Source organism: Miscanthus floridulus, chromosome 8 (genome assembly GCF_019320115.1).
Source record: "Miscanthus floridulus cultivar M001 chromosome 8, ASM1932011v1, whole genome shotgun sequence".
Lineage (NCBI taxonomy): Eukaryota > Viridiplantae > Streptophyta > Magnoliopsida > Poales > Poaceae > Miscanthus > Miscanthus floridulus.
In genome coordinates, this window is record NC_089587.1 from 29893081 (window position 1) to 29965169 (window position 72089).

A 72089-nucleotide genomic window follows, 5' to 3' on the forward strand; every position below is an offset into this window, starting at 1 on the left:
ATAAGAATATCATAGGAATCTACCTCACCCGTTGTTCTCCCGAGTTGACTAGTTTACATTATCTTATAAATTTATCCCCTGAGTGTCATTAAGCATTACTCCTATCATTACATTTATCCACTACTCTAGCTATGTTGGTATGTTAATAGATACTCCTTTGTTACCTAATAAATCTTTATTCCATTGTTTCCCTATTGTAAAATATAAATAACGATACCTGGAATACTCCCGGTAAAATGCTACAATGGTATTCTGTCTGCTTGAGGAATTCTTCATATTCTATTTGCACTTATAAATACCAACACTTGCCATGTCAATCAAAGTTCTATTTTTCCTCTCAACTAGGCCATTTGATCATGGAGTGTACTTGGTAGAGAATTAATGTCTAATTCTAAACTCATCACACAAATCATCAACTCTTGTGTTCTTGAATTCACTTCCATTGTCACTTCTCACTTTCTTGATGGTTGTTTCAAACTCATTGTGAATTCTCTTGATGAATATTTTGAAGGTTGCAAACATATCACTCTTATCAACAAGAAAGAGCACCCATGTATATCTAGTGAAATCTTCCACAATCACAAATCCATATTTGTTTCCATCAATGCTAGTGTATATGGTTGGTCCAAACAAGTCCATGTGCAATAACTCAAATGCCTTAGATGTACTCATGATGCTCTTCTTAGGATGTGTGTTACCAACTTGCTTTCTAGCTCGACATGCACTACATAGCTTATCCTTCTCAAATGTAACATCTTTCAAGCCTATAACTAGATCATGCTTAATCAATTTGTTCAATTATTTCATTCTAATATGACCAAGCCTTCTATGCCATAACCAACCCATGCTAGACTTAGTGAGCAAACATGTTGACAATTGAGCTTCTCTAGCATTAAAATCAACCAGGTATAGATTCTCATATCTAAATCCTTTGAATATCAAGTTAGAGCCATCTACACTTATGATCTCTACATCATCCACACCAAATATTCACTTGAAACCAAGATCACACAATTGAGCTACTGACAATAGGTTAAAGTTTAAGCTCTCTACTAGTAACACATTGGAAATGCTCAAGTCATTAGATATTACAATCTTACCAAGACCTTTGACCTTGCCTTTGACATTATCACCAAATGTGATACTATTAACCCCATTACTCTCATTTGTGTTGATTGAATTGAACATTTTTGAATCACTGGTATGTGTTGTGTGCACCCACTATCAAGCACCTAATGGCTTCCTCTGGGTTTGTAATTGACCTATAAAAGAAGATCAATTCTTTTTAGGTATCCAAACTTGCTTGGGTCCTTGAAGATAGTCACTAAGGTCTTTGGTACATAAATGGCTTTCTTCTTTGAGCCCACAATTGGTGTACCAATGAACTTAGCCTTCACACCATTAGCACCCTTAACAAGCATGTAACAAGAATCAAATCTAATTGAGGATATATTAGGTTGCTTGTTCTTATTAGTCTTGCTATATTGCTCTTATGGCCAACTTGCTTCCATCTATTGCAAAACCAACCATTGTCCTTCACAAAGCTAGCTTTGGCAGTGACAAAGGCCACCTTGCCTTTCTTAGGGGTATAGCCTAATCCCTCTTTGTTGAGAGAAAACCTTTGGCTATCCAAGCACTTTAGCAAGCGAGCATCTCCACCATAGGCATTGACTAAGGCACTAGTGAGCTCATTCACCTCCTTCTTGAGGGTCTCATTTTCCACCATTAGTGAGGCATCGCAAGTGAAACCATCACTCAAGGGTGAATAAGAAGTGAAAGTGCTACAAGAGGGGTTAGTGGGAGCAACAACAATAGGCTTGTAAAATGATTCATTAAGAATATCACATGTCATGCCCACATCACATGACACAATCACTTGCTCCTTCTTGGCTTTCTCCTTCTTGCTTGAGGAGAGAGGAGTGAGCTTTTTCAAGCTTGAAGTGAGCTTTGCCAAGCTTCTCATGGGCTTCCATTATTAGCCTCTCATGAGTGGCATTGGGCTCATCAAAGGATTGCTCATGAGATTTGACCTTCTTGCGCAATTCTTTGCACTCCTTTCTCTTCATCTCAAAGCAAGTATGCACTTGCTCACACATGTCCAAGAGCTCCTCCTTGGTGTACTCCTTATCATCATCATCACTTTCACAATCATCATCATCACTCACATCATATTTTACCTTGGTAGGCTTTGCCATGAGGCATGTCGATGGTTTGTCGAACTTGGAAGGCTTGTTGTTGATAGCGATGCTTGCTAGTGCCTTCTTGAGAGACTTCTTATCATCATCACTAGAATCACCATCATCGGATGAGCCGTCACTATCCCAAGTGACCACATAGCCTCCACCCTTCTTCTTCTTTTCTTTCTTTTTCTTCTTCTCCTTCCTCTCCTTCTTTTCTTTCTTCTTGCCATCCTCATCATTGTCACTATTATAGGGACAATCTACTACAATGTGATCCTTGCTCTAGCACTTGTAGCATCACCTCACATACACCTTATTGTGACCTCTTCTCTTTCTTGCACCATAGCCCTTCTTCTTCATAAATTTGTCCATCTTGCGCACAAAGAGCGCCATGGCCTCATCATCAATGTCACTAGCATCTTTATCATCACTTGATTGTTGTTTCTTGGACTTGCCCTTGTTCTTGGATGTTTAGCTAGCCTTGAATGCTACACTCTTCTTATTGTCTTCATCTTCCTTCTTCTCATTCTTGTCAACCCCTCCCTTTCCACACGGTACGTCTCTTGTGTCATGACATCACCTAGTACTTGGTTAGGGGTGAGTTACTTCAATCCTCCTCTAATGATGATCAATCTCAATGTCTCAAATCTTGGAGGTAAGCACATCAAGAACCGATGAGAGACATCATCATCATTGATCTTTTCTCCCAAAGCCTTCAAGTCATTCACAATCACTTGGAGCCTATGGAACATCTCCAGAATGCTCCCATCATCCTTCATCTTGAAGCTTGTCAACTTATCCTTGAGGATGTATAGCTTGGCACTCTTCACTGCCGGTGTGCCCTCATATGTTTTTTTTCAATCTCTTCCACACCTCACTAGCTCTCTCACAATCCTTGATTTACTCAAACACCTTGGAATCAATGGCATTGTAGATGGTGTTGAGAGCCATTGTATTGCATTGCTTGTTGGCCTTGTCATTGTTGGTGAGATTGTCCGGATCAAGAATTACATAGTCACTCTCGGTCACATCCTACACTTGGTCATTGATTGAACCAAGATACATCTTCATCTTTCTCTTCCTATAATCATAGCATATGCCATCAAAGAATGGTGGTTTGCCCCCTACATGGTTGAACATAATTTGAGCCATCTTTTGACACCGAGGTTATTAAGCCTTCAATCAAACGGTGATCACTGCTCCAATACCACTTGAAAGGTCCTAATATAGCTAGAGGGGGTGAATGGCCTATTTAAAAATCTACAAGATCACAAGAGCAATTGATTAGTATGACAAATGGTGTAATACAATTTTTCTCTAGTTCTACAAGGGTTGCAAGTCACCTATCCCAATAATTTTAGTTGCTATAATCACTAGGCACACACAGGAGCTAAGTCACTATTCACTAAGAGCTCTCAACAAGGCTACACTAGATGAAACTAAGCTACAAAGTAAGCTCTCAAAACTAGCTACACTAAAGAGCTTGCTACAACTAGTTTGCAAGATAGTAAAGGGGTGAGAGGGTGATTATACCGCCGTGTAGAGGAATGAACCAATCACAAGATAAAGCCAATCAATCACCTAGAAAAATCCAATCACACAAGAGACACAAGATTTTTCTCTTGGGGTTCACATGCTTACCGGCACGCTAGTCCCTGTTATGTTGACCAACACTTGGTGGTTCAGCGGCTAAGAGGTGTTGCATGAACCTCGTCCAACAAATGGACACCGCAAGAACCAATCCACAAGTGAGGTAGCTCGATGACACATGCAATTCAATAGAGTACCTTTTGGCTCTTCACCGGAAGAAGGTCAAGAACCCTCATAAGCAACCAATCGAGGCCGAAGACAATCACCAACTCTGCTCAATGATCCTCCAATCACTAGGCCATCTAGGTGTCAGTAAATACCAAGAGTAACAAGCTCACAACTAGCCCAAAGCTTCCACCTAGTGCCACAAGATCATGCAACTCAATGCAATGCACTAGAGGCTCACCAATCTCGCTCAGATGATGAAATCAAGTGTGCAAGTGAGTGGATTGTGTTTGCTCAACTCCCAAAGGATGTGCAGAAGTGTATGAGGTGCCAAGAGAGTGGCCATGGCCAACCACACCCTCTATTTATAGCCACACAAGCAAATAGAGCTGTTATACAACTTGGAGTTGTTTTTGCAAGGTCACTGGATAGGGCGGTGCCTGGCACTGGACAGGGTGGCGGTGCCCTCCAATGGTCGAATTCCAATGGCTACAAACTAGCTGTTGGGGCATCGGATAGGGTGGCGGTGGCACCGCCATAGGGGTGGCAGTGACCACCTAGCTAAGTCCCCCAGTTTCCCTCCTCTCTGAAAAAAGAGGCGGTGCACCGCCGTCACCTTAGTGGTGACCATGGAGGTGACTAGCCTAGCTTCGGTCGCTCTCAAGAATAAAGTGGCCGTGACACCAGACAAGGGCGGCGGTGCCCATGGTGATGCACCGCCCTACAACTGGCGTTGTATATCGACACATCCGGTGACCACCCCACTGCATCCCCCACTAGCTCTCCGAGTTGCAAACTTTTTCGTGATTCAATCCACAGCAACTCGAGCTACTCCCTACAAGAGATGCTAACTCTCAAAGTGTTTTCTCAACATGTTAGAGCCAAGTTAGCATTTCTCAAAACATTTTCGATAAATATTTTCGCTTGCTCTCCGATGTGCACTAGGCCTAAATGCAATGCATGAAGTCCAATACCTAGTGGCACTAGATGATCGAATTCTCTAGTAGAGAAGGTTCGGCCATCTACCCTAAATGTGATCACACTCTCTGTAGTGTCTTGATCACTAAAACAAAATCCCTATTTATACCTTTGCCTTGATCTCCATAGGGTTTTGTTTTTCTCTTTCTTCTTTTTCAAGTTGAGCACTTGATCATCATCACATGTGGCCACCTCATTATTTCAAGTGATCATCACCATCTCTTGAGTGCCACCATGCTTCACACTTGGATTGCACCAACCTAGCTCATATCACAACTCATGACAAAGGTTAGTGCATAGGTTTCATCAATTATCCAAAACCAAACTAGGGCTTTCACAAGTATGGCAAGATAAATACCGAATCACAAGTAGACACAAGGATTTACGTGGAAACCCTTTGCGGGGAAAATTACGGGCGACGATGAGCAAGCAATCCACTATGAAGAAGAAGATACATCGTGGGAGCCAACAAATAGAGGAGAGGTTCTAATTTCCCTCACAAATTTGCACTAGGGAACTCTCTATTTAGTGGATCTAGAGGGGAAAGTACATTTCTCTCACTCTCAAGTGCTCCCTAACCCTAGCTCTCAAGATGGAAGAACAAGCCCCTCATTTGGGGAACAAACTCCCATTTTCGAGCAGCAGCTAGGCTGCTGGTTTTGATGGTCACTACACCCCCAAATCACATGTGAGATGTACCAAAATGTCCCTAGGGCAACACCACATAAGTGGGCCTCTATTTAGCAATAATGAGTATCAACTTTGAGCCCAAAATGGCCTCAGTCTAAATTTGAGCCATCGCCATAATTCTCCAGCTTGGCGAAGATTGAACCATAGAGCAAACACATCAAGATTCTTAATGTCAAAAGTCCAATATTCAAATCCTTCTTCTTCAAATGAATAATCAATGAGCAACAACTTCATCGCCTCCAACATGGTAGCTTAGTTGACTTGACAAAAAATTGAGCCACAAACAAATGCATCAGTGAACTCAGATGAGTGAACAACATGGTCAACACACCCATGATCATGATGCCAAATGCTCAAATCTCCAACCTCGAGTCAAATGCACAAACAAAACCTCTAACAAACGCTTAGCAAATCAAGCAAGCAAGAATAACCAGGAAGTCCAAATCACATCTCACCAAATTCAGACGAACAAAATTGAGTCTTCAACAAATTCTAACCCCAATAAATGTCTGAACATGTGCAACTAACCTCCTAAACCAAGTCTTAACAAATTGCTCGATCACCAAAGGATATGCCAAGAAACCACCAAATGAACAACTTGCACATGTGAACACCACTATATGCACCAAATTGTCGACTAATGAAAGCAATGACATTTACAACTACTCCTCCAAGAACAACTATCAATGAAAGCAACTATCAAGTGTGTAGCCAATAGAGTACCAACAAATTCTGCACTAGATCTCACACAAAGTAAGGACAACTATAATGTATTAACATCTACAATATCAAACGTTCACCTCAACTTAGACTTAGTGATCCATGCAAAGAACAAACTCCATGCTGCACCAAAAATCCCTCAACTCAAACTCAAATAGGAGCTCAACTTCACTTCCTCATACACAATTCAGAATGGTACAAATGAGCTGCAACCAAGTGTCATTACTACAAAATAGCTGCAATATAACAAACCATCTAAAACTGCCTCAAGATGAACAAATTTGCAAAAGCTCTTCTTGAACAAATAAACCAAATCTTGTGTAACAATGCCACCAAAGAATATGCATCTAACCCACATAGCAATAACCAAAGGACAAACAATGTCCACTTAATAGATGTCAATGCTAGCCACAAACTATAGATCCAAACATCAGGGGTCCTAGCACAGCACAAGCAATCTCAAATAGCCAACTGCTCCAACTAAATGTCAACTGCCAAAAGTAAACTGACAACCACAAATATGACTTTAAACTAAAAGAACACACAATCTGAGAGAATACCTGATGGTAACCATACCCCTCGAACAGAATGAAGTCACAAAGAGATCTTCATAATGGAGATACACTTGAGAACAGACCAACGTCTCTAAAGGACCAAAGGAGATAATGCATAGTAACACCAACATCTCCAACCAATTGAAGAATCCAAAGAACATGAATGAGAGAAACCAACAGATGAACAAACCTCTCACAACAAATTGAAGTCTTTCATAACCAACAAGTCTTGGACAAAGGAGCAACAATAGATTAGCTTGCAAACCGACCAGTAGGACCAACTTCAATCTACAAAGTGCATCTCATCCACAATAGGCAACTCTAGAAATCAATTTTTATGCATTCTTGAGCCTAAGTAGTTGCATACAAAACCACATATGGATTTCTTGTACGAGCTTGGCTCATATACTAATTTAAAATGCAACTAAACTAAATGCCAAATGTTACCCCAAATTTCACAATATACCATACCTAGATGGTAGCAGCTGATGATTCCTCATTCTCATAGCAGCAAACAAATAAAAGGAATCTTCACAAAGGGGCTAATTATATTGTCAACACAATCACATCATCAACAGTCTCAAAATTGTGGCTATCTGCGTTATCTCAAGAAGCAAATGATTGAATGATGCACCAATATGTAGTACATCCTCTCATAGTAGCTTGGACAATGGCTGAAATATGCTACTCAAATAGTGGATAACCGATGACAATAGTCTCCACCTCAAATGTTACATGCCCACTACACATTCAATCTCTGATCAGAACAACTAACTGAACTCCACATAAAGTAGAACATAATGCATACTAGCATAATAGAGCAAAGATTGTGAAGCAAATTATGGTCACCGGACAAACCAACAATCAGATAAGGGTAAGAAATGTATCACCACAATCAACACCCCTAAACTCCATAAATCAACCAAAAGGATCCAACAAACTGCCAAACCTCCAAAATGCCCAAAAGAACATAAAAGATCATACCTCCTCCAATAGTCTGCAATTAGTCACTGTAGAGAATGAATGAATCACCAAGTGGCAAGCCAATGTAACAAGCTCAACCATGTATGGGAAAGCATACAATGAGATTTCACAAATTAGTGTTATGTTTATCTTCTGAACATCACCACTGTGGTGTAATGGTGAACCATGCTAGCAAATCAAATTCTCCCAAACAGAACCAAAAGCCATAAAGTGTCCAAAACATAACAAGAATGCCGCATAGCAGTACAACTGAAGCTATTCAATTCTTAATGCGACCCAACGCTTCATCAAACTATAGGATGTACAACTGAGTGATCCTTAACCACCATGTGATGGCTCAAATGAAATAAGTCCCCAAAGAGCTGAGTAACAATAATCAAGAGTTATCTCAGTAAAATGAAATGATGCCTCAAATTAAGAGTAAACTTCCCAAATGCAAAATGTTGAATGAATAGAACTAACCCATGTCTAAACACTGAGGCATTCATGAACCAAAGAGAAGCCTCTCATACACAAGGCTAGATCAATAGAAGCAATTCATACCATAATATCAAGATTGTCTCAACTAATGAGTATGCTTCTCAAATGGTCAAGGCTAACAGAATAGAAGCAACATGTACCAAAATAGCAAGACTATCACTAAGTGATGAATATGCTTCACACATGTACAAGGCCAACTGAATAGAAGCAACTCCAACATCTAGCATTGAGATACACCACAACTATACTCAGTCATATCAAACTATACCAAGCCACAAATATAGAATGACACTAGTGATATCAAATCTAACATGAAGTGGAAGCAACTGAGGCTGCCCAACAAATGCAATGAACCACCGGACGCATTGATCAAATTTCTTCAGCACAACAACTAACTGTGAGCACAAGAGTACTACCAATAAACATCCTGATTTTGACTGGGGACATACTAGATAACTCTGCATGACAAGCAACTGCCCTGCAAACTGAACCTTAGAAATAGGATCATAAATGGTAATCACAATCAATGCAGATAGATGATATTGGCAAATAGAACCAAAATTCCAACCGGTAGTGTGACTCAAGATACAAAAAACTACAACAATTGAATATGGTAGCACTGCTTAGATTCACCCAACTGGTAGAAACAACAGAGAGTATCAAATGTGTCATCCACCTCAAATTTCCAAGATTGCCAAAGAAGAATCTCAAAAGTGTCCAATAGCATTGCAATGGCAAATCTCAAATATTTCTAGAATAGGAATTTCCAACAGCTTCCACAATTTTTCCATAAGCATTACCACCAATATGAATCACTACTACAGATCTCGGCCTCTCCCTGGCCGGCGCTACATAGCAAGCGAGAGGGGCAGCGCCTCCTCTCCCGTCCGCCCCCTCCAAGATCCGCCAGTGGTCCCAAGCGGCTGTGCGAGACGGCGGCGGCGTGGCTCGCCATCAGCGTGTAGCGGCGACAGGGCGTGTGCAATGGCGGCGACGCGGCTCCGGGCTTCCCATCGGCATGACGGCGGCGTGACCCAATGGCGCGTGGCGTGCCGCCGTGTGCAGAGCTGTTTTTCTTTTTTTTCTCTTTTCTCCCATTTTTTTCTTGGCAAAACTGTGTTCACATGGAAGCTCAGTCAGTTCGGTTTATAACCGAAACCAAACTGAATTTGCCGAGTACCGAACTGCTCGGTTCTAAGAAATTTTAGAAAATGAATGGTTCTTGTTTTTAGGGAACCCAATTTTGCACAAAACTGAGGAACCAAACCGATCGATTCAGTTAGAACTGAATGCCTAGGCGTATGTGCGGCTGGCTGGTGGGGCTTCTCGGGATTAAATTAAGTTTTTTTTAGCTATTTTTGACCCGATTTTGGGATTTCTGGAAATCATTATCACCGCCGGCTGGTAACACAAACCGGTGATAACCTATCATCACCGCCGGTGATGACCATTCTTATCACCAATGACTTTCACTGCCGAGGACCAAAATCGGCGGTGATGAGGGGTTTGGAACCGGCGGTGATGAAGATTCTGTAGTAGTGAATAACGCCACGCTCAATCAACAAGACTATAACCCACCACAACTCTCTATGGAAATATTCTAAAGCGACCTCTTTAACAAGATAAAAATAAAGCACCAACCATAGATATAACATATTGGGTTAAGTCTCAATTCCATCATATGACCGGGAGATTGCAAACAAATAATTCATGCTGGGCCAAGGACAATTTTTCAAGATTTGCAAATTGATCAAATGCACTACCAAATTGGGTGACTTTTTCTTTTTTTTCTTTTTCGACACAAGAGCTTCATGCTTGCTCAAATAAACAACATGAATTTCATCATACAAATGCCGCACAAATTGTCTACCTTGAACTAGCACCAGTAATTGATAAAAAAAACATGGCAAATATGAAATTCGATGAACACAAATATGTTTCTAAGGTTCCACAATTCTAGATAACATTATCAAATACCAAATGACATTACAACATGATTCATGAAAGTTTAACCGTCCAAAATACTAAATTAGTAGCAAATGGTAACTAATAAGTAGAAAATAACTAATTAAAGTGTCACTGTTGTAGTGCAATTTCAAGGACAAATAGCGGCAAAAGTCGTCATAACGTTAAAAAGACCAATAGCTTAGCGGCAGGCTTCTCCCACCGCTATAGTGTGGCTATAGCGCCGCTATTTTTTTCTATGCATCCATCACCTTGGTCGATCTCTTCAGTAGAGGAAACTGAGGTCTTTTATTTGGTAACATTTGCAGCACCCAGAGGGGGGGGGGGGGGGGGGGGGGGGAGCTAGTCTCTGCTGTAGTGTAGGCCTTCTCAAGTGGCAGGAAGCCTTGCTGATTCGGTGGATCATCTACTCGGCGAAGAACCTGCTCAGAGTCAGGAACAAGGTACGCAACTTCCACGGAAACTGATTTATTATTACTTGTAGCAATCGTAACTACTTTATCTGTCACAGAAACAGAGGCGGAGGCTTGGGTTCCATACAGTTTCTAATTTTCTACTGTCTTCCTCTGCCATGAACTATAATACTCCCTAGGTCCCTAAATAACTACTGTTCTCTCTTTCAGAGAAATAACCAACTAATTTTATATAAAAATATTAATATTATGGTACATAATTAATATCATTAGATAGACCGTCGAATCTATTTTTATAATAAGTTTATCTGGAGATACAAATGTTGCACGTATTTTCTATAAATCTAGTTAAACTTACGGTACGATAACAAAAAACGACAGTTATTTAGGAATGGAGGGAGAATGTAAAAGCACTACTTTTGATTGGACTGCAGTCTACAGAAACCAATGGTGATTCTCTAGTTTTCATATTATTGTTCATTCAGGAAAAAAAAAAGTAGTTTGAGTCTCAGACTTGTTATTAGCAAGCTAAGAGGTTGGATATTTTCTGCAAGGTTTAAAGACTGGCAAAAAAAAATTAGGTATTACATCGCTCGATAGTAGGATTTACTGATCTCTACCTCTGTTTAGTGAGGTTGTCAAATAATATATTTTCTTATATTTCTACTTTTATACTTTCAGTTAGGATCTTTAATTTACTTGACAATTTATAGGACAATCAGAATCCATATGGAAATTGAATTGAAGTGCTATTTTTCATTACTTTTTTTTCTGAATGTTGGATATTTATTAATGTTATTTATATTTTGCTTCCCAACTCGCACGGAAGTTAAACTAATTATTCTTAAATTTTTAGTTATTATTAATTGTAGCTTACATGGACTATTTGGTCTCTAGGTTATTATATGATCATAATATAATCAAATTGTTGTCTTTTTTATTCATTTTGTAATTCAGCCCTTGATAGCAAACATGGTGGACCTTGTAAATGTTTTACTAAGATAATAAAATAGACTAGAATATCGATTCCAACCGGTCGTATGTGTGCTGTTAGTTATATATTTTTTTCTTTAGGAACATTAGTTAAATGACTGATTACTCCAGACCCCTTTACAAAAATAAATAAAAAATATATGTCCAACTATACATGGATTGAGCATTCCATTCAAACCGGAAATTCAGTCCCATAAAATGGCAATGAAGTTGTAATAATCCGCTAAACACTAGAGTGACTGCTCATATAGATTTATCCTAGTGAACATGGTTTATTTAACTAGTCCATCAACTTGTGCTCCCGCATAGGCTACAACCTAAGAGAAATAAGTTTTAAGAGTTCATGAACAAATTTAATACTTACAACTAAACATAATTGCTTACTATTGTGTACTCACTCTTTGTTTAGTTTCTAACACAACACTTATATAAATATTTTGTAATCTCTATCCGATTGTAATAAACTTACCAATTATTCTATATGTTTTTTTTTCATCCATGTTTTATAGCTTTTTTCCGTTTACATCACACTACCATGTGTCTCTAGTATGTGTTTAGTTGATACCTTAGCTTAAGTTATGTCAGCTCTTTTTACAACACATGGGCTATTACATCATGGATCTAAATTTTGGTTTTCAAATATGAATCATATGGACCTAGAGGTGCTATCAAAGTACTGCAAGTCCTTTCGTTGTCCCTCCTACTTAGGGTAGTTGCAATGTGCTGTCAGCTTGTTTGGTTGTGCCTCTATGGGGTGAAGCCAGGGTTTGGGGGGTTTCTTGACTGACAAAAGGTTGCGTTCCTTTTTGATACAATACCGTGGGACAGTCTTTCCCCACCATCCGAGTTTTTATACATTTTTATGGAAAACTCCTATTCTATTTTATTAAAAATATGGATTATAGGTTTAGATTATACTCTTAGTTACTCCCTCCGTCCCCGAATATAAGACATGATTTGACTTGGTGTGGTCTTCAAAAACATATTTTGACCTATAAGTTCTCTTATAATATATAATTTATAGGAACAAAAGTTTAACTATTAGAAAGTATTTCTAAATATAAATCTAATGTAACTACTTTTGTAATATAAACTTTTGATATAATTAGGCTAATTGTTAGTCAAAGGTAACAAAGTTTGAATTTTGAAATACGTGCATGCCTTATATTCAGGGACAGAGGGAGTACTACAATGGCACAAACTATAACTTTAGTCTACACTATGGCACTCAAGATGTTGAATTTATTTCTTTATCGAAGTTTATGTGCATCATAGTTTTTTAATAAAAATATATGAAACTATCAATTAGATATGTGACAATGTTTCAGTTAAAATGCATGGTATAATTATGTAAGTAATAACTATATACTTTATTATTATGGAGTATTCTACAATTTAAAATAAACTTTTGTTATATGTATGTAATTCGCTAAGGGAACTTTTTTATGTTTGCTAAACCACATAAAAATATAGTTATTGCTCATGCACGCATATATATATTTAGCCTGCATAGTGGTACACAACATGTATGTTCAATTTGAGTTAGTTTTTTTTTATATATCGGTTAAAGTTGGTAATTTAGAAACATAAAAGACTTACTTTATGCTTATTTAATTTTTATCGTAATACATCCATATACACACACTTACACTAACTTGACACCTCAGTCAGTCCATAAAGCACTCTAGGTCAAAACCGATTCAACCACAGCTGTGTTGACTTATAACAATCACTCATCACACGATGTCAAGGGGACTTATCGATCGACCTTGTCAATTGTCATCTCAACATGGGATGTGTTACAATTACCCATCCTCTTGCCATAGTCGTGGCCCCTGGTCCACTATATGACAGGTTGATTATTCAAAATGCATTTACATATACAAAAAAAAACTACACCTAACTATGTACTTATAACACTACTACACAAACGAATATGCGCAGCATTGCACTTTTGCACTCCGTGGCGGGCACCTATTTTTGCCCACTGCGGTAAATCCCACGATTTACCGCGGCGGGCATTTTTTATTTACCGCAGCGGGCACTTTTGCCCGCCACGGTAAATCGATTTACCGTGGCAGACATATTAAGATGCCCGCCACGGTAAATACCCTATTTACCGTGGCGGACAACGTTAAAAGCCCGCCACGGAAAAGGCCTAGGCCCATCAGGCCCAAGCTGGCCCGATATTCATCTGCACGTATATATAGGTATACTTAGGGTTTCGGGGGGCGCAGTCAGCCTCCCCACTCTGTTCCTGTCGCGCAGTCGGCCTCTCTTCCTCCCCACTCTCTTCCTCCTCCCCCTCTTCCTCCCCACTCTCTTCCTCCCCATGCGCTCCAGGTCAGGCCGCCCCGACGGCGGCGGTGGAGGCCCCGACGGTGCCCCTTCCTCTCCCTCCTTCGGCCGGCGGTGGAGGCCCCGACGGCGCCCCTTCCTCTCCCTCCTCCGGCCGGCGTGGAGGCCCCGACGCCGGCATGGAGGCCCCGGCGGCGGCGACGGATCCGGCGCAAGGTGTGGAGCCCTCTTTCTTCTCTCTCAGATCAATGGTGGATCTTGTCCCTCTCACACTCGCACCCTTGCAGATCCCCGACGATGGTGGCGAGCAGCGGCGACGGGTGCTCCTCCGTGCACGGTGGCGAGCAGCGGCGTGGCCCGTCCGGCGCGGATCCACGGCGGGGCGGCGCCAACCTGCCGCGACGGCACGGATCCACGGAGGGGCGGCCCCAACCCGCCGCGACGGCACGGATCCATGGAGGGGCGGCCCCAACCCGCCACGACGTCGCGGATCCACGGCGGGGCGTCGTCTCCCTCCCACCCAATCGACGGCGGCGCAGATCCGGTGGGCGTGGCGCCCACCCCGGCCCTTCCTCTCCCTCCGGCGGTGCGGCGGGTTGGAGCTGCGGCGGATCCAATCGACGGCGGCGGCGGGATCTAGGTTCAGTGCGGCCTGGATCCAAGCCCGTGTGGGCTTTTTTTTTTCCTGAACGATTTGCCGCGGCGGGCGTTCTTATGTGGCCGCCGCGGTAAATCGATTAACCGAAGCCACGATTTACCGTGGCCTTTCGGCGGCGGTGGACCGGTTTGCCCGCCGCGGGGAACCCAAAATGCCTGACACGGATAAATATTCTGTAGTAGTGTAATCATTCTTTTCATACCGGAAGTGAAATCTCATAAATTTCAATGAAAAATTAGTCTGATAAACAATAGAGTGACAGTTCAGTGATCTAGTTAAGTCTGATCATGGTTTATAGGCATCATTCCGATCCTTACATTATGTATGCCTCTTCTCTTTTCAAGGGTACTTATCGCGTCATGGGGAGTGTGGAGCAGCTCTTGGGAGGAAATGCAACGTCAATAACCTTGTTGCATTATCAGCTGATAGATCTATGGAGAAGTCCTAGGGGGACAGTGCTCCGTATTGAGGCATTAGCACTGGTGGCGATTGCCCTCTCCTTCTTCCTTGCTATCTTTGGGTCTTGCCACCGTTGGTCCAATCGCTGGATCATCCAAAAGGGCTTCCTGGCTGCACAAGTGTTATCTATATGTCTTGGGACTTACAGCATTGACCTAATGAAGTCTTCATCGGTGAAGAGCGAGATGTATGCCATATGGGCTGTGTCCTTATTCGCCCTCATTAGTTGTGTCGACCCAGTCACAAGCTACAATGGCCTTGACTACAAAGAGCCCATTCTCGAGGATGATATTTCAGCTTTGCCTCTGCTGTGGATATGTCCTGCTGATGAGCGTCTCAAACATCTCCGGTGTTGTTGGTAACTTAGCCATCGGCGTACTGTCTGCCCTCACCTTCATCAACGGCTTTCATAGGTCACTTGCGCTTGTGCTGCCAAGCAGAATGCGGGACAAGCTAGGAGAACTTAGTTTTTATGGTTTTGAAGAACCATCTGCTTTAGCAGGTGCAGCTGGTGGTAGTATACTTCGAGTCAATTTACCCCTTCCTGCTGACGGTTTGACACGCGTTGGTCTGCTTTTAGAAATACTAGCCATTGCTGTCCGCGCTTCACTGCGGGTGATGTGCTTGGTATAGGTGGCTCATATGTTTAATATGTTCCTCATCGCGTTGGTACGAAAGGTTGGTCTATTTGGTACATTAAACGGGTAAATACGGGAAGGAAATATAACATGGCTGTTTTCATTACAATGTTGTAAACGAACATAGAGGTTGGTTGTCATTACATAGTGCCTATTGTAGGCCAGCAAATCAATGACATGTTAGTGGAAAGAAGTATTTGATGGAGTTGGACTCAAGCAACTAAGACACTTAGATTCAAAGCACAACATTGGCTAGGATTGCATTATAGGTGAAAAGAGCAAAAACTACAACACAAGGCCCTGTTCGCGTGCCCTTAAACCCAGCTTGATCCGCTTCTTTTTTCATCCAGAATAGTGTTTTTCTCTCACAAATTCCTCCAGATTCATCCAAATTCCTCCAGAATTCCTCCAAGCGAAACGTGAGGGTTTACAAAAGAGTGAATTAGGATCCACTTTTCTTAGGCAAAACTACAACACATTTCGTAAATCTGGAATCACACGAAAGACTACACGGCGTCGAACACTAAATTACACCGGGATTTAAAGTTACATGGTTAAGAGCAACCTAGTATAACCAAGGCTTAGTCCAGAAGTCGGGATAGACGAGGGCAATGGAGAAACAACAAGATAATGATTATCCAAAACATGGCGTATGACCAACAGATCCAGAAACAGGAGACTGAGAAGTAAAACATCGTTAACCCTAAGACCAAACTAACCAACGGTAGACTTGAACTTCTTTGAAAACCAGATCCTTTCTTCTCAGATTACACCATCACCTCTGTCAGACGAACCTAGTTCCACAATGACGACTGGATCTCTTAGCTCTGCTTCAGATTCGAGAGGGATGAGGATGAAGGAGAAGAGGAAGGACCAAGGGCATCTTATAGTGGCGAACGTAGATAGGGCGCAGCGCACCGAAAGTGGAGATGGCATGGATGGGATACACTGCTGGTTCACGTTGTGGGGATACAGTCGGCCATGGCGTGCTTCCTGCGCAAGCGAGCGGAGGGGGATAAAGGAGAGGAGAGAGGGTTCGCTCGATGAGGGAGGCGTGCAGGCGGCCTTGTCCCCAAAAGAAGAAAGAAGGGAGGAGGGTCCGGTACGGGGACGAGGGCGAGTGTCAAAAGCGGACCGGAGGACGGGAAAAGTAGAAGCGCACAGTGCACGAGGACGGCGAGTGTGGCATGATGTCGTGGCCATGCGAGGACAAGGTGCTAACGGGCCCGACACCGACGGCGTCCGCAGGGAACACGGTGACAGTGACCCGACGTGCGTAGTGTGGTCGAGCTGGGCACAGTGCTTGGGACTTGACATCCACTCAGGCTTTTCTAAGCACTCCCTACTATCCAAGACTAACTTTTCCTAGGTGTTCTTCTTTCCTTCCCTTCCTTGTCCACAATATGCGCCAACCTTTGTATGAAGTGAGATCGCAACATCTTTTCAGAATTATCTGAACCATGAGGATGCCAGTGACCTCTGTTCAGGCATGGCTCCCTTTGCTTTGCTCTGTTGTCTATCTATACCACACCCTGATACCCACATCTTTTTTTACCTTTTTTCGGTAAAACTATACCGTACTCGAGTGTTTCTCGAGCGGTGAGCACTCGATTTTCTACGGGTACGATCCAGAACCGATCCAGCACGGACAGCCTCCCGCGCCTGTGCACGACACGTGCTCTGGAGTCCCGCGCGCGTCGCCCCGAGGTGCATGGTCTGGTCCGCCTCTGCACCGACCAATTGCAGGTGCATGCATGGTGTGCTGTGGCGTGGTAGACCAGACCAGGGTCACCCGCTGCCATCAATCACCTTGCCCGCTGCATGAACCTATGCATGCATAACTATTTGTAGCGGTAGAGAAGTTTGACTTAGAAAAAAAGCAAAATAAATTTGGTCATGGTAGAGAAGTATAGGTTTCAGACTCTCGGAATGTCATCATGGAACAGTTTACTTCTAAAAACTGACACAATAGATTACTTCTAAAAACTGATACTAATAAAATACACTATAAACATCAATATAAGGAACAGCTCGATACAGCAGTGGCAACCTAAACAGCCTTCGAAGGAACAGATTAGCTGCATGAATGGCAACTAAAATGCATCTATGATACAGCAAAACACAATGCATGCGCGATGGTAAACCTTATATAGTTAATACCTGGCGAGGAATAAAGCAGCGAGAACCAAGATAGCGCTGAAGCAGAAGCATGTACAATGGAATAGCAAGGCGGGTAATTGTCATGCCTAAAATATATTGCGGGTGCAGAGGTTTTCTTGTGTCCCTGATGACACTTGTCATAATTTGAGGTACCCAAAAGGAGTACATCAGGAGAAGAAGTGGGCGTAAGAAATTGTGCAGCTCATACATTAGAAGGATTCCTCCCAAAAGAATGACATCTGCAGAGCACAAAGCAAATTAAAGAATACCTTAAAGTTGGATAAGAAAAAAGTAAAAATTTGTACCGTATGTGGAAGATGCAAACAAGCTCACATCTCTTGAAATAATGACATACTACTGTAAGTTCTTTCAAGTGTTTTTTCCCCTTGGTGGGGAGGGGGTAAGATATCTTGTATCAAGTTAACAAAGGAAATGAACACTCTAAAAGCTCTAACAGAATATCCAGGTTTCCATTTATAGCAAGCACCAAGTACTTCACCTACCAACTAAAACATGGGTAAATGTGATTTACATGCAGCAGGTAAGGGGGCAACAAAGGTATGCTGTAGACAAGAACCAGCTAACAGGGGAAAGGTCAGATTGATTGCACATGTAAGTTCTAATAGAAACAAATGTATGGCAAGAAGCATGCCACCACTCTGTATGCAAACTATGTTGATTAGGATTCATTCCAATCGGCATGATTCTTAGTGAAAAGAAACCAAATGAGCATAGTTACTACTTACAAAAGCGGCTGTAAAGTACAGACAGCTCTCGCCTCATCATCTCCCAACCTTCTCCACTGTTTAAAGGACTACTTGCTTTCCATATGGCGAGAAGGTACCTCATTTCAAAAATAGAAAATACAACAAATTTGAAGAATGCAGCCGTTGCGAAGGCGTTAAAGATTGACTCTGTAGAAAGTTAAACACATAAGAGTGTTATTCGAGTAAATTATAATCACAATGCAGAAGTGGTAATAAAAGTTAAGCAGGCCAATACTCCCTCCATGTCCCAATATAGTTCACTTTAGCTTTGTCCTATGCCAAATTTCTCTAACTTTGACCAGGTTTTTAGAATAATGCATTGAGTGACTGACCAGAAGGGAACTGAACATTGAAGAAAATATAACCAAATACAGACCACAAAGGCACAAATTCTTGAACAAAAAAAAACTGAAATCCTACTTGGTCATGTTTTAGTTTATTAGCAGATGTTACAAGTCAGAGAACAGAGCACAAACAAATTATGCAAGTCACAGTACTCACCAACCAATATCCCAGCAGTCAGGTGAAGTAGACAGAGATATGCATCCATGATAACTTGTTGGCCAATCATTAAAATAGAAACCTTAGCAGCTCCCTGTAAGCAATACATAAGCAACCCAAGCAAATGAGCTTGGAAGCCATGTAATGCAAGTGGTTTTGTTTTACTAAATGTTTCACAAAGGGAAAAGAAGCGCTTACGGATTGAGTGTTGCTATGCTCCATTTGTCTAATCAGCAGCAAAACTTGAAGGAAAGAGATCTACCATACCCTAGTTAAGGAATTCACAGACTGGACAGACCAATAAAGATAAAACCAACATAAAAAACAGGCACAGAGGATACAAAAGTGACCATCAGTGTGTAGCTAACTGCTTTGTTGTAATAAACTTCAACATTCAAAGAAGTTGCATTCAATAAGATAGGAGAGAAGCATTCCCCATCATCATGGACAGCTGGACTCTCCACCAAACCCTCCAAACGGTACTTCTCGTGTTCTCCATCTAGCTAAACAAAAAGTTTTTACAAAAGCACATACTATTTCAGCTGTAACTGAATATGAGGAAATTACCAACTAACAGTTTAGTATTGCCACATGTAAATTATGATGAAACACAACAAATTGATTGTGGAATAAAGGAATTACATACCATTTGGGTTAGATGACACACGAACAACCTTAGCAGCTATTTCTGTGTTGCAATGTTTCTCCATGTCATATGTGAGAGCTGATAAGGTGGAAATAACACACATCAAAAATTGCAGGAGGCGATATATAGTATTTGAGTGTACAATTTGAATCTTACAATTCTTCCTTTGGCTCTTCTCTTCAGAAGATTCTTGGAACACTTGAGAGGAGAAAATCCGCAGCTGTTACAAATCAACCAGGTAAAAGTATATTTCATAAACATGCTCATTAATTATAAGAGATCTTCTGGGTACTAGATAAATGCACATTTGATTTGAAGACAACTTAGACAAAGGTATGATGGATACCAAGAAGCTTGTGAAAACTCAGGAAGCAAAAACAGAATTTTGAATGATACATTATGAAATAATATCCATATGTACTACTCATCAAAAACAAAACAAGCTAAATCTGTGAGCTTACCAAATGGTATGGATTTGACAAAAAGTAATCCTCTTCCTGAAGTGGTTCACCATCTGCGCCACTAAAAAGTAAAAAGGACAAAATAAAGTTTCACTAGGTCATACAACAAAAGGAGGGCGTCTAAAATATTTATATTTAACAAGAAACTTTCCACGGGAGAATGAAATTCAAACAGACCTTCAGTTACAAAGAGAAAATAAGGCAGTTACCTGTTTGCTACCATGCGGAGTTGTCTAAAAGGCCATATGTACACTCCTTCTAACCTTATTTGAGCCACTCCACCATCGTGGGCATTGTCAATGACATCATGGAATGTAATTGAACCCTGAACATGTAAGGAAAGTAACCAGTGAGTACAACATACTGAGGAAAAGGATCAATCTTGCAACAACATCCATAATCATAGTTAGCTCAAGGGTTGGTCACCAGCACCCGCTTCCTCTCCTCCTCCCCCGCCATTTGCACAAAAAACAATCAGATTCATCACATTTGCACAAAAAACAATCAGATTCATCGTGAAAACAAAATTTCTGAAATCAAGCACATCAGTAGCAGTTGAGAGAGAGACAGAGAAAGAGAGAGAGCCGATGCTCTTCAGATCCAGGATGGGAGATGCTATTCGCAAAAAGAAAAGACAGAATCTGCTCCTCCGTTGGCCACCAGAGACCCAGGACGCCGGATCTTGCTACCGGGGGAGAACCAGGACGACGCCGCCATCGCTGTTGTGGTGCAGTCGTGCAGGGCCACTACCGGTCGCCGGGGAGCCATGCCGTCCTGGTTGAGAACGCGATTCGATGACACCGCCGCCAGAGGAGACCACGCCACCAGGGAACGCCGAGCGCGCGGGCCTAGGCATGCCATCGCAGAAGAGGAGGAGCAGCTTCGGAGTGCTGGCCACCTGCCGCCGATGCGTCCGGCCTCCTGCGGGGGAAGCCGGGGGATCCACCCATCAGTGCAGCCACCAACCACGGCACGTAGACGCAGAGACGCCACCGGCAGCGTGAGGGCCGCTGACACCATCGATGGGGTGGAGGATGAAGGCCGGAGCTCGAAGAGGATCAATCCACGGCGCCCCTGCACGGATCCTCCTCATCACCGGAGGGAGCAAACTTTGTAACTCTTCTTTTTATCAATAAAAATTAGTGAGGCTCGTGGTAATTGATTCAAAATAAATTTTGTTGTGCATCGTACAAGCTACTTGTTCTGCATTTCTAAAAATGTATCAGGCCCAATTAGTAGTTATCTCTAGGAGAGGCTCCACTAAACTGTACCGAACGAGGATCCTCACTCTCTATAAAGGGTACACCAACTTTAGAAGTTGTACAGCAAGAGTTTAACTTTCTAATCATGTGGCGTAAGAAAAAAAATGTGGAAGGGATGTATAGTACACCTCTAATCTTTCCAAAGTGCATCCTCAAAGGTGTAGTAATTAACAAAAGGGCGGAGAGCCTATATGATTAAGAAAATACAGATTTCACCCCCAAAAAAAAAGAGGCATACAGATTTATTTGATCCCTATGCATCAATCAGCCACCTGCATCTAAATGGAAACACATGTATTCTGTACCTGTCATGCAGCAATCCACTGAATCATGCTCTTGATTCCAGGGTTTCCACCAAAAGCACCACAACCCCAATTTCCTGTTGAAACTCCTATGTACTCATTGGAATTGATACTTGGAAAGTCACCCTTGTTGTGTGAATCCTGAACAGTATTTAAAAATGGAAAACATAATCAGCAAATATATGACACATCTGTCATACCTCTGATGCTATGCATATACAGGCTTAATGTTTGGGCATTTCTTGAGATTACAGCACCAGAGTGCCATTTTTTTATCCGCATTTAGTTACATCATTGGCAGAACACAAGAAAGAAACTAAAAGTTGCAATGTTGACTAAGGCCATATTGGCTGCAAAAATAAAAGGAAAGCGCTGTTGAGTGAAACTCAATGGAGTGATTAGTTAAACAACCTGGAAAAGCTTCACATAAAGCTGGTTTTTGATTGAACGAAAAATCCACAAGAAAGCCTTGTTCACTTCCCTGAACAAAGGATAGTTAGAAACAGTGGAACCATAAATATTATCTGCTTACAAAGGATATCATCACTGACAACTGTGACATTCAAAAAAAGTAACTTATTACCTTAGGAGACAACCAGATTCATAGTGTAACCTAGCTGGACAATCCAAAGCATCAATTGCCGCTATCCTAGTTCTCCGTCTCCCCATTGAATCAAAGGGTTCGGTATCTAAATAGTCATCGACAAAGTGGAAGGAGGAACCATAACTGCAAGGAGAAACAGGTACTGAATTCATAGTATCACACAAGGGAAATCATACAAGGATCATATCAGTCACTTCATCGAATCTATGAACTAAATTAAGCAAAAGGTGGATAGGGTTTTCACTAACCCCATATACTGTGAGAACCGTTGTGCACCAAAAATTTCTATAGCCTCATTATCTTCCATAGAAGCCATGAATAGCATACCCACAATCAATTCGGGGTTTATCATGAAGCGGATCTCTTCCTGTACCATAGAGGAAAACACAGAGTGGTTACACAAAACCACAAGAGAGCATTGTAACATATGTAATCTATTTGAAAAGTTTTCAATTCACAGCAGAACGCGAAGGACTTTTTTAAGCACAAATAGGAAATGGTGGATAAATTGCAATTCATACTGTGCTGATGCACAAATTCATCTGAAAACTGCTGAAAATGAACATCATCACATGATCACACAGACCCTAACCAAAGTAGTTGCTACGAAATCTAAGATTGGGTAAACTAAAAATCTGCCAATCAAAAGAAAGGTACCTGCACACAACCCCTGGAAAGGGCACCTCCTCCCAAATATTTATTTGCAAAGTCAACTTGAAGAGCTTCTTGTTCCTCATCTTCTATAAAACCTGAGGAAAATACCTACTAATGAAAAGGAACCAGATAATCAGAAAAATTTATAACCTGAAAGCAATTTTATAACCATTACAACACAAACATATTACTCAGTATCAGTAAATCAGTATACAGTGGTCTCTTACCTGGAATTGGCAGAGGGGTGCACTAGATGCCAACCACGCATGGATGTCAGGGTAGGGAATGCTATCAGAGAGGCCTCGGCGGGGAAGAACTTTGCGCTCAAACGAAACGAAACCAGTAGGTGTAGAATCAGTCACCATCTCGAAACAGCAAGGCACCTCACTTTGTGCTCCTGGCTTTGCGATCGGTGAATCAGCGCCCTGCAATCGGTGAACAGAACATGAACATAGGTACTCGCGTCGTCGTGGGCGCGGATGTACTCGAGGCATTCCTGGTGACAGTAACAGGGAACAGAAAATTAACACATCATTCAAGTAAACAAAAAACACCCTTTCCAAATGGCAACCGATGAACCACCACTTATATGCAAAAAAAATCATAGCCAACTGGCAACGAAAAACTGGTAGCGCTTCCAGATCAATTCACCGTACACTCAAAAGAAACGACAATAATAAGAGAGTACAATATCTAAGCTGCAACGTGCAAGCATTGTTTTACTCCTTTTCTAATCATGCTGCCAGAAAATTCCATGTGGTGCCTAGCAAGAAATGAATCACCATCCGCCAAGTACCTTTTTGCTGCAAAAAGCCCAGCATGATGTTACCTTTTAACAAGACAAGTTGCATTTAGTCTTTTATTTTACAGCTATCAGTCAGTCAGCATTACAAAACAATCATCTAACAGACGAATGATGTTCTGTTTGTAACAAAAAAAGGTAAATTGTGCAAGAAACAATATAGATGGTGATATAAAAAATACTACTACACGCTGAGCTGATTCTACCATAAGATGGAACCACCATGCTGAAGAAGTCACACAAGCTATTAAAGCAATGCATAGTAAGGTAATCTCGAATGGCCACTGCACAAACATAGCTAAACAATGGAATTGATCTTAGACATGAATAATGCACTCAGGTTCCAGATTTAAAAACTTTAGCACCAAAATAATAGACTATTCAATGGGAATCTACTAATCTCAGTCAGTTCCTTCTGATACTTCTTTAATCATAAACTTTTCTGTAAAATCTAATGGCATTCTAGAATTTTTTCTGTAAAAAACCTATTCCATAAACCTGCACTGCATGCAGCAAGCTTACTGAGGAGGATTCAAGCTTGATTGTTTCGTCCTTGGTCCCATCAACCTCAAAGAGTGTTCTGCAACCCAATTGAGCTCCTTACTGATGTGCAAATACACAAAAAAACGATGAACAGATGGTGAAAAGATGTTGTTAAAGAGTTCTAACTTACCATTGATAGGCAACAACAAAACAAACATGAGGTAGTAATCCGTTGTCGTTGGCTCGTTACAGGTCACGCACATGGCCATCAGCTCCTCACAGGGCAGGGCAGGGCACGGAGACGAGGTTGTCGTAGGGGAGGGCAGCGGTTCTGCATCAGCCATCAGCACCTCCAAGGGGCATCGGCGGTCTGCTTCTTTTGTCTAATCAACCCCGGCTGCTAACTCTCAGGACTAGAGGACAAAGGATCTACGGCTAAAAAGAGCATGGATTCATGGAATCAGTAGATCAAAGCAAAACGAAACCAAAATTGAAGGATGAGAGATCCATGGAATCAGTAGATCGAAACAGATTAAAATTGAAGGGGGCGGATCAGACTCAGGGATACCTTTGCGTACGTTTTCGTGCGCGTATGGCCCTTGGCAACCGGATCCACACGCCCACCAGCAAAGTTCCAATGCTACTCGGTAACCAATGGTTCCGAAAGGGGAAAACACAGGGGGAGAAAGGGAACCGAAAGGGGGGAATGGCAAGCATACCAAGGATCGTGCGCCACGAGCTCGCAGATTTCGATGTTCTTTGCCCAATCCATCTCCTTGAGTTTGTCGCTCGTCGCCGCCTTCACCATTTCCGCAGCCATCTTCTCCCCGTGCGCCTCCGTCACTCTATTACCCCTCTCACTCACGAGCAAATCCAGGCCCGTATTCCACAGCGCCGGGCGAGGAAAAGGGCGAGAAGAAATCCCTGCCTCCTGCAACGAAGCTATTCCGAGCGTAAAGATCGCGCTTTTGAGCATAAACCGCAGCCTGCGAGCAAGGAAAGAAGCATTCTGCCCGAGCCGAAAGAACGAGGAGAGGGAGATGCAATCTGGAGCTACAAGATCACATTGGCGGGAGCAGAAAGCGAGGGAAGTGGTAGCGCGCACGAACCTAGATCGGCCGCAGGTGCACCCGCGACGCGACGCGCTGCTAGTGGATTTTGGCTGGCGACGGTGGTGGCGCGGCCATGGCGCCGGCGGCACGCGCAGTGATCTCAGTCGGAGGAGGATGCGGCGTTGTGCACGGTGGCGGCGACGGCGAGGCAGGAGATGTTGTCGGCGCGCTCGATCCAGAGGCGCCGGTGGCTGCACCGCGCCGTCGTCTGCATGTAGCTGGGCTGGCGGAACACCCGGCCTAGGTAGTCCCTGGTGGTGGGCAGCGCGGCGACGAGCTTGAAGGCGTTCTCGGAGCGGGAGCGGCGGGAGACGCGCCAGACGCGGACGTGGCCGTCCTGGTGCGCGGAGAAGACCCGCCTGCCCGCGGCCGCCAGCGCCTAGAACAGCTGCTCGCCGCGCGCCACAGCAGCAACGCCGCCTCCGCCTCCGCGTGGGAGCCCCGCTCGAACAGCGGCGCTACGCCGCCACGCCCGCTGCGCGCTCCCCCCGCGCCGCCGCGCCACCTCCGCGTGGGGCCCGCCCTAGGCGAGGGCGCACGCCGGCAGCGTGAGCGAGGCCTCGCTCGCGCTGGGGTCCTCCTGTGCCAGTGGCCGCTGCGCCGGAACCGCCTGGCCGCGCCAGAGCTCCTGCGCCGCTGCTGAGAGTGAGGGAGGGAGTAGAGGATAAGTGTGAAGTCCGCCAAATAGTACGCATGCTCCAGTTCATTGAATGCATGCCGAGAATTCATTGAATGGACGGTGCCGACCACCCACGCTTTCCTAGGCCCCAACATACGTACTCGCATGCGTGCCGACAAAGCCATCGGAACACATGGACGAAGGCTGGCTGTAACGTGGTTCATCTGAGTCGTGGAATTTCGATCTAACGCACCAAATAAAAAGAAGTGACGTGGACATCCTAGAAGGCCGCCGATTCGGCGTGCCTTCATATCTTTAACTAGATGATGGTGGAACTACAAGCATTGCGGACATATATTGGAGCTGCAGCTACATGGAGCTAGGTTTACTGGTCACTGCCAACGACATGGCAAATATTGAAGATGTGTGCGTTGGCTATTCTCTCTCTCATGTGCTGAGATGCCATTTCCTGGGGTTGGTTGAGGACTACGCTGCTGAAATGGGGCAAAAAAGGTATGATTTGGGAGTACAGCAGGCTGATCGGCTCATAGACTTTAAGAGGGTCTTGAAGGCGATTGAGGTTGAGTTGGCTTTCCTGTACGAGGTCTTCTTCACGAGCAATGAGTTTCTTCTCACTACTATGAAGCGAAAACCTCTGCCTTCTGGGCCTTTGCTTCATTCACTGGGATATGTTTTGTGGGCATAACCACTGCCATTCCAGGAACAATGACCAGCCGCCACCGTATTGTTACCTCTGCCATTGGTCATGCTGGTGTTGCTGGCACTGTCATCGTCGTCGACACCACAACAGCTTATCTGATCATCACTCTTGTCATATTGGTATCCCTTGCTCTCCTGCAATTGGTGCAGTTGATACAGTTGTGGGCATCAAATTGGGCGACAGTCACCGTTGCCTGCGAGTACTCCAGAAACAGGAAGAAGCAGAAATGGGAGCTTACAGGAGATGGGCCGAGTCCACATAGCCGCGAGCAAATCAGGTCAAACATTAAAAAGAGGCAAATCAGCTGGTGGATGAGATTGAAACTGTTTCTAGTTACCAGGATGAATTGGTCTGACAAGTACCTCTGGCAAGGTAAGCTCGGGCAGTACTCAGCAGTTGATGCAGCGAGCAGGTGGAGCATAGAATACAGCAGCTACAGCAAGAAATGGTTATTCATGCTAGTATGTTGTTGTGACTTGTGAGTGTCTTTGCTGGATATGTGAACACTTGCCTGGGATGCATGGATTGCAGTACATATTGGACAGGTGCTCCGGGAATTGTGGGTGTGTGACACCAGCGCAGGAGCCGCCGTTAGGTTGCACGATGATGTGAAGGCATCCATTGCTGATTTCCTGGGTCAGATCAAGAGCAGAAGGATAGGGAAGGATTGGTCATCCTTGTTTACTGACAATGGACTAGACGCATCCTACCTTCCCTATAACATTGCGCCTTCCTTAAATGGAACCCTACCAAGGAGTTCACGCGTCGTGTCATGATGTGGCACATTGCGACAAGCTACTGTGAACTAGCAGAGCGGCAGGATGGAAGTGCAGGAGGCGGCGGCGGAGGAGGAGAGAACAATGACAACAGAGAGAAGAATCGGCGTGTGGCCATCGCTCTGTCCAAGTAGTGCGCCTACTTGGTGGTGTCGGCGCCAGAGTTGCTCCCCGGGACATGCAAGGAAACAAAGGACGAGTTCAATTATGTTGCAGAATATTCAAGAGAAGCAATGCAAAGGAACAGGCGCAATAAACTGGAGGCGATGCATGTATCAGCAGGCAATGGAGTACCGAGTCAATACGACGCCTTTCAGATGGGTGTGTACTTGGGGAAGCGGCTTCGCAACGAGACGCCAGCGCTGCCCCAGGGGAGGGAGAGCACACGGCGGCCCTGCTCCACTGACCCCTGGAAGGTGCTGGCGCTCCTATGGGTGCAGACGTTGCTCTACGCCACGCCGTATGGCGATGTGAAGAGCCACATGCAGCGTCTCTCGCAGGGCGGCGAGTTCATCACCCACCTCCGGGCTCTGCTCTACCACATCGGCATCGACAGCTGGGAAGTTGCTGCGGCAGAGATGAGTGAAGCACACCACGGCCAAGGAGAGACAAGGGGAGAAGAAATTGAAGAGATTCGCATTGACTAATTAATTAATTTGTTCCTTCTTGGTAGCTTTTCTACTTGGGCCTTGTTTAGTTGGCGAAATTTTTTGGGAAATGATATTGTAGCACTTTCGTTGTTATTTGGCAATTAGTGTCCAATCATAGTCTAATTAGGCTTAAAAGATTCGTCTCGTGAATTTCGTCTAAACTGTGTAATTAGTTTTATTTTTTATTTATATTTAATGCTTCATGCATGCGTCCAAAGATTCAATGTGACGGGGAATCTTGAAAAATTTTGCAAAATTTTGGGAACTAAATAGGCACTTGTCTATTGCTTGTGCCTTCACCTCCTTTCATCTTAATAGTTAATTCTTCACCCGTATGCGGTTCACTGTATATATCTATATATGTTGTATTCATAATATATGATCCAAATAGTAGTGTGCAACAGTGTTTTTTTGAGAGTGTAGATATTACATGTATCACTTCAGTTCTCAGTTCTCACAGTTGGCATCCAATGTTCAAAGGAGGAACCGACAGAGCGGATGCAGATAAAGGATGCTTTGAGGGAACTGCACAGGATAAGAGAACAAATGTGCCAGGCATAGCATGAAAATGTATGCATATTCAGATGACAGTAGTTGAGTAACGTGCTTGAAGACACCCCAAAGTTAGTAATATGGGAAAAAGAGATGGTAATTATACTGCCATATATATAGGTTATTATGATAATGTTGCAATCAATAGATTTTTAGCATCTTACGTTTTCCAGTTGGAGGGCTTGCTCAAGATTAGTAACTAGATTTTTAGCATAATTTTGTCCAGTACTCCAATATCAGAAAATAACATATTTATCACAACTGTGTCATTGTTTGTAATTGAAGCATGGGTTTTTATTTCCAATGAAGCACTATCTTACATAATTCGAGTAAGAGTAAGCAATAGCACACTGGTCTTCTATCCTAGTTGGATCTTAAAGGAGCACTACCAAATGTCACCCACCTACAGCCGTGTGGTGGCTAGGTGCGTCAGTTGGGACACCCCAGAGGCCCAGACTCGTGGTGCTGCATTAGAAAAAGGTCACTCATTGTACAAACTGTTTGCAGCATCAGGCACAAGGTTTTCATTGTACCCCTAGGCAGGCAGCATTCGAGCCAAGCTTTTCTTGGACCTGGAGTGGTTCAGATTCTAGTATCTAAAATCAAAGTCGTTGGGGGCACTATTCCCTAGGGGTATGTTTTTCCCCCTTAATGTTGGCCATCTGGACTAATATAACATCTGTGGGTCAGCAAAAATGAAACCCTGACGAATTCTACGAGCAGTACAATGGTTTAACTCAAAAGGGCAAACAAGAACATCTATAAACTTTTAAATTCTACGAAGAACACTCTTCACTCGATTCACAGAGAAGTAGCAGTTGCATAGCATTCGAATGATCCCAACCACATAATGATCTATTTTTTAGTTGAGTTGAGGGCAGCACATACCCTTCGATGCCGGCAAGGTGGAAGAAGGCGAGGGCAAGATAGCATTGGTGCAAATGGTGGAGCGTGGGGGCGTGCGTTGTGCCTAGACATAGACCCTTCGCGGGGGCGACGGCGACGGCGGCGGTGGAGTCGGGGAGGACGAAGTGAGGGCTGGCCAAGTCGAGCTGGGCCACAATTCACATACGAAACAATTCTAATGTTGGGCCGGCTCACGACGTGTTCTTTGCCGGGGCAACACCAAGGCCTCCCACATTTCATAATCTATCTAATCAATCTAATTTTGCTCAAAAAAAAACTAATCAATCTAATCTAGGAGTATCTATCTATCTAAATCTAATCAATCTAATCTAAACTATAAAAGAGTGAAGGCTAAAATTATCTCTCACCGAACCTTAGATTTTATATCTAACTGGTTGATTAGCCCTTTACACATAGAGAGACACCGATGCTTGTCAAAGAACCACACGCTTCAAGCCATTTTTTCACTGTATCTCTTACCCACCCCGTGATGTGTTCCACCTCCGGCCAGTTTTCAATCCATGTTTCCAAACCTTATCACCGCATCGACGAAACCACCACATCCGCATATATAGTTCTCTGGGATGATCCTGAGCCCAAAAGAAAGATTTGAGGACTGAAATTGCCATTTTGAAAATTTAGGATCAAACTAAACCTTAGACGATACTTGAGGCACCAAAATGAGTATTCTGCCACTAATATCACATAATGATCACCGCTCCCCTCACATGCTACATATGTTCAGCTAAGCTAATCACTCACGCGGCTACCATCATCTCTAGCTAGGCCTACACAAAGACATTAGGTTCAAAGCTGAAGTTGCCGCGGCTTCTTCAGGTGTTGTAGTTTCTCGTTGCCCAATTCCCAGGTTTCCAAGTCCGGCTGCGCTATCAGTCCGCATGCAGTCATGAAATTTAGAGCATATCGAAGAGTACCCAATATTTTCTTCCCAAAAATATGGAGTTTTACAACTCCTAAAAAAATATTGGAAGAAATAAAGAAGGTCATCTCCAAGAGTTTCTAATAATCCACTCTTAAAATAGAAGACAATTTGACATCAGAAATCATACTCCCTCGTACTCCCTCCGTCCTGTAATATAGTGCATTCTAGCATTTAAAATTTATCTTCAAATATAATACATTCTAGGGGATAAAAACCAATTTTACATTAAATACTTTTCATTTATCAAATAATCACCATTAATCACCTTAATGATAGCGTCTAATCTACCCTACCCTATAATACACCAGTTAGAATAAATCTACAGCCACACAACAAATGTCTGCTCTACAGTCATGACCTATGCTACATCCACACCCATGAATGCACCCAAAAAATATAACACCATCAAAACGGATGCACCAGATTATCTCTTAGCCATTCTCTCTCATTACTCATCCAAATCCGACGGGTCATGTTTAATGTGGCTGTCCTCCATCGCCCTCCTACAGACCCATGCGGGATTTCAGCACCGGCGTTAGGGGGAAAACAGCATTTTAGCACTGGTGTTTCGAAAGTTCCACACCCCCGCCCGGCCGGCCAGCGGCCATGTCCCTCCCCGGTGGCAACGGTGAGCCCCCTCCCCCTCCACCGCCGTTCCCCTCACTCATCAAGCTCGGTCGTGCGGTCACCGCGAGACACATCGACCGCCTCCTGACAGTGCTCCTCCGCCACTGCAGGCACCGCCTCCTCGCCGCGCTCGCCTCCCAGGCGCTTGCCAACGCCATCGCCCCTACTCCGCGCACGCACCTCCTTGCCGCCTCCGCCTTGCTCGACTCCGCGCGGCCGCGTGACGCCGCACAACGCCTCGCACTTGCCTCCCGCACCGCCAGTCGCCGCCTCTAGGATGCACTGCTCCGCCGGGCCTACGCCGGGGGTGGCGACCTGCGCCATGCACTGGAGCTACTCTCCGCTGCCATCGAAGACCACGGCATGGTGCTGTCGCCTTCCACGTACTGCAAGATGGTGGTGTTGTTGTGTGCCCACAGGGAGGTGGATTGCGCACTTAGGGTGTTCGACTTAATGACCAGGAGGGGGTGTCAGGTAGAGGATCGCGTTTGCAGCTCGATCGTTTCTGGGTTATCCAGAACTGGGAAGGCCGGAGCAGGGCTGGATTTCTATGAGAAGGTGATGAGTCAGTTCAGTGGATTTGATCCGGGCCTTGTGACACTGACATCAGTTGTCCATGCTCTTGGGTTGGAGGGGAGAACTGGTGAGATGGCAGAGCTTATGCGGGAGATGGAGTGTAAAGGCATGAATGCTGATGCTGTGTTTTACGGCAGCATGGTTCATGGATACATGAGTCGTGGGTTTTTGATGGAAGGTCTTCGGGAGCATCGATCCATGCTAGAGAAGGGAATCGAAGCTGATGTGACTAACTATACTACTGTTATTGATGGACTCTGCAGAGAAGGTAGTGTGGAGAAAGTAATGGGGTTCTTGGATGAGATGGAGCGAGTGGATGCTAAGCCAAATTTGATTACTTATACATCACTGGTTGGTGGCTTTTGTAAGAGAGACAGGTTGGAAGATGCTTTCTCTATCGTGAGGAAACTGGAACAAACAGGCGTGGTGGTGGACGAGTATGTATATTCAATTTTGATTGACAGTTTGTGCAAAATGGAAGATTTAGACAGGGCTTTCTCGTTGCTCACGGAGATGGAGAATAAGGGAATAAAGGCTAGCATCAAAACATACAATGCGATAATAAATGGTCTGTGTAAAGCTGGTCACACTGAAAAGGCTCTTGAAATTTCTGAAGGTGTTGCTGCTGATAATTTCAAATATAGCACACTGTTACATGGTTACATCAAAAGAGGTGACATAACCGGTGTTATGGCAATAAAGGATAGGCTGGTAGTGGTATTTCTATGGATGTTGTCACATGCAATGTTCTTATCAAAGCATCGTTTATGATTAACAAGGTGAATGATGCCTGGAGCTTGTTTCATAAAATGCCTGAGATGGGCTTAAGACCTAATACTATCACCTACCATACAATCATAGACAAACTGTGTAAAGCTGAGGAAGTTGACAAGGCACTGGAGTTGTTTGATGAATACAGGAAAGATTCAGGATTCTCCACTGCAGTTGTTCATGAGTGTCTGACTAAAGCACTGTGTAATGGAGGAAAAGTTGACATGGCTGACCAAATATTTTATGATCTTGTTCAGAAAAAAATAAGGCCCAATTTCTTTAACTGCAGGAAGTTGATTCATGCACACTTCAAAGGACACGGTGAACATGGTGTGCTGGATTTCATTTGTAAGGTTGGGAATTAGATATTGACTTATTTTCATCTGTTTGTAATTATGCTTCTGCTTTCTTAAGCAACAGAAATTGTATGCAAGCAGCAATGGATGCTTACAAGTTACTTAGAATGCAAGCCATTGCTGTGACTAGATCCGTTGCGTTAGCACGGGCATTATACTAGTTAGGAAATAAAATGAGGGTATATGCGTCTTTTATGTTCTCTCTTAATTTGTCTTAAAATTCTTAGAATACACTGTATTACAGGACAGAGGTAGTATACTATTTCTAAATTATCATAACCAATTTTATATATTCTTTCCCTCTTGTACATTTGCATCAGGAAACCTTTCCCTACTCTTTATTCTTTCCACGCCCTTCCACCTTTAGATTGGCCGACAAACACGCGCGGGGAGAGAAGATACACGCGACTCGAAAGCGCGTAACTTTACGGGGAACAGGGTGACTTTTTCCAAGTTCTAAAAGATTAAGATGATGGATTAGGAGTTGTTGGAGAGGGGTTTTTTCTCATCTTACTAAAAATTAAAGATTAGGAAGGGGTTTAGAGAATTCTTGGAGATCCATTCGCATGAACGAACGGTATACTTCTCGGGATTTTGTACTTGAAAACATAAGAGTAGGATTTTAGACTTGTCCATGCACACGAACCAAGGTTCAGACTAATAATAACAAGTTCAAGTAAAAGTGAACCAGCAAAATACCGCTACTAGTTCAGAACGCCGAAATAAAGAGCCATAGATCAACCTGGGTTGTTTCATCTGCGAAGAACCCTAAATCAACCGGGTTTTGTTTCATCTGCGAGCATACTAGTCCTTTATTGTAAAGATCTCTACCTTGACCTGCTTAGCCTGCCTCGATGTGCCGTCCGGCTGCTGGCTGTTGGCATTGCCACGCTTCTTCTTGCTCTCACGCGACATCTCCACCATTTCTTCCATCTTCGGAGTCAAGTACGCCCTAGCCTTGCTCGTCGACTGCACGTCCAATCCCATCGCCGAGGCGCGCTGCTGCGCGTGCCCCGTCTGCTCAAACTTGCTCCGGTCGCCGACGCTTAAGCTGAGGTCGCGCAGCTCCTCCTTGAGCAACTCTAATGCAGGGTCGCCTGCCGCCCCTGGCGCCGACTGCTCCACGGCCTTCACCTTGGACTCCAGGATCCGCGCGGCGCCGGAGTGCTGTCCGCCGTCAGCGGCTGCCCGTGCGGCGGCGATGCCTTCGGTCGCCGCGAGGCGGACGCGCTCCCGCTCCACAGCCATGGACGGAGGCGGCATGTACGTCAGCTCCAGCGGCCTCTGGATCACCGCGGCGGGCGCGGCGACGTGGGCCTCGTTCCCCGTCGCGGCGTCCCGTTAGGTGCAGCTCACCTTGAGCAGGCGGGTGACCTCCTCCGTCGATCGGGCTCTCGGCACGTACAGGAGCACCATGAACCGCCTCTCCTCGTCGTCGTAGAGCTCGACGACGTCGATGGACGCGGCGCGGCCGTCGGCGCCGACGGTGTTGCCGTAGCTTCCCGACTTGACCTCCTGGACGCGCACGCCCCGGTGCAGGCACGAGACGGCGATGCGCGCCTGCTGCACGGCGACCGAGAGGAGGCCGCCGATGCACTGCGCGAACGAGTCCTGGATCGCCGCGTGGCTCTCGACGAACGAGAAGGTGCCTCCCGTCGCCTCCGCGATGGTGTGAAAGGCGGCCGCGTCGTGCTTGGCGCCGAACCCCAACGTGTGGATCGGCCCGGGCCGGCTGCCGGGGTGCGCGAACACCGGCGGCACGAGGTCCATGTACCTCATCGCGCCATTGGGTAACAAGGCGCGGAGGAACGTGTCCTCCCCGTCGGAGAGAAGGATCATGCTGGCGACGGCGTTCTTCTGCCGGCGGCTGACGAGCACCTCGGCGCCCACGCGGAGGCCCTCGCCGATGTTGGTGCCCGTCCACTCGACGACAAGCGACACCACGGCGAGCTTCGCGGATGCCTTCCCGGCGTCCGTCATGCGCGACAGACGGATCCGGCGGACCGCGTAGCCCGAGAAGGTCACCACGGAGAGGCGGTAGGCGGGGCCCAGTTTGTCGATGACGAAGCACATGGCCTGTTTCAGGAGCTCCAGCTTCTCGCCCTCCATGCTGCTGCTAACGTCGAGCACGGTGACGAGATCGAGCGGCGCGCGCGCCACGTCGGCCGGCGCTCTGGCGTGCACCAGCACCGAGAACTTGTCCCGCGACGCGCTCCTCCCGAGCGCCGGGAACTCGCACTGCGTGGAGAGGACCAGAGCACCGCCGCCATTATTGGTCGCCTCGGCCTTCGGCGCCCGGGGGATCTGAGCGTCCAACGGCTCGTCGTCTGGGAACATGGAGCCGCCAGCCGGCGGTGGCGGCGCGTAGTGGGGAAACGCCGCCGCGGTCGACATCGCCCTCCAGCTTCCCCGCCCCCTTTCTCCTCTTCCTCCTCTGGTGCTCATTTTCGCCGAGGTTTTAAGGTTGTTGGAGTATAATCAGCCAATCAGGCAATTTGTTAGAGCATCTCCAAGAGTTTCTAAGACACTCTCCTAATTTAGAATTTTTAGCAAAATTAAGAAAAACAGGTGTCCAACAGTTTCTAAAATCAACTCCTAATCTTTTAGCACTTCTAAAAAGTGAGTCCTTTGCGCGTAAAGATACGCGCAGCTGTGCTCGCGCGGATCCTGCCGCGACTAGGTGAACCGTGCGTAGGTGCCGGCGTGCCGCCCTTCTCGCCGACTCAGTCGAGGAAGAACCCCTCGCCGAACCCCAGTAGCCGCGCCATGGCCATGAGCACGCGCTTCGCCACCTGCTCGGCGTGCTCGCTGCCCCAGGGCGTACTCGTGCAGGAGCCTCCCGAGCACCGACCGGAGCTTGACGGCCTCCTCGACGTCGCCGGGGTCGGCAAGACTGCACGTCCACGGTGGGGATGGCTCATCAACTCGCCGTACGCCGACGGCGGCCTCATCGACTTCAAGAAGACAGACCGCGGCCGCGGCAGGGGCTTCCAGCTGTTGATTTTCAGTGGATCAACTAGAGTAGATCTAAGCCGGTGAACTCATAGAACCATGAAAGACATGCACATTTAGACCTAGAACACTACACCGAGAGGGAGATAGGAGAGAGAGGGACTGGTGATGAACCTGAGCCTCCAGATGATGTCGCGGTCGTGCTGGCCATCGCGGGTTCGGTGATGGAGGCAGCACACGGGCAGCGACGGGTGAAGTAGAGGTTGCACGGACGTCGATGCAGTGCGGTCGGACGTAGCAGTGACGACGGCGAGGATCAGCGGAGCTTCCCGTCGCTGGCTGCGCGCCCTCGTAGATCGGTCTAGGGTTTTGTCGGTGGGTTTGCGGCTCACGGCGAACCTCGTACCTTGAGCCGCCGGCCCCCACCTCTCTCTATATAGCGCAGTGCGACGGGGGCCCACCAACCATGTAGGGTTGGACGCCCCCGATCAGGGCGCGAGACCAAAACCCAATAGACCGTTGGGCTTATTGGTCAGGAGATCAATCTAACACCAGCTCCTCATACGCCGCGGCGGGCACGAACAACAGCGGGCAACAACCCCGCGGGCGGCGGGTCCTACTCGTACGAGGCCATACGGAGGCACTGCAAGGCGGAGGCGCCGGCAACCCTGCTGCTGAGCCTGGTCGGCCGGAGTAGTACTAGTAGTACTAGTTTGATTTATTTGGTTCGGTAGGCCGTCGCGGCTGCCAGATTGATTCGTTGGTTGATTTTATTAACCTAATTATAATTGTTGAGGCACTGCGAGACGGATGCAGTCGTCGTCGTCGTCGTAGGGCTCTAGGGGATGGAAGGCCGGCCGCGCCGATTGGCATGGACGAGGTCAGACTCAGACCTCGCCGGCGGCAGCTTCTCGTAGCTTGTGGTGCCAAATTTAGATTTTTTTAAAATGAATTATTAGAAACTCTTGGTGATAACCTTTATGATTCCTCCTAATATCATTTTAGAAGTTGTAAAAGTACACATTTTTAGGAAGAAAATATAGGATACGGAGATGTTCTTACGGCGGGAAGGCGAGGTCATCTTCCTTTTATTCCCCAACAAATCGCCACCCAAATCATATCCTTCCTTTTTTTTATCGTTAATCGTTAATTGATTGACGCGCAGATCCCCACTCGTCCGTCCATGTACCGCAAAAATAGGTGAGTTTGTTTTGATTGCTTGCCCAGCACGCGCGATGGACGACGGACGAACTACCGCCGTGGGCGCGTGGGCATCGCAGGTCATGGCGGCGCGCCATCATCGGCAACGCCTCGTTCCTCCGGCCTCGGCCGGATCGCTTCGTTCCCAGCCTGCTTCTCGGCGTCTTCCACGGCTACGGTGGCTACACCTACAACCACCAGCGCGTGTACCTGCGGCGCACGCCGGGGCCGTTCCAATCCGCGGTGCTCCCGTCGACCGCCGCCGGCAGCGAGAGTAGAATCCAATCCTTGATACCAGCCACCGGCGGCTCCGATCGAGAGATGTACACCGACCTGTTGTCGTCGCGTGACGGCTTCATCCTGCTCGGAGGAAGGCGGTGGTGGAGTGGTCTCTGCCTGCCGGCTGTGCAACCCCATTACCGGGGGCTGCAAGATCCTCCCCGACGCCACGATCAGGAGTTGCACGTATGTCTTGCTCACCGGCTACGATGATCTTTCCCCGTCCGGCGGCACGGGAAACGCCAACAACCACCTGGCGGCGGTGCGGATATACTCGCCGTTGCCGGGACGGGCATGATGTGCACCGAGGAGAACAGGATTACATACCAGGTCTTCTCCTTCGCTTCCGGCGGAGGCGACGGCGCGGCAGGGGCGTGGGGGGCCAGTCAAGCGTTCTGTGGAGCTGAAGACGGGCTTCTGGGTGCCCGTGTACGACCCCTGCAGAGTCGTCTCCGGCGACGCCAGTTCAAGGTGTGGGTGCTCATGGGCGATGACCAGTGGAGTTGGCAGAAAACAATCGACGTGCAGGTGCAGAAGCTGCTGCCAAATTACCGGCATGACTGCTTCACATACACGTCTACTCCTGAATGCCTTCTGCCCGAGGAGCGGCTGCGTGATCGGCAGGTTCGCCGGCCAGGATAATCCGCATTGATCTCGAGGGCGGCTCGCGCCCGAGTGTCGAGTGTATCGGTACAGGTGAGGGATTTTATTTTTATTCTTTGAATATACAGGCGAGGGATTTTACTGTAATAACACGTACGAGATGGATTGGTCGACTTACATTTCAAAGATGAAACAATTCTAGGATGTATATTATAATAACATTCTTAGTTTTCCTCGTTAGGTACTGTTCCTATCACTATTTTACTATAATGACACGTAGGAGATGGATTGGTTGACTTACATTTAAAAAATGAAGCAATTCTAGGATGTATACCATATATAGAATAGAATTCTTAGTTTTCCTCGCCAGGTACTGTTCCTGTCACTCAGGTGCTTTTGTACGTCCTATGAATTGGGCTCTGTACGCCGATCCAGCCAAATAGGAGCCGTGTTATGTCAGGCTGAATAAAAATTTGGCTGATCCTCACAGTGGGGTTCCTTATGTGAAGGTATAAAGGAGCTCCAAGCAAGAACCCCATGCCTATGGAATGGCCCGGAAAAGGGCTGGGTGAAGGTCAATGTTGATGGTCCATTTGACAGCACCACTAGTGATAGGGTAATGAAGCCATGGAGACCAAAAGCATGTTATTTGATTGGAAAGTTGTCCACACGGCCCATGAGCTTGCACAACTGACAACGAGAACAAAACAATGGACCATTTGGTGGTTCTCAGAGCCGGCTTGCATTGAGCCTATTATTGCTCCTGATTGTAATCAGGCCGGTGAGTCATATAAAGGCTCTCTTTTCCTTGTAAAGAAAACCCCCGCCGACACACACAACTGTTCCACGGATGGCTTATGAACTGTGTAAGGGTGAATCAGTGTTATCCTAAAAGCTAAACAGTAAACGGTCACCTACCGCTTAGCCCATTATTCAGGCAAAACGGATGTTTGAACGGACAAAACGGCCATTTAAACGGTCAAAATAACCTATTAAACGGAAATATTGTACCATCGTGTAACATTTAAATCGTGTGTAAACGGGCTAGACGACCGTTTAGGCAAACAGTGGGGTGAATCAATCAAAAAGAGATAAAAGAAAAATCGGTAATGTTTGGTTTAGGGCATCCGTCTGTTTGGACGGACCAACCCCCGCGCACGCGTGACGACCAAGAAAAAAACGGGCCGCGCAGTTGTAGTCAAGCGGGATCCGCACCGGTCCTTTCTGCGGGGCAGTGCATGAGAGCGTGTGCGGCCACTCGTTCGGTGTAGGGGTGCATACGGCGTGGGGCAGCACATGGGAGCTCGTGCGGCCACTCGTTCAGGGCAACGCATTGGAGCTCATGCAACCACTCGTTCGCGTGGGGCGTGGGGCAGCGCATGCGGTCTCGCTCGGTGTGGGGTACGGTGCATGCTGCGCGTGGGGGCCTGTGCATGCGTTGTGATCAGAGAGAGGGCCGACAGAGAGAGAAAGAGCACGAGGCCCGCATACTCCATGGCATTGAGCTCCGTATGTTTCATGTGTTTAGATGTATGTTTCATGTGTTTCATCTGGATGTTGCATGTGTTTCATCCGGATGTTGCATGTATTTCATCTGTATGTTGCATATGTTGTAATGGCTATATGCGTATGTTGCAAGTGTATGTTTCAAATGTTTCATCTGTTTTAGATGTATGTTGCAAGTATTTTATTTGGATGTTGCATATTGTCGGTGTTTTTGGACCACCGGCGAGTAAATTTATATTTGCGCGTCTGGCTCGGATGGTGTGCTCGGAGGACACAAGGGTTTATACTAGTTCGGCGGAACGTCCCTACGTCCAGTTTGCTGCTGCTCGTGTTACCGGCACTTGTTTTGCAGTAGGGGTTACAAATAGGCGAGAGAGGGAGAGGATCCCAAGTCTCTGGTGGAAGGAGTAAACGGGTGCTGAGAGCTCGCTTGCCGCTCAGCTGTGTGCTCGTGTGTCAAGATCTCCCTTTTCATGGGGCACCTTGCTTCCCCTTTTATAGGCGAAGGAAAAGCGTGGGTTACAGAGGAGGAAAAGGAGAAGAATCGAGAGAGAGAAGAAGACTTCTAGGGTTGTCGGGTTCTTCTTCTCCTTCATGCGAGTCCCACTGATCCGGTAGATGTCAACAGGGATGGCTCCATGTCGCGGCCCTGTTCGTTACTGGTGCCATGCGCAGGCGTCATCTGTCGGTCATGGTGTTCCACTCCATCTCAGCGGATGTCGTGGTGAACTGACACGTCTGTCAGCGTCCGTACGAGGATTAGGCAGAACAGCACCGGCACGCCTGACACTGTTCTTGATGTGAATCCTCGGGTATGGCCCATCATGCCATGGGTTACATTGAGGTGTGCCAACCTCTTCCTTGATGTTAGAGTTTTGACCCAGGCCCATACGCTTGGACCTAGAGTGGTTGGCGGCGATATGGGTCCCCGTCAGACGAGACAGAACCCGCGTCCTCGAGGTCGGAAGAGACAGAGCCCATGACCTTGGGTGAGACAGAAACCGCGTCCTTAGGGTCAGGCGAGACGGAGCCCACGGCCTCGAGGTTGGGCAAGATGGAGCCCGTGGCCTCGAGGTCGGGCGAGATAGAGCCCACAGCCTTGGGCAAGATGAAACCCACACCCTTGGGGTCGGGCGAGACAGAGCTCGCACCTAAGGGGTCGGGCGAGACAGAGCCCATGGCCTCAAGGTCGGGCGAGATAGAGCCCATGGCCTTAGGGTTGGGTGAGACCTTTTAATACGTCTTGAGCCATCCGGGGAAGTCAGCGTGGGTGCTCACTTCCTTACTTTGGGTATCCCTAATATCGATACCCAACAGTAGCCCCTGAGCCTGTGGAGTAGAATACTCCTTTGGAGGCTTTTCTAGATGGGAGGACTCTGAGGACCTTTGCCTTCTTTTTATAGGCCGCGGTGTGTCCTGGCAGGACGGTGATTCCCTTTTATCGCGATCGGTCTTCTTGGGGGCATGTAGCCATAGGATTCGGGAGGTCGGAAAGATTTTTCTTGATTTCAGTCCCCTAGGATCCGATCGGTCCACCGTCGTACTGTGACTACACGTTCGGTCTCCTTGCGAGTCTAACTTCCCTTGAGCCCTCATGCATAGCAAGGGTCCAGTCGAGGGCCAGCTCGTCTTTGTGATCATCATCCCTCAAGCATTTTTTTCGATAAAATGGAGGGGCTGAGCCGTGCCATGTTTTTCCTCGATGGACGAAACATGGTGCTCGGTGAGCTGTTAACGATCTAGTCCGAGTGGGGCCCCGGCTTCCCATTCATGGGGGTCTAGCATGGGTCAGCTGGTGATCGACTCCATATTCTCAGTGGCCAATCCATATAGTTCTCAGGTCCGTTCGACCGGTCCCAAGGGCTCATTGCCTTTCTTCGAGGAAAAACAATGGACTAGGAACTGACCAAGACTCGAACGTGGGCCGGGATGCCTGCGACACTCATGTGCCTAGGTACTAGCAGCTAGTGGGCCCATCCCATTCCACCCCTCACTTTAAGGGCACCCTAGAGTGGTTGTGAACCTGTCGGAGGGCTAGCCTTCGAACTCCTGGGCCTAAATGGGCCATACGAGCGTTTTTAGCTCTGTATCCCTCCTTACCTGTGACGGTTCTCGCGCCTGTCTACATCGACGCTGAGCTAGATGACATCGAGAAGGAGGTGGCCCCTCTGGCATAGGACTTACCTATCGAGATAGAGGGTGAGATCATACCCCCAAGAAATTAGTTAGGTAGATAAGCCAGACGGTGAAATTGTAATAAGTGGTCAAATAGATTTTTAGCTCTTCTCCCCTTTTTGTATAAAAAGGTCAATGCATTTTGACCCTTTCTGTCGTTGAGGCTGTAAAGCTCGGGGTGCGGGTGAAAAAACTCTGATCACGTTGGTGAGCAAAAATGCTATAGCCACTGGGGCATAGGTTTCTTACAGTCTGACCAGTTTTACTCAGAGTTTGTTCCCGCAACCCTTGCTTCTAGATCTTAACGTGAGAAAGGGGCTGGCATAGAGAATGTTTGGCGGGTAGATATACTCTTTAATGCGTTCTGACTCTTTTTGTAGTTAAGGCTAAAAAACTCAGGGTGCGGGCCAAAAACTCTGATCACGCTGGTGAGAAAAAATACCGTAGCCGCTGGGGCATAGGTTTCTTATTGTCCGACCAGTTTTACTCAGCGTTTGTTTCTGCAACCCTTGCTTCTAGATCTTAATGTGAGAAAGGGTCAGGCATAGAGAATGTCTACCGGATAGATATGCTCTTAGCAGCCCCCGAGTGAGGCCCGACCCCTTGCCGTTGCTGGGGTTGGGTGTCACTAAAGATCGATGAGTCAATAGCGAAACCGATAAGAGAAAGCGTGCGTAGATTAAGGGTAAAAGCGACGTAGATGTTCGATGTTCTAGGCGTTGATAAAGACTTCGTCGTCGATGGTCTTGAGCTTATAGGTGCCTAGTCGGAGCACCTCCGTGATGATGTACGGTCCCTCCCATGGCGAAGAGAGCTTGTGGTAGTTCTTGTTGCTCTAGACGAGACGAAGCACCAGCTATGGTACCGACGCAACTCGTGCTGGTACTTGGCTAAGCGGAGGAGGGCGATGTCATGCGCTTCATCTAGATGGTCCATGGCATCCTCGAGGGACACCTTGGCTCCCTGTTTGTCGTACACCCTGACCCTCGGTGCTCTATAATCGAGGTCGGTTGGGAGGATAGCCTCGAAACCATAGACCATGAAGAATGGCGTGTAGCCGATGGCCTGGCTAGGGGTTGTCGTTAGGCTCTAGAGCACCGCTGCTTGTTCTTCTTCTTGTTGGGGCGGTTGGAGGCGCCTTCGCTGGCGTCCTCGTGCCACTTTGCCTTGCCCTTGGGGCGGTCAAAAATTGCCCTGACCGCCTCCTCGCCTGAGGTGTGGCTGGTGATGATGTCGAGGAGCTCCTTGGTGGTTCACAGGCCCTTACGTCCCAACTTATGAACCAGGGACTCACAGGTGATCCCGAATAGGAAAGCTCCTATGACGTCGGCATCGGAGACGTCGGGCAACTCATTGCACTGTCGGGAGAAGCGCCGAATGTACCCATGAAGAGTTCCACTAGACTTCTATCAGCAGTTTTTGAGATTCCATGGGTTCCCAGGATGTGCATATGTGCCCTGGAAGTTTTCTACGAAGATCTCTTTTAGGTCCACCCAACTTTGAATTCAGTTGGGCGAAAGGTGTTCCAACCACGTTCGCGTCGAATCAGCCAGGAACAATGGAAGGTTGCGGATAATGAAATTGTCACTATCCGCTCCACCAGCTTGGTAGGCAAGCCGATAATCCTTGAGCCACAGTCCGGGGTTTGTTTCTCCAAAGTATTTCGGGATGTTGGTCACCGATCGATACTGCGGTGGGAAGATGGCGTTGAGGATGTGTCGGCCAAAGGCCTGAGGCCCCCAGCAAGTCAGGGCTCGAGCTTCTATCCTCGTTGCTGTCATAGTGTCAGTCATGACATGGGTGGTAGCCATGGCTAGCCTCCTCCCTCTCATCGCCGCGGGCACGCCTGTGGGCATCTAGGGTGTTGCGCATGTCATGGTAGAGGCCAAGATGTTCATACACCTAGGCCACGGCGCGTGGCCTACCGCCTCGCTGCGCCTGGTGAACTGACATGTCCCTATTGGGTCACTCTGAGGGCACGCACTGGCTAGCGTCGAGCTCACATCGTCGGGACAGCGAGCTCTTGGCCTGCTGCGCCACCGCACGCTTGAGTAGTGTGTGAATCTTGCAATACACCCAACGATCCTCGGGTGTCGCGGGCTCCGGAAGCCCTCAAAGCAAGGCCGCCGTGGCAGCAAAGTTCTGGCTTGCTCGGGTAAGTGTGGGAGGGATTCATCATCCTTAATGATCCTCCGGTTCACATCACGGGCCATGGCACGCGCACGCCCAGCATCTCTATGGTGCTCGATCTCTTGCTCGAGCTCTGCACGTTCCTGCTCGAGCTGGAGTCATGCTTCTTCAAGCTCTTGGTGCCATGCCCTCAGCTGCTCTACCCACAGGCAAGTTGGGGCCCCTGCATCCCCCTCGACCTCGTCGTCAAGGTCATCTGTTGGGGTACCCCTCTCTTGTGGATGCTTTCGATGTATCCCTCAGGGGTACCTGCCAAGAAACATTCTCGCGAGGGGTGATGGCTCCCCTTGCTGGAGTCAAAGTCAGAGGGTGACTCCAATTCTCCTGTGAGAAGGTCATGGAAAGATTCCACGACATATTTGGTCATCCACACGAACTCATCGTTCATAGGGGATAGGGGCATGCGCTGCGTCACAAGATGGCCAACGGTCTCTGTGGTGTCACGTAGACCAAATGACAGCATTGTCGGGATGCTCTGGATGAGGTATTCTAGGGAGAGTAGCTTTCCTCCAGCAAGTTGCGTCATGATGTTGGTGAACGAGAAGGTGAGGCGGTGCAGGTCCTCCCGGGATGGTCAAGGTCTTAGGAAGGCATCAAGCTAGTGCTCTAGCCTCCCATAATCGAAGCTGAGGAGCTGGTCGCTCCCAGGGGCACAGGCCTCTAGTGCGTGTAGCTGTAGCTCCTTAAGCGCCTCGGTGATCGCGTCGAGGTCGGTGGAGTGGAGAGGCTGGATGGTGGTAGGAACCTACGCTAACTCTCCCTCCATCATAACGATGAAGTCTAGGTTCCTGAAGCGCACATGCACACCTAGGACCCAGCTGATGCCATGACTAGCCATCCGAGGCCTGATGTTGACATCGAGATGTGCAAAAAGCCCCTACCTGGTGCGCCAACTGTCGGTGTTTTTGGACCATCGACGAGTAAATTTATGTTTACGCGTCTGGCTCGGATGGTGTGCTCGGAGAACACAAGGGTTTATACTGGTTCAGGCAGAACATCCCTATGTCTAGTTCGCTGCTGCTCATGTCACCGACACTTGGTTTGCAGTAGGGGTTACAAACAAGTGAGAGAGGGAGAGGATCCCAAGTACCTAGTGGAAGGAGTGAACGCATGCTGAGAGCTCGCTTGCTGCTCAGCCGTGTGCTCGTGTTGTGCTTGTGTATCAAGATCTCTCTTTTCATGGGGCGCCCTGCTTCCCCTTTTATAGGCAAAGGGAAAGCGTGAGTTACAGAGGAGGAAAAGGAGAAGAATCGAGAGAGAGATGAAGGCTTCTAGGGTTGTCGAGTCCTTCTCCTTTATGCGGGTCCCGCCGATCCTATAGATGTCAACAGGGATGGCTCCATGTCAGGGCCCTGTTCGTCACTAGCTATGGTAGAACCTCCTAAATTATAGGACCCACATGCACCTGTCACTGTCCAATGACCTCTGACGACTATGCATATAGTTGAAGGGAGGACAAGGGTAGTACGTGTGCTAACTATACGGCGTCGTGCGAACGGAGGCGGCGTGTCCGAGCCCTATAGCCTGTTCCTGTGGCGGTGTGGTCGTCAGAGTGGTCTGTCCTTGAAGCACTAGGGCGACGTGCTGGTCACATCCGATCTTATGTGTCATGGGAGCTCCAGGGCTGCCTTGAAGCGAGCATGGCGGTCAGCGTGCGGGTCGCTGTGGGTTGACTACGCACGAAGCCGAGGCTCGGTTGGTGCCGAGGCCAAACCATGGTGGGGGTCTCGGCAGACGTGAATCTCGAGATGGCCGAGGCCCTGACGTAGAGTGCTGAGGCTTGGAGGGAGCGGTCGATCTGGTACGCTGGTTCGGAGGCGATGATGACCCGGGCCAGACTCCCCATGCCGCGTTGTCTTCGGGGTGGGTGTTACGGGGCACAGCATAGCACCGGCGCTGATCGTGGGCACAGCGCTAGAACACAGTGGCCGGTAATCCCCACTGTGCCTTGTCTTAGCCGGTATGGTGTTGATGCGACTCCTTGTCCCGTCGGCCACTCCGTGGTGTCGAGCCGTCGCCCGGCTGAGATTGTGGGAGTGGTTGACGCATTAATAGGACATGACATGCTGTCGGGAAGACTGGTCGAGGCAGGAGCGACGGGTTATTGACAAGCCAGCCTCGAGCGATACAGAGAATAGATGTCTCATTCGAGGCTATACGCACGGGGCCTCGAGCGAGACGAAGATTGGGCTCCTTGCCGAGGCCTCGTGCGAGGCGGAGATTTCGTCAGGGTGTCGAGACCTCCCATGCGAGGCCTAAGGCGAGGCAGAGAGCCGGTGGGCTCAGACGGGGCTGGTGGTGAACCCATGGCTTACCTTCTGGCTTTGTTGTTGATGGGATTTAAGTGACTCTTTTGGTGTACGCTCGGGGTACCCCATTTTATGGTACCCGACATGATGGTTGATGAAAGTGATAATGAAGGCGGAAATGTTTCTGAAATGGATACCGATCACGAAGTTTGACGTGGCCGAGGAGAAGAGTAGAATTGTAAATAGTGAGATCTGGTTAAGTTTAGTAGTCTTATGTAGGTGTGGACTTGTGCTTAAATAAGTAAACCAGTGTAATGTGTTGTAGTAAGCTCATTTATCTTTTAATAAAAGCTTGTGAGTAAAGTTTGGTTTGTCATAAACAGATGCCTCGTACTCGTGCTTCGGATGTTCCTGGCTCTTCACAGGATGAGGGTGGTGTTCCTGAGCCACCACCAGTTCCACCGACTTTAGCTGATGCTATAGCAGCACTGGTCCATGTGACTGTTGAAAATGCTCGATTGCTTTGAGAGATAGCTTAGAGTAATCAGAATATGGTGCAAGGAAACCATGGCTGCAATCATAATAGGCAGGAGGCTACATATGTTGATTTTATAGATACAAGACCACTAGTGTTCACTAAGGCAGATGAACCATTGGAGGCTGATGATTGGCTTCGGACCATGGAGCAGAAATTCGATCTTATTCCATGCACGGAGATGCAGAAACCTATGTTTGCTGCCCAGCAACTAAGAGGTGCAGCAGGTGCCTGGTGGGCAAATCTAGTGGCGATGCAACCAGCTGGCATTCCAATAACTTGGGCTGAGTTACGTACTACCTTCAGAGGTCATTATATTCCAGAAGGACTGATGGCCATGAAGTTGGATGAGTTCCTTGCTTTGAGGCAAGGGGACCAAACGGTTATGCAATATGTGGGTAGATTCAATCACCTATCACAGTATGCATCTGAACATGTCAATACAGATGCCAAGAAAAAGAAATGGTTCATGAGAGGACTGAATACCAAATTACAGACAATGATGATTGCATGTGCCAATGTTACTTATCATGACTATCGGGTGTCCCCAAGGAACCCCGAATCATCCACGATTTTCTGAGCAGGATCCCATTATAGAGTCATTACAGTATTACAATAGTTTATTCATTAATATACATTAGAGTAAAATAGCGGAAGTCTTACAATAACTTAATTTACAAAATAGTTGTTTCACAAACTAAGTACGATTATTATTACAAACCATAGTAGTGGAGTAGCATTAGTAACATAAACATAACACACAAAGAAAGTGCCCTGCCCAAGGGCCACACATTTACTTAGCATCATCGTTTAGAACAACCGTCATACAGCACGGTCCAAGACAGACCTACCCATGAGGCTCACCTACAATATGGGTTAACAAACCCTGAGTACAAAAGTACTCAACAAGACTTAACCGAAGTAGTAAAAGATAAAACTCAGGAATGCAGGCTCAAGGATTCAAGGTAAGGCTTTAGCAAGATTCAATGTTCTTTTGCGTAAAGGCTCTTTAAAGAGATTCTTTCTTTCAACATTTAATCCTTATCAAAATCATATATGAATGTGCCATGATCCGTGTTGAGATCATGACCCACATATCAAACCCTTTCTCAAAACTTCCTCAAGTTTCATTTATTAACTACGATGTTGAACAGTGAGTTGAGTCTCCTTAACCGAGGAGCAACAATGATTCAAACCGATTATATCCCAGCTGGGGATTCCCAACCACACAACATATGCAGGTCCCTAACCTACATATACCAATCCACCCTCAGATCCTCTAAAACAAGAACGGGTCCACGTCACCTGAGAATACAATACTCCACCATTCCAACCCATTGCCATGTGGGTACACACTACTCTTTCCATCTCTCCACTCCTAGTGCGCGAGTAGCCATTCTTGTAATAGAATATCCGAGTTAAGGCTTACCAGAGTATGTGATCGGTACTACAAAGTCTCCCCTCATGCAATTCAACAACGGACGTGTCTTAATCGACATAGGCGGAAAGAACCTGCTCACAAGACCTCCATGTCTTGTGGCTCTCATACACCGAGTCTGCCCAGTCTAAATTTATTACTCCACATGCTCATATCTCATGATAACATAAATAACCAATCGTATCCAAGAAATCATTTATATCTCACAGGTGACCGGTGATCACCCGACTTGTACCGTTCTAAGCATGGCTAAGCATAAATAAGTATTCTCAAACTAAAATAGGTATCAAGATTCATATTGAAAAACAAGGTTGGTAATGCACCAATTAGGTTTTCATGCAACTCCTAACCACTTAATGCAGTATCGAAAAGCAAAAGCGATAAAAAATTGTAAAACACAAGGTAGGTTTAAATGCATCCGGGGCTTGCCTTGGTTGTCGAAAAGGTCAGGCTCCAAAGACATTCCACAATTATCAAACCCGACCTCAATAGACGGATTAACTTCCTCCTCAACCTGATTCACTACCACGTTCTCGCTTTCGTTCACTACACGTAGTAACAATGCCATGTTTAATATAATGCGCGATATGAAACATGATGCTTGACAATAGATGCAAAAATTAATAACTTGAATACAACTTTCCTTCACGGTACAGTTGCAAACCAACAACTAATTAAACAATTTCATAAATTCAAACACTTACTTTAATATCAATAATTATTCTATACTAATGACTCAAGGTCATCACCTAATCCAAAAATTCAAACAAAACCTAAATTATTAAGGTTTAATATTTGCTTTTATGAATTAATTATTTAATTCGAAATTATGAAATAAATCAACTTTCTCCAAATGAGCTCAAAATTTTTGTGAAGGCCTATCACATGGTAACTAAGAGGCAAAACAATTTTCATAATTTTTGGATAAATAATAAAGCCTAGAAAAATCATGGAAGCTCATTTGTTAATTAATTATAGCAATTTTTATCACATTCAAAATGTACTAAAAGTCAATATTTAATATTTTTTCTAAATAGTTTACATCACAGAGAGGTCACATAAAAATTTTCATAATTTTTGGAGCTCTAAATAATTCTATACAAAAATAACAAATCACAATACTATTCATTCAATTCTGCAAAATAGAAAAATCCATTTTCAAACACAGAGTCGCTGACAACGGGGTCCCACATGTCAGCGTCTTCCTCCCACGCTCAATAGCAACAACCACAGTCTGACCACCGGTAACTCGCCGTCGGTGAGGTCTCCTGCCATGGCCAATGCACTACCACGTTCCCCACATCACAGCGCGTCAATTGGTGGCACTAACTAGACTAATTACGACGAGGTTCGAGCTTGACGCCGGCCATGGCGGCCACGACGGCGTGGCTGCGCTACGCTGGTGAAACAAGGCTGGTAGCGGTTAAATAAAAGGCCAAGGAAGCACCAAGAGCTCACCCCGAACACGTTGGAGTCGATGGCTGAGCCGGAGGAGCAACGGAAAGGCGGGTCGGCGAGCAGAGCAGACACAACGGAGCAGGCTGTCGTCGACGGCGATGTTCCGGTGGCTGCGGTGGATGAAATGATCAAGCAATGACGCACAAAGCACCACGACAACATGGAGAAAATGGAACAACACTTTGCAAGGACAGAGGCTCACCACAGAGCTCCGGCCACGGTGAAGCGGGATCACCGGTGACGCTGCCGGTCGCGAGGAAGAAAGGCACTGAGCGACGTTTCCCTGTGAAGTCAAGCTACAAGGGTGGGTCAGCTAGGTGTGCAAGGAGCAAGCATAGCTATGACGGGCTTTGCTATGACTAGAACGGCGCTACGACGACGGCGCGAGCTCGCCAGAGCAGCACGGTGGCGACGGGAAAAGCAGAGGAGAGGAGAAGAGAAGAACGGCGACGGCTCAAGCTTTAAAGAGCGGCCAGAAAGCCAGGCGATGACACACAACAGCCTGCTCACGCCAGCACGAAGCTGGAGAAGGCCACGGCATGACTGGAAGCCAGAGGAAGGTCGTCGGCGGTGACAGCTGCCCGCTGGTACTTGTTCCAACTAATTACAGAATTGCTACTCGTCTAATTTCTTCAAATTACTCTCAAATTTATATAGTAACTCAAAAATCTCCAAAAATAAAAGTTGTTCCAAATTCAAAGTTCTACAACTTTGCTTTAACAGTCCTACTCTAATTCGGTCCACATTTTAAAATGCAAGTTTAAAACCAAACGGGGACACTTTAAGTACATTTCACCTTTTCAAATAACTTCAAATTTTATATAACAACTTTGAAAACTCCAAAAACAAACTTTGTACAACTTGACAAGCTCTATACTTTTGCTTTTAGGCTCAACCCCTAAATGTGCTTAGATTTTGAATTAGGTTTTTAGGGTAGAATTTAAATACTAAAAATCAGGGTTTTCGGAAATTCCAAAGCAATACAAAGATTTTGAACTTGATTCAAACCATACAAGTCAACACATATACATAAAGGTAAACTTGTTTTAGTGTACGCATATAAAATTTTCACTAACACCAAAATGATGTGCAATGCATATGATGACATGGCAGGTTTTAGTATTTAAACACCCGAGGTGTTACAATCCTTTCCCCTAAAAGAAATCTTGTCCCAAGATTTAAAGTCCGAGGGTAAGTAATGGAAAAGGAAATGTATCGAGCGAACACATTCAAAACATATCCATAAAACAACTAAGGTCTCTTTACAAAACATGATTTGTAACGACAGAGCACAACTAACATTATTCTATATTGACACAAAAAAAACTCCAGAAACTTTTCTAGTAATCTTCGGATTCCCAAGTAGCTTCTTCTTTAGAATGTTGATTCCATTGTATCTTGTAGAACTTGATTTTCCTCCTTTGAGTGACACGGTCTTTCTGATCTAGAACTCAGATAGGATATTCGAAATAGGTCAAATCAGGTTCAAGTTCAACTCCTTTAACCTCAACATTCTGCTCAGGCACTCGAAGACACTTCTTTAACTATGAAACATGGAACACATCATGCACAGCTGAGAGATGTTCTGGTAACTTCAAGCGATATGCCACCTTTCCATACCTCTCCAAAATTTGAAATGGTCCAATATAACGAGGTGCCAACTTACCTTTAACACCAAAACGAGTAACCCCCTTCATTGGTGACACCTTCAGATATACAAAATCTCCTTTGTTAAACACCAAAGGTCTACGTCGTTTATCTGCGTAACTCTTTTGTTGGGACTAAGCTACCTTCAAATTACTTTGTATCTACCTAACCTTCTCTTCTATTTCTTTCACTAGGTCAACTCCAAAGAACCATCTTTCCCCGAGTTCAGACCAATTTAGTGATGTTCTGCATCTATGACCATAAAGTGCTTCAAACGGAGCCATCTTAATGCTCTCTTGATAACTATTGTTGTATGAGAACTCAACCAAAGGCAAACATTCATCCCACTTATTGGAATAGTTAAGGACACAACACCTTAACAAATCTTCAAGTACTTGATTTACTCTTTTAGTCTGACCATCAGTCTGTGGATGATAAGTTGTACTATATAGAAGTTTGGTACCCAACGAAGCATGCAATTGTTTCCAAAAGTTGGAGACAAACTGTGTACCTCTATCCGATACAATGGTCTTTGGTATACTGTGTAAGCTCATGATTCTTGCTAAATACATCTTGGCATATTGGATAGTAGAATATATACTCTTGACTGGAAGAAAATGTGCTGACTTAGTTAGTCAATTTACAATAACCCATATTGAGTCAAAACCTTTTGATGTTTTGGGTAGACCGACGATAAAGTCCATACTAATATCCTCCCACTTCCAAGCTGGAATAGACAATGGTTATAACTCTCTAGCAGACCTCAAATGTATAGCTTTTACTTTTTGACAAGTATCACACTTGGCTATATATCGAGCAATCTCTATCTTCGTTTTGGTCCACCAAAATCTCTGTTTCAAGTCATGGTACATCTTATTACTTCCTGGATGAATAGAGAACTTGGTTGTATGTGCCTCTTTGAGAATTGACTGTCGTAACTCAGGAACCTTTGGTACCACTAGGCGATTCTTAAACCATAACACACCTGCATCATCTACCCCAAAGCATGCCGCTTTTCCATTCCTAACTCTTTCTTTGATATGGGCTATACCCTTGTTTTCTTTCTGGGTGGCAATTATTTGGTCTCGAATGCTTGATTCAACAATTATATTGGTCAAACTACCTTGTTAACTTACCTCTATATTCAACCTTTCCATCTCTTGACATAAAGTTAGATCCATTGTTTTTACTGCCAAACAATTGCAATGACTCTTACGACTGAGTGCATCTGCAACCACATTTGCCTTACCAGGATGGTAATACACCTCTAAGTCATAATCTTTAATCAATTCTAACCATCTTCTTTGCCGCATATTCAAATCCGATTGAGTAAAGATATACTTTAAACTCTTGTGATCTTTATAAATATGGCAAGTATTACCAAGTAGGTAATGCCGCCAAATTTTCAAAGCATGGACAACTGCTGCCAACTCTAGATCATGAGTTGGATAATGTTCTTCATGTTGTTTAAGTTGTCTGGAAGCATAGGCAATGACTCGGTCTTCTTGCATCAGTACATATCCAATACCAATACTTGAAGCATCACAATAAACATCAAACGACATCCTGATGTCTGGTTGTGCTAACACTGGTGCAGTGGTTAATAATCTCTTCAAAGTCTGGAAGGCTTCTTCACAATCAGGTGACTAGACAAACTTGGCTTGGTTCTTCAACAACCCAATGATGGACTTGGATATTCTAGAGAAATCTAGAATGAAACGACGGTAATAACCCGCCATTCCTAGAAAACTCCGAACCTAATGAACAGTGGTTGGCGGTTTCCAATCTAGTATATCCTTAACTTTGCTTGGATCCACCGCAACTCCTTCAGTGGACAAAACATGTCCTAAAAATTGTACTTCCTTTAGCCAAAAGTCACACATACTGAACTTGGCATACAACTAATGTTCTCTTAGGCGGGTCAGAACAATTCTAAGATGTTCCGCATGTTCTTTCTTGTTCTTGGAATATACTAAGATGTCATCAATAAACACCACTACAAACTTGTCTAGCTCAGGCATGAATACTGAATTCATCAGATACATAAAATGAGCTGGGGCATTTGTCAAACCAAAAGACATTACCAGGTATTCATATAATCCATATCTGGTGGTAAATGCCATTTTGGGAATATCTTCAGGCTTAATTTTGATTTGGTGGTAACCTAACCTCAAATCAATCTTGGAGAAAACTTTGTCTCTAGCCAGTTGATCAAAAAGTAAATCTATCCGAGGTAAGGGATACTTATTCTTAATGGTTACTTCATTTAATGGACGATAGTCAACACAAAATCTCAGGGTCTCATCTTTCTTTTTCATAAAAATTGCAGGACATCCCCAAGGTGATGAACTTGGTTGGATAAATCCTTTGTCAATCAACTCTTTCAATTGAGTCTTCAACTCAGCTAATTCCTTGGGAGGCATCCTATAAGCTCTCCTAGAGATCGGAGCTATTCCAAGTTTTAGACCTATGTTGAACTGAACATCCCTATCAGGTGGGAATTCACAAACTACAGGGATATCTCTAATCTCCTTGATAGAAGTTGCATAAACTTTTTCCACTAATCTCCTTAAGGTTGGAAGTTGGATAAGAAGCTAAGAATTACTATCTGGCAAACTCACCCTTATTGTCCTATTCAGAGTATCTATAATAGCTTTATGCTGATACATCCAATTCATTCCTAAGATCACATCTATATCCTAATTGAAAGGTCCTAATATGGCTAGAGGGGGGGGTGAATAGCCTATTTAAAAATCTACAAATCAACTAGAGCAATTTGATTAGTATGACAAATAGCGTAATGCAAACTTGCTCTAGCTCTACAAGGGTTGCAAGCCACCTATCCAACAATTCTAGTTGCAATGAATACTTAGGCACACAAACTAGCTATGTAATTACTCACTAAGAACTCTCAACCTTGCTACTCTAAAGAGCTCAACTAGATGAATGTAAATAATAAAGCAAGCTCTCAATTCTAATTACACTAAAGAGCTTGTGTCAACTAGTTTGCAAGAATGTAAGTAAGTGAGTAAGGTGATTATACCGACGTGTAGGGGATGAACCAATCACAAGATGAATATATAGCCAATCACCGGGAGAATGCCAAAGACAAGAGACAATCGATTTTCTCCCAAGGTTCACGTGTTTGCCAACATGCTACGTCCCCATTGTGTCGACCAACACTTGGTGGTTCGGCGGCTAAGAGGTGTTTCACAAACCTCATCCACATGATTGGACACCGCAAGAACCTACCCACAAGTGAGGTAACTCAATGACACGAGCAATTTACTAGAGTTACCTTTTGGCACTCCGTCGGGGAAGGTACAACTCCCCTCACAATCACCGAAGGCGGCCACGAACAATCACCAACTCATGCTAATCCTTCACCGCTGCTCCAACCGTCTAGGTGGTGGCAACCACCAAGAGAAACAAGCAAAATCCACAGCGTAACACGAATACCAAGTGCCTCTAGATGCAATCACTCAAGCAATGTACTTGGATTCTCTTCCAATCTCACAATGATGATGGATCAATGATGGAGATGAGTGGGAGGGCTTTGGCTAAGCTCACAAGGTTGCTATGTCAATAAAAATGTGCAAGAGTTGTCCCTTGAGCCGGCCATGGGGCTATAAATAGAGCCCCCATCAAATAGAGCCGTTGTACCCCTTCACTGGGCAAAATACGCTCTGACCGGACGCTCCAGTCATACCGACCGGATGCTGGCCCTCAGCGTCTGGTCGCCCGATGGACGCCACGCGTCACCAACTTCAAACGCTGTTCGTTAGATTTCAACGGCTACGAAGCTGATCGGACGCTTCGGTCAAAACTGACCGGACACTAAAGCCCCAGCGTCCGGTCATTTCTAGTAAGCTCCCCGAGGCATGTTTTTTCGACCGGACGCATTCGGTCCACCTTGACCGGACGCAGCCAGCGTCCGGTGCTCAACCCGTAGCCACTGTGCAGACCAGTTAGTTTGACCGGACACAGAAACCAGCGTCCAGTGCATCTCAGGTCCAGCGTCCGGTGCAACACCGAAACTGGTGACCTCTCTGCCAGCTCAACCGGACGCAGCCTTTCAGCGTCCGGTCGCTGAGTGACCCAGCGTCCGGTCAGTAGACCGACGCCAGCATCATTTCGACCAACTCCATTTCAACTCAAACTTCTTCACCCTTGCTCAAATGTGCCAACCACCAAGAATTTTGCATCCGGCGCAATAGAAAATAGACATTTCATTTTTCTGAGGGACCCAAACCCATCTCAACCCTGCAAACACCTTGTGCACATGTGTTAGCATATTTTCACAAATATTTTTAAGGGTGTTAGCACTCCACTAGATCCTAAATGCATATGCAATGAGTTAGAGCATCTAGTGGCACTTTGATAACCGCATTCCGATACGAGTTTTACTCCTCTTAATAGTACGGCTATCTATCCTAAATGTGATCACACTCACTAAGTGTCTTGATCACTAAAACAAAATGGCTCCTACATTTTATACCTTTGCCTTGAGCCTTTTGTATTTCTCTTTCTTCTTTTCCAAGTTTAAGCATTTGACCATCACCATGCCATCACCATTGTCATGATCTTCACCATTGCTTCATCACTTGGAGTAGTGCTACCTATCTCATAATCATCTTGATAAACTAGGTTAGCACTTAGGGTTTCATCAATTAACCAAAACCAAACTAGAGTTTTCACTGATCCTTTAGAATAATTATGGTAGTAGGAAAAATGTGCCCACCTAGGTTTATGGGTACCTAGTACACCATTTCCTTAGTACATAGACGTCTCCCGGGCGACTGTATATAAAAATTCTCCTTTGTTTCCCCAATTGGAATTTCATGCTTTATGACAAAGGTTCTATTGATGAATGTATGAGATGCACCAGAATCAAAAAGCATAACTGCTGGATGATCAGCAATAGGAAACATACCCAGCATCATGGGTTCCCCTTCTGGAATCTCCCCAGCTTGAATATAGAAAACCCACCCTGTCTTCTTTTTATTTTTGCCCTTCTGAGCATTATGGTTGTTGTTCTTGTCCTGAGCTTGACCCTATTGTTGATTTCTAGGAGTCTTCTGAAAATTTGGATTATATTGCTTAGGATACATACATTCTCTAGAGAAATGACCGAACTTCCCACAATTGAAACATGGGTAATGGTGGCCTTGGGGTGTTGGAGCACGAACACCAGGAACATTTGTCTGTTGTGAATTTGGGTAAGTTATAGCATGATAGACATTTGGTTATTGACCGGCTTGGAACTATGGCGGGCGATAAGGAGGGCGATAGTGATTCACTGGATGATAGATTATCTTCTGTCTCTTTTGATTCCCACTAAAAGATCCAGATGGCACACTCTTTTTCTTTTTAATCTCCTTATGCTGCCGATATTTCTCTTCTGGTGCAATAGCAATGTTAATTGCCTCATGATATGTGACATTGGTGCAGGTAGTCATCATGGTCTAAAGTTTGGTACTAAGACCACGCATGAACCACTTCTTCTTCTTGGCATCCGTGTTAACATCCTCATGTGCATACTATGAAAGGTGATTGAACTTGCCCACATACTACATGACTGTTTGATCACCTTGCTTCAAAGCAAGAAACTCATCAAGCTTCATGGCCATAACTCCCTTTGGAATATAATGAGCACGAAAAGCAGTGCGGAACTCAGCCCAAGTTAATTGAACACCTGCTGGTTGCATAGCCACAAGGTTTGCCCACCAAGCACTTGCTACACCTCTGAGCTGTTGGGCAGAAAAACAGGCTTCTGGAACTCAGTGCATGGAATGAGGTCAAACTTCTGCTCCATGGTACGAAGCCAATCATCAGCTTTAAGTGGTTCGTAGCCTTGGTAAATATTGGGGGTCATGTATCCGTGAAGTCAACATATGTAGCTTCTTGCCTATGATGATTATGACCACGGTTCCCTTGCATCATATTCTGATTGCTTTGAGCTAACTCCCAAAGCAAACGAGCATTATCTACGGTCACATGGATGAAAGGTCCTAATGGCTAGAGGGGGGGTGAATAGCCTAATAAAATTTCTACAACAACACTTAACAAAATAGTTAGTCAATTTTGAGGCGAAGCAAGTGTTGCGCTAGCCTACTCAAAATGCAAGCCACCTACCATAATTCTAGTTTAGATAGTATCGATTCACACAAGAGCTATGACACTACCCTATGTTAGTGTGCTCTCAAAGGCTAACTAAAGAGCCACACCAACCAAGCAAGCAAGCTCTCACAACTAGCTACTCTAAAGAGCTTGTCAACTAGTTTGCGGTAAAGTAAAGAGAGTGATCAAGATAGTTATACCACCGTGTTGAGGAGTGAACCAATAAATCACAAGGATGAATAACAATGAAGACCAATCACCATGGAATCAAAGGATGAACACAATGATATTTACTGAGGTTCACTTGCTTGCCGGCAAGCTACTCCTCGTGGCGATTCACTCACTTGGAGGTTCACGCGCTAATTGGCTTCACACACCAAACCCTCAATAGGGTGCCGCACAACCAACACAAGATGAGGATCACACAAGCCACGAGTAATCCACTAGAGTACCTTTTGGCTCTCCGCCGGGGAAAGGTCAAGAACCCCTCACAATCACCACGATCGGAGCCGGAGACAATCACCACCCTCCGCTCAACGATCCTCGTTGCTCCAAGCTATCTAGGTGGCGGTAACCACCAAGAGTAACAAGCGAAATCCACAGTGAAACATGAACACCAAGTGCCTCTAGATGTAATCACTCAAGCAATGCACTTGGATCACTCCCAATCTCACTATGATGATGAATCAATGATGAAGATGAGTGGGAGAACTTTGGCTTAGCTCACAAGATTGCTATGTCAATGAAAATGGCCAAAGATATGAGCTACAGCCGGCCATGGGGCTTAAATAGAAGCCCCCACAAAATAGAGCCATTGTACCCCTTCACTGGGCACACTGCGCTCTGACCGGACGCTCTGGTCATACTGACCGGACCTTGGACTCAGCGTCCAGTCCACTAATGGACACCACGCATCACTAGCTTCAAACATTGTTCGTTAGATTTCAACGGCTATGAAGCTGACCGGATGATCTGGCAAAACTGATCGGACGCTGAAGCCCCAGCGTCCGGTCGTTTCCAGTAAGCTCCCCGAGGCGTATTTCTTCGACTGGACGCGTCTGGTCCACCTTGACTGGACACAGATCAGTGTCCGGTGCAATACCCTAGGTACTGTGTTGACCGACCAGTTTGACCGGACGCAAGCTGCTAGCGTCCGGTGCTTTCAGACCCAGTGTCCGATTAGTTGACCGACGACAGCGTCTTCGCGACCAACTCGTTTTCACTTCTAACTTCTTCACCCTTGCTCTAATGTGCCAACCACCAAGTGTATCACCTTATGCACATGTGTTAGCATATTTTCACAAACATTTTCAAGGGTGTTAGCACTCCACTAGATCCTAAATGCATATGCAATGAGTTAGAGCATCTAGTGGCACTTTGATAACCGCATTCCGATATGAGTTTCACCCCTCTTAATAGTATGGCTATCAAACCTAAATGTGATCACACTCTCTAAGTGTCTTGATCACCAAAACAAAATAGCTCCTACAGATTATACCTTTGCCTTGAGCCTTTTGTTTCTCTTTCTTCTTTTCAAGTTTAAGCCCTTGATCATTGCCATGCCATCACCATTATCATGTTATGATCTTCATTAGCTTCTCCACTTGAGGTGTGCTACCTATCTCATGATCACTTGATAAACTAGGTTAGCACTTAGGGTTTCATCAATTCACCAAAACCAAACTAGAGCTTTCAATCTCCCCCTTTTTGGTAATTGATGAGAACCCTTATACAAAGATATGAATTGAAATTCAATTGAATCCATGTTGCTTGCCCAAGCATATTTACCATGTGTAAAAGGATATAGACAAGTTTCATGAACCCCAAATGGTAGCAATTGCTCCCCCTACATATGTGCTAAGAGTTTGAATTAAAGCTTGCACATATGCTTAGATAGGAAATATAGGAGTCAATGTCTACCAAATGATGCTAAGGTATAAAAGATGGACCTTTAAAGCGTGATACCAATCGGAGTGCACCAATATACCATCCTTAGCACCATGGTTAGCTCAATATCACTTGGAAACATATTTTTGAAAGATACCACTTGTAAAGACTTATTTGGAAATGAAAGTTATCTAGTGATTTCATTTCATCATTCAATCTTACAACTAACATTCATCACACAAGCATGGATGTTTAACTTTAATACTTATGCCATGCAAGCAAACATATGAAATGCACAGTCAAATGCACCATACAAGTTTATGAGCTTGCTCCCCCTACTTGTGTGCTCAAAATTTTAGTTGATCCCTTTCCTTTTTCATATATCTCCTTTTATGATATTTCTCCCCCTTTTTCACTATTTTTACTGCTATCTTTGTTTCTCTCCCCCTTTGTCATCAATGACCATAAGGGTTCTAAATATAGATAGAATTACTTGTAAGATCGAGATTATCAATGTCAATCAATGGGGTGAGGAGTATTTTCCCAAATTTGGTCTAATCTAGATCATTTGCGAAAGATATTTAACTCGGTTTGATCCAAGGACAAGCTTCTTCACACCTCCAAATAAAGGTTATCTTGTACCATATTGAGTTAAACACTTATAGTTCATTTTCTAGATTAAACACTAGGTTTACAAGCTCACAAACATGTCATATGCCATCACTAGATCGAGTCAAGCATAGAAGCAATAGTGATACCATATAGACATCAAAATCATTTGATTTTCATGAATGAGCCTAATAAAATAGAACCACTTGAAAGGTCCTAATAAGATTGTAAATATGACTAGATGCACTAAACATGTCCTTAGCAAGGATGTATGTCATGCCAATCAACTTTTACCATGGATTGCTCGAAGGAGAGGCATGTCATATGAGTGGGGGGGTGCATCAACACATATTTGAGAAATCCAATATGTTCAACTCATTCCTTAGCATGCAAAACCTTTTCTCATCCAATAACTTGGTGAATATATCGGCAAGTTGATCTTCGGTGCCTACACTCTCAATGCAAATGTCCCCTTTTTGTTGGTGATCTCTTATGAAATGGTGGCGGACATCAATGTGCTTTGTTCTTACATGTTGAACCGGATTGTTTGTCAACTTGATTGCACTCTCATTGTCACATAGCAATGGCACTTTCTTGAACTTGATTCTAAAATCACTCAAAGTGGCCTTCATCCAAAGTACTTGTACACAACAACTACTGGCGGATATGTATTCAGCTTCGGTGGTTGATAATGCAACACTATTTTGCTTCTTTGATGACCATGAAACAAGTGATCTTCCCAACAATTGACATGTGCCCGAGGTGCTCTTCCTTTCAACCTTGCATCCCGCATAATCTGAGTCAGAGTAACCAACTAGCTCAAACTTTGCTCCTTTGGGATACCACAAACCAACATTTGGTGTATGCTTCAAGTACCTCAATATTCTCTTTGTAGCTTTCAAATGACTTTCTCTTGGTGAGGCTTGAAATCTTGCACACATGCATACACTAAACATGACATCCGGCCTTGATGCGGTCACATAGAGTAGGCTTCCAATCATAGACCGATACAACTTTTGATCTACCATATTTCCACTTGCATCACTATCCAAGTTGCCATTGATTCCCATTGGTGTGCTAATGACTTTGCTATCAATCAAGCCAAACTTCTTGATCATGTCCTTGATGTACTTGCCTTGACTCACAAATGTATCATTCTTTAATTGCTTGATTTGAAGACCAAGGAAGTAGCTTAACTCTCCAATCATGGACATTTCAAACTCATTAGCCATCATCTTTCCAAACTCATCACAAAATTCTTGATTTTTTGATCCAAATATGATATCATCAACATAGATTTATAACACAAACAAGTCTTTTCCAATCTTCTTGATAAAAAGAGTGGTGTCAACCTTGCCCATTGTGAACCCTTTAGAGAGTAGGAAATCCCTCGATCTCTCATACCATGCTCTAGGTGCTTGCTTCAAGCCATACAATGCCTTCTTCAACTTGTATACATGGTTGGGCTTCTTATCATCTTCAAAACTGGGAGGTTGCTCAACATATACTTCTTCATTGATATAACCATTGAGAAATGCACTCTTAACATCCATTTGATAGAGCTTGATGTTGTGGGCATAAGCATAGGCTAGCAAGATTCTAATTGCTTCTAATCTAGCCACCGGGGCATATGTTTCTCCAAAGTCAAGACCTTCAACTTGAGTATAGCCTTGTGCTACCAATCTTGCTTTGTTCCTTACTACTATCCCATCTTGATCTTGCTTATTTCTAAAGACCCATTTGGTTCCAATCACATTGTGTCCCTTTGGTCTTTCTATCAACTCCCATAATTGATTTCTTGTGAAGTTGTTCAATTCTTCATGCATAGCATTCACCCAATCAACATCCTTCAAAGCTTCATCTATCTTCTTTGGTTCAATGGATGACACAAATGAGAAGTGTTCACAAAATGATGCTAATCTTGATCTTGTTTGTACACCTCTTGAAATATCTCTAATTATAGTGTCCAATGGATGATCTCTTGCAACATTAGTTGGTTGGAGGATTGGAACTTGATTGCTTGCACTTGCTTGATCATTTGGTTGAGATGATGTACTAGCCACTTGATCTTGTTCATTATCATGAGAGTCACTTGCACTAACTTGATTTGTATCATCTTGCACAATTGAGTTAGAGAGCACTTGTACTTGATCATCTTCATCATCATTCACTTACCTAGGCCTCAATTCACCAACATCCATGTTCTTCATGGCATTTGAAAGTTGAATGCCTCTAACATCTTCCAAGTTCTCATTCTCTTCTTGTGAACCCTTGGTTTCATCAAATTCTACATCATGAACTTCCTCAAGAGTACCACTATCCAAATTCCAAACTCTATATGCTTTGCTTGTAGTGGAATAACCAAGTAGGAATCCTTCATCACATTTCTTGTCAAACTTGCCCAATCTTGTGCCTTTCTTCAAGATATAGCATTTGCAACCAAAGACCTGAAAATATGCAATGTTGAGCTTTCTACCATTCAAGAGCTCGTATGGTGTCTTCTCTTTCAATCGGTGATAATAGAGGCAGTTGCTACAATAGCAAGCCGTGTTGATAGCTTCGGCCCAAAAGGATTGACTCACATTATACTCACTAAGCATAGACCTTGCCATATCAATGAGTGTTCTATTCTTCCTCTCAACAAGTCCATTTGATTGAGGTGTGTACTTGGCCAAGAATTGATGTCTAATTCCAAATTCATCACATAACTCATCAATTCTAGTGTTCTTGAACTCACTACCATTGTTACTTCTAACTCTCTTTATGGTTGTTTCAAACTCATTGTGAATGTCTTTGACAAATGATTTGAATGTTGCAAACACATCACTTTTATCCACTAGAAAGAATACCCATGTGTATCTAGTGTAGTCATCCACTATCACAAAGCTATATTTATTACCACCGATGCTAGTGTATTGTGTTGGCCCAAACAAATCCATGTGCAATAACTCAAATGCTTTACTAGTGCTCATCATGCTTTTCTTAGGATGAGTGTTTCCAACTTGTTTACCGGCTTGATAAGAGCTACAAAGCTTATCCTTTTCAAACACAACATCTTTCAAGCCTTTAACTAAGTCATGCTTAATCAATCTATTCAATTGTTTCATTCCAACATGACCAAGCCTTCTATGCCATAACCAACCCATACTAGACTTAGTGAACAAGCATGTAGACAATCTAGCTTCACTAGCATTGAAATCAACCAAGTATAGATTCTCATATCTAAAGCCTTTGAAGATCAAGTTAGAGCTATCTACACTTATGATCTCTACATCATCTACCCCAAATATGCATTTGAATCCAAGATCACACAATTGTGCCACGGATAGCAAATTGAAATTCAAGCTCTCTACAAGCAACACATTGGAAATGCTCATGTCATTGGATATTGCAATCTTACCAAGCCCTTTGACCTTGCCTTTGCCATTGTTACCAAATGTGATACTATCATAACCATTATTACCATTGGTGTTGATTGAGTTGAACATTCTTACATCACCGGTCATGTGTTGAGTGCACCCACTATCAAGAACCCAATGCCTTCCTCTAGCTTTATAATTGACCTATAAAAAAGATCAATTCTTTTTAGGTACCCAAACTTGTTTGGGTCCTTGAAGGTTAGTTACTAAGCTCTTTGGAACCTAAATGGCTTTCTTCTTTGAGCCCATCCATGGTTTACCAATGAACTTAGCCTTCACACCATTTGTACCCTTAGTAAGCATATAGCATGAATTAAGCTTAATGGAGGATACATTAGCATTTTTGCTTTTGTTTTTGCATTCTTGCTCTTTGTGACCCACTTGCTTGCAACTAGTGCAAAATCGACCATTGTTCTTTACAAAACTAGTCTTGTGAGGAGCAAAGGCTGCTTTACCTTTCTTGGGGGTATAGCCCAATCCCTCTTTTGTAGAGAGAAGCTCTTTGGCTACCCAAGCACATAAGCAAGTGGTCCTCACCACCATAAGCCTTAGCTAGGTTGTGAGTGAGCTTAGTGACCTCCTTCTTGAGGTTCTCATTCTCAACCATTAGTGAGGCATCATAAGTGAGACCATCACTACTAGATGAGGTAGAAGTGGAAGTGCTACAAGAAGGGTTAGTGGGAGCAACAATGATAGGTATAGATAGTGATTCATCAATTATATCACAAGTTAAACCAATATTGCAAGTTTCAACATGCTTCTTTTTATTTTGCTCTTTAAGTGAAGAAGAATGAGCTTTTTCAAGCTTTTTGTGAGCTTTGCCAAGCTTCTCATGGGCTTCCTCTAGCTTCTCATAAGTTGCTTTGAGCTCATCAAGGGCTTGCTTAAGGGCTTTTACCTCCTTATTCAAGCTCTTGCATTCCCTTCTCTTAATATCAAAGTGTTCTTTAGCATCTTCTAGCTTGTCAAATAATTCATCCTTAGTAGGTTCATCATCATCACTATCACTATTATTTTCATTTTCATGTTCATTATCATCAACATGTTCTTCATCACTTTCATCATCACAAGATTGTACCTTAGTGGCCTTAGCCATGAAGCACGATGAAGATTCAAAGAGAGAAGGCTTCTCATTAATGGCAATGCTTGCAAGAACCTTCTTCTTGGTGGTCTTATGATCATCACTATCATCATCATCACTTAAGGAAATATCACTATCCCAAGTGACTACATATGAACCACCCTTCTTCTTCTTAAAGGCCATCTTGTCCTTCTTCTCTTTCTTTTCCTTCTTGTCCTTCTTCTTGTTCTTCTTGTTGTCATCATCATTGTCACTATTGTATGGGCATTGAGCAACAAGATGATCTTTGCTTCCACACTTAAAGCACCTTCTTGACTCTTCTTTGTTCTTGAATGAGGACTTCTTTCTTCTAGCATGATAGCCCTTCTTCACCATGAACTTGCCAAATCTCTTGACAAATAGAGCCATCCTTTCATCATCATCATCATCCCAAGATTCATCTTCTTCACTTGATGTTTCTTGCTTTGCTTTGCCCTTGGATGATGTGGCTTTGAATGCCACGCTCTTCTTCTTGTCATCTTTCTTGTCATCTTTCATCTCCCTCTTTTCTTCCTTCTCATCATCATCTCTATAAGCATCATCGGTCATGATATCTCCCAAGATTTGGTTTGGTGTCATTGTGTTCAAACCGCTCCTCACTAGTAAGGTGACCAACATGCCAAATCTTACGGGCAAACATCTCAAGAACTTATTGGAGAAGTCCTTGTCCTCTATCTTCTCACCAAGTGACTTGAGATCATTTACAATCACTTCCATCCGATGGAACATGTCTGGCACACTCTCATCTTCTTTCATCTTGAAGCTTGCAAACTTCTCTTTGAGAATATATGCCTTTACACCCTTCATGGCTTGAGTGCCCTCAAATGATTCTTCCAATTTCTTCCAAGCTTCATGAGCCATCTCAATATTCTTGATTTGCTCAAATGTTCTTTCATCAATTGCATCATGAATAGCACTTAGAGCAATGTCATTGTTTTAGAGAAGTACTTCTTCGGCTACGGTGGGATTCTCTGGATCTTCAATCTCAATTTTTGTTTCTACCACCTTCCAAACTTTCCTATTGATTGACTTGATATAAGTTGTCATCTTGGCCTTCCAATAGGGATAGTTGGAGCCATCAAATTGGGGTGGCTTCTTGGTGTTGTTGATTTGAGCCATTTTAACACTGAAGGTTGTTAAGCCTCAAATAACGGTGACCTCGGCTCTGATACCACTTGAAAGGTCCTAATGGCTAGAGGGGGGTGAATAGCCTAATAAAATTTCTACAATAACACTTAACAAAATAGTTAGTCAATTATGAGGCGAAGCAAGTGTTGCGCTAGCCTACTCAAAATGCAAGCCACCTACCACAATTCTAGTTTAGATAGTGTTGATTCACACAAGAGCTATGACACTACCCTATGTTAGTGTGCTCTCAAAGGCTAACTAAAGAGCCACACCAACCAACCAAGCAAGCTCTCATAACTAGCTACTCTAAAGAGCTTGTCAACTAGTTTACGGTAAAGTAAAGAGAGTGATCAAGATAGTTATACCGCAGTGTCGAGGAGTGAACCAATAAATCACAAGGATGAATAACAATGAAGACCAATCACCTTAGAATCAAAGAATGAACACAATGATTTTTATTGAGGTTCACTTGCTTGCCGGCAAGCTACTCCTCGTTGTGGCGATTCACTCACTTGGAGGTTCACGCGCTAATTGGCTTCACACACCAAACCCTCAATAGGGTGCCACACAACCAACACAAGATGAGGATCACATAAGCCACGAGCAATCCACTAGAGTACCTTTTGGCTCTCCACCGGGGAAAGGTCAAGAACCCCTCACAATCACCACGATCGGAGCCGGAGACAATCACCACCCTCCGCTCAATGATCCTCGTTGCTCCAAGCTGTCTAGGTGGTGGTAACCACCAAGAGTAACAAGCAAAATCCATAGCGAAACACGAACACCAAGTGCCTCTAAATGCAATCACTCAAGGAATGCACTTGGATCACTCCCAATCTCACTATGATGATGAATCAATGATGGAGATGAGTGGGAGGACTTTGGCTTAGCTCACAAGGTTGCTATGTCAATGAAAATGGCCAAATATATGAGCTACAGCCGGCCATGGGGCTTAAATAGAAGCCCCCATGAAATAGAGCCGTTGTACCCCTTCACTGGGCACACTGCGCTCTGACCGGACGCTTCGGTCATACTGACTGGACCCTAGACTCAGCGTCTGGTCCACTGATGGACGCCATGCGTCACTAGCTTCAAACGTTGTTCGTCAGATTTCAACGGCTATGAAGCTGACCAGACGATCCAGCAAAACTGACCGAATGCTGAAGCCCTAGCATCCGGTCGTTTCTAGTAAGCTCTCCGAGGCATATTTCTTCGACTGGACACGTCCGGTCCACCTTGACCGGACATAGATCAGCATCCAGTGCAATACCCTAGGTACTGTGCCGACCGACCAGTTCGACCAGACGCAAGCTGCCAGCGTCTGATGCTTTCAGACCCAGCGTTTGATCAGTTGACCGACGCCAATGTCTTTGCGACCAACTCGTTTTCACTTCTAACTTCTTCACCCTTGCTCCAATGTGCCAACCACCAAGTGTATCACCTTGTGCACATGTGTTAGCATATTTTCACAAACATTTTCAAGGGTGTTAGCACTCCACTAGATCCTAAATGCATATGCAATGAGTTAGAGTATCTAGTGGCACTTTGATAACCGCATTCCGATATGAGTTTCACCCCTATTAATAGTACGGCTATCAAACCTAAATGTGATCACACTCTCTAAGTGTCTTGATCACCAAAACAAAATAGCTCCTACAGATTATACCTTTGCCTTGAGCTTTTTGTTTTTCTCTTTCTTTTTTTCAAGTTTAAGCCCTTGATCATTGTCATGCCATCACCATTGTCATGTTATGATCTTCATTAGCTTCTCCACTTGAGGTGTGCTACCTATCTCATGATCACTTGATAAACTAGGTTAGCACTTAGGGTTTCATCAATTCACCAAAATCAAACTAGAGCTTTCAATGGACTAGTGTTGCGATAGCATCAACCAAAGTTCACGGAACTGGTGGTGGATCAGGAACACCACCCTCATCTTGCGAAGAACCAGGAATATCCGAAGCCCGAGTACGAGGCATCTGTTCATGACAAACCAAACTTTACTCACAAGCATTTATTGAAATATTAAAAGAGCTAACTACAAACACATTACATTGGGTTTACTTATTTATATACAAGTCTGCACTTAAGCAAGACTACCCAGCTTGACTAAAACTCACTATATTACAACTCTACTCTTCTCCTCGATCACATCAAACCTCATGATCGGTATCCATTCCGAAAACATTTCCACCTTCATTATCACTTTCGTTCACCATCACTACTTCTTCTGGATCTTCTTCTTCTTCCTCTTCTGGTTCATCATCATCTGCTATGATGACACCTGGGTCCATTACATTAGCTTGAGGCTCATAATTTGGATTTAGGAGATTATTCAGCCTATGGACTTCTTCATGCAGATTGGTATAATATTCTTCTAAGTCTTCTACATAGAACTCTAACTCATGAGCTTGGGCTCTAGCTACATCTTCTCTATGCCAAGCTTCATTTCTTCCTTCCACCATATGAACTAACATACGCTCATAGTTCTTATGAGCGGTGGTGCGACGCTTCAATTGATCCTGTAACTTGCCCACCTGGATGGCATCTAAGGCCCTATCTCTAGTAGCCTATGCTAACTCTGCTGAAAGCCTCTGTACCTTAGCCTAGGGATCAGGCCTAAAGCTACTACTGCTAGCACCATCACTCCTAGGGGCAAGCTAGAGACGAGGAACTCCTTTGGGTCCAATAGACTTATGGGGCGTTACCTTGGTACGAGCCATACTGTAGAAAGCAAGATTTAATAACAGTAAGACAATCTGATAAAAGTCTTAAGAGCAGCAAGGTTGGACTACACAACTCAACCTAGACTCACTACTCAGCCCGGACTCAGAGGGAAATTAAGTAACAAATGGATTAAGCATGCTGCATGAATCATTCTTATGAAACTTAAACATCAAAACTCATATTGTACATAAACAATAGTTCTTATTATATAGGTCATAATAAGATTACTACTCCACCATATAAACCTTTTTAATCCAATAAGGAATGGCGAGAATTAATTGAGATAAGTCAGGAGTAATTTGGACCAAATTAACAGTTTAAATTTATTTGTCCCAAATCGTTTTGAAGTTTTTGTAAAACAATACTACAAAAACTTTATAATGGTCGCTCTGATACCACTCTATGATAGAACCTCCTAAATTATAGGGCCCACATGCACCTGTCACTATCCAATGACCTCTGACGACTATGCATATGTTCCTGGTAACTTAAGAAGACTGTCGGGTGTCCCTAAGGAACCCTGCATCATCCATGATTTTCTGAGCAGGATCCTATTACAGAGTCATTGCAGTATTACAATAGTTTATTTATTAATATACATCAGAGTAAAATAGCGGAAGTCTTACAATAACTTAATTTACAAAATAGTTGTTTCACAAACTAAGTACGATTATTATTACAAACCATAGTAGTGGAGTGGCATTAGTAACATAAACATAACACACAAAGAAAGTGCTCTGCCTAAGGGCCACACATTTACTCGGCATCATCGTTTAGAACAACCATCATGCAGCACGGTCCAAGACAGACCTACCCATGAGGCTCACCTGCAACATAGGTTAACAAACCCTGAGTACAAAAGTACTCAACAAGACTTAACCGAAGTAGTAAGAGATAAAACTCAGGAATGCAGGCTCAGGGATTCAAGGTAAGGCTTTAACAAGATTCAAAGTTCTTTTGTGTAAAGGCTCTTTAAAGAGATTCTTTCTTTCAACATTTAATCCTTATCAAAATCATATATGAATGTGCCATGATCCGTGTTGAGATCATGACCCTCATATCAAACCCTTTCTCAAAACTTTCTCAAGTTTCATTTATTAACTATGATGTTGAACAGTGAGTTGAGTCTCCTTAACCGAGGAGCAACGATGATTCAAACCGATTATATCCTAGCTAGGGATTCCCAACCACACGACATATGCAGGTCCCTGACCTACATATACCAACCCACCCTCAGATCCTCTAAAACAAGAACGGGTCCGCATCACCTGAGAATACAGTACTCCACCATTCCAACCCATTACCACGTGGGTACACACTACTCTCGCCATCTCTCCACTCCCAGTGCGTGAGTAGCCATTCTCGTAATAGAATAGCTGAGTTAAGGCTTACTGGAGTATGTGATTGGTACTACAAAGTCTCCCCTCATACAATTCAACAACGGACGTGTCTTAATCGACACAGGCGGAAAGAACCCGCTCACAAGACCTCCATGTCTTGTGGCTCTCACACACCGAGTTCGCCCGGTCTAAATTTCTTACTCCACATGCTCATATCTCATGATAACATAAATAACCAATCGTATCCAAGAAATCATTTATATCTCACAGGTGACCGGTGATCACCCGACTTGTACCGTTCTAAGCATGGCTAAGCATAAATAAGTATTCTCGAACTGAAATAGGTATCAATGTTCATATTGAAAAACAAGGTTGGTAATGCACCAATTAGGTTTTCATGCAACTCCTAACCACTTAATGCAGTATTGAAAAGCAAAAGCGATAAAAAATTGTAAAACACAAGGTAGGTTTAAATGCATCCGGGCTTGCCTTAGTTGTCGGAAAGGTCAGGTTCTGAAGACGTTCCACAATTATCAAACCCGACCTCAACAGACAGATTAACTTCCTCCTCAACTTGATTCACTACCATGTTCTCGCTTTCGTTCACTACACATAGTAACAATGCCATGTTTAATATGATGCGCGATATGAAACATGATGCTTGACAATGGATGTAAAAATTAATAACTTGAATACAACTTTCCTTTGCGGTACAGTTGTAAACCAACAACTAATTAAACATTTTCATAAATTCAAACACTTACTTTAATATCAATAATTATTCTATACTAATGACTCAAGGTCATCACCCAATCAAAAAATTCAAACAAAACCTAAATTATTAAGGTTTAATATTTTCTTTTATGAATTAATTATTTAATTCAAAATTATAAAATAAATCAACTTTCTCCAAATGAGCTCAAAATTTTTGTGAAGTCCTATCACATGGTAACTAAGTGGCAAAACAATTTTCATAATTTTTGGATAAATAATAAAGCCTAGAAAAATCATGGAAGCTCATTTGTTAATTAATTAGAGCAATTTTTATCACATTCAAAATGTACTGAAAGTCAATATTTAATATTTTTTCTAAATATTTTACATCACAGAGAGGTCACACAAAAATTTTCATAATTTTTGGAGCTCTAAATAATTCTATACAAAAATAACAAATCACAGTACTATTCATTCAATTCTGCAAAATAGAAAAATCCATTTTCAAACACAGAGTCGCTGACAACGGGGTCCCACATGTCAGCGTCATCCTCCCGCGTTCAATAGTGACGACCGCGGTCTGACCGTCGGTAACTCGCCGCCGGTGAGGTCTCCTGCCATGGCCAATGCACTACCACGTTCCCCACATCACAGCGCGTCGATTGGTAGCACTAACTAGACTAATTACGGCGAGGTTCAAGCTTGACGCCGGCCATGGCGGCCATGACGGCGTGGCTGCGCTACGTCGGCGAAACAAGGCCGGTAGCGGTTAAATAAAAGGCCCAGGAAGCACCAGGAGCTCACCCTGAACACGTTGGAGTCGATGGCCGAGCTGGAGGAGCAACAGAAAGGTGGGTCGGCGAGTAGAGCAGACACAACGGAGCAGGTTGTCGTCGACGGTGATGTTCTAGTGGCTGCGGTGGACGAAATGATCAAGCAACGACGCACAAAGCACCACGGCAACATGGAGAAAATGGAACAACACTTCGCAAGGACAGAGGCTCACCATAGAGCTCCGGCCACGGTGAAGCGGGATCACCGGTGACGCTGCCGGCCACGAGGAAGAAAGGCACCGAGCGACGTTTCCCGATGAAGTCAAGCTACAAGGGTGGGTCAGCTGGGTGCGCAAGGAGCAAGTGGAGCTATGACGGGCTTTGCTGCGACTGGAATGGCGCTACGGCGACGGCGCAAGCTCGCTGGAGCAGCACGGTGGCGACGGGAAAAGCAGAGGAGAGGAGAAGAGAAGAACGGCGACGGCTCAAGCTTTAAAGAGCGGCCAGGAAGCCAGGCGATGACACGCAGCAGCCTGCTCGCACCAGCGTGAAGCCAAAGAAGGCCACGGGCGCGACTGAAAGCCAGAGGAAGGTCGTCGGCGGTGACAGCTGCCCGCTGGTACTTGTTCCAACTAATTACAGAATTGCCACTCATCTAATTTCATCAAATTACTCCCAAATTTATATAGTAACTCAAAAATCTCCAAAAATAAAAGTTGTTCCAAATTCAAAGTTCTACAACTTTACTTTAACAGCCCTACTCTAATTCGGTCTACATTTTGAAATGCAAGTTTAAAACCAAAAGGGGACACTTTAAGTACATTTCACCTTTTCAAATAACTTTAAATTTTATATAACAACTTTGAAAACTCCAAAAACAAACTTTGTACAACTTGACAAGCTCTACACTTTTGCTTTTAGGCTCAACCCCAAAATGTTCTTAGATTTTGAATTAGGTTTTCAGGGTAGAATTTAAATACTGAAAATCAGGGTTTTCGGAAATT

The 72089-nt window shown here is 44.7% G+C and overlaps 1 protein-coding gene and 3 pseudogenes across 1 annotated transcript; 1 reads left to right on the plus strand and 3 right to left on the minus strand.

Annotated features, from left to right (window-relative positions):
* Positions 1-18020: 18020 nt before the first annotated feature.
* LOC136476086 (transmembrane E3 ubiquitin-protein ligase FLY2-like) lies at positions 18021-20848 on the minus strand. Its single transcript, XM_066473764.1, has 10 exons — positions 20727-20848; positions 20510-20625; positions 20301-20361; positions 19996-20059; positions 19840-19917; positions 19535-19692; positions 19392-19451; positions 19194-19287; positions 18770-18839; positions 18021-18164 (listed from the first exon to the last, which is right to left on the minus strand). Exons 1-10 carry the CDS (start codon positions 20757-20759, stop codon positions 18128-18130), a joined length of 771 nt encoding a protein of 256 aa, XP_066329861.1. The 5' UTR covers positions 20760-20848; the 3' UTR covers positions 18021-18127.
* Positions 20849-21266: 418 nt separating this feature from the next.
* Positions 21267-25215, minus strand: LOC136468787 (poly(ADP-ribose) glycohydrolase 1-like; annotated as a pseudogene).
* A 6077-nt stretch (positions 25216-31292) lies between these two features.
* Positions 31293-33177, plus strand: LOC136468788 (pentatricopeptide repeat-containing protein At5g57250, mitochondrial-like; annotated as a pseudogene).
* A 743-nt stretch (positions 33178-33920) lies between these two features.
* On the minus strand, positions 33921-35419 carry LOC136471452 (E3 ubiquitin-protein ligase WAV3-like; annotated as a pseudogene).
* Between the last annotated feature and the right edge of the window lie 36670 nt (positions 35420-72089).

Excerpts from the sequence above, each read along its gene's own strand:
- LOC136476086 (XM_066473764.1), bottom strand. The coding sequence starts at position 20,759 with ATGGCGGGGGAGGAGGAGAGGAAGCGGGTGCTG. Across the intron at positions 19,918-19,995 it reads GAAGAGCCAAAGGAAGAATT|CTCTCACATATGACATGGAG; the intron begins GTAAGATTCAAA and ends CCACCTTATCAG. Across the intron at positions 19,288-19,391 it reads AGCATAGCAACACTCAATCC|GGAGCTGCTAAGGTTTCTAT; the intron begins GTAAGCGCTTCT and ends TATTGCTTACAG.